A 63,256-nucleotide genomic window follows, 5' to 3' on the forward strand; every position below is an offset into this window, starting at 1 on the left:
GTGGTGAGCTGAGTTGGCAGGTGAATTTCTAGAGTGGATAGGTAATGAGCTGTAAGTCAGTTGGAGTGCAAGCAAGTGTTCCTTTGATTGATGAGGAGGTGCAAAAAGGGACCAGATTTGTTGGAGCCATCACCAAAAAACACAGGCCAGTGGGTTCCAGACAAACACGGTCCAGATGAGATTTTCAAGTTAGTTACTGGTGGAAGGATTTACACACAAGGTAGCTGTGGCAGGGTGTGGTCTGTAGCGATGCTGCAGGGAGACTGTCACACCAAAGCTGTATCAGCTCATCACGCCTCCCTTGCATTAAAGTCTTTGCTGGGTCCTGACTGTGTTGTTGTTGGTCTGTATGTTCGGGGGACAGTCAAGTGAGGAACCGTGGCACCACCTGTCCATGATATACTCTGCCTAATGACTCCAATGCAACCAGGTGTGGGAGAAATGACTTGCAGTGAGATGGTCCACCTCTGGGTGGAAACCACCAACAAGGCCGGCACAGCAGTTTCACCTAAGAATAATGAACAGAGGGCAGGAAGGATGGGAGAAAAAGGACAATAACAAAAAAGACTTCTGCCTTTCTGAGTTATTAGGCTCACATCTGCTTCCACATTTTAATTCTTGGACTGCATGAGAGTAGCTTTTCACAGTTCAAAATAATCTTAATTTACAACTATTTCTTGGTGAAGCTTCATCCAACTTTATCTGTTTGGGGGTGACTGTAGCTCAGGAGGTGGAGCTGGTTTTCTGCTAATTGGAAGGTTGGTGGTTTGATCCCTGACTGCCCCAGTCTGTATGACAAATATCCTAACCTAACTGAGCCCCAAGTTGCTTTCCAATGTGTCCATTAAAGTGAGAATCTTAGCTAGAAAGCACTTTCATAGAAAAAAAACGTTGTATGAATGGGTAAATGACGCTTTGAGTAGTCTGATAGAATAGAAAAGGATTATATATGAGAACCAGTCCATTTACCATAGTCTGAAGCCATTTTGAGTCATTTGAGAGCATTCTCATTCCCAATGCAAAAATACGGACAACTTGTCACGCCCCTAGGCATCTCATAGTGAAGCAAAAGGTAACCTTCCAAGTATATATATATGAACCTACTCGCGGTGGTAAGCGATGCTTAGAGCAGAGACTCCAGCTGTTCATTCAAACACAAACACATCAAAGTCTCACTGATAATTCAACAATAAAATAGCTTGATGTAGTGGTCATCACAGTGTTTTCCCAAGTGATTCAGGATCTGAAAGTGAACAGATCTAATGTACATAATGCTTTATTAGGTTTATTATTTTTACTTGACACGAAAAACACAGATTCATTTCAACCCGCTCTCATTCCCAACGGGTAAAGACGACTTATCAGAATCGTCTGTATTTTACACATTGGGATGAGAACGTGTTGGTGTGAGACAACGGTATAAAGCTCCTACTGGGATACCCACTCTCACTTATGTCATAAAGAGCCATGGAAACCAACTGACTGGAGGAGTTTGAAGTTTGCGCTGATAGACATGCGGACCTCATTATTTGAAACATTAATTTTGTGGTGTCAAACGTTGTTTTGCGTTTGGTGTTGGTTTGTGCTGCTATCATTTTAAAGATATTACGAAAAGTTTCTAGAGGTCATCAGAGGTCAACCAGCCCCCCCACCCCACCCCACCCCCACCATACGCACGCACGCACGCACGCGCACGCGCACACACACACACACACACACACACATCAAACAAATTTTATGTCAATCAGTTCTACTACATTTGTGATGGTTTGTGGTGCTACATTTTTGTCTGTGCTGCTATCATTTAAAAACTTTCATTTCTGAAGACATTTAAAAAGGCCTGCCACTTGGTGCGTATCAGTCAGACCCGAATCAGAGGTTCTGTTGATGAGTTAGGTCCAGCATCAAACAGCTTAAAAAAAACCAGATAGTTTGTGTCTCTCTTTGTTCCATGAGATGAACATTTCCAAAAAATTGTTTGGTCAAATTGGTCATCAAAGGTTAAATTGGTTGACCTTGGATGACCTACAAGCATGGCACACATAGAAATTTTTATCAATATCTTTTAAATGATAGTGGCACAAATGACAATTTTTGCAGCACAAACCAGCGCAAACGTTTGGGGGGGCGGGGTCAACTTCACTCTGATGTGAGAGGGGATGGGGTGGAGCAGAGCAGTAGCACCAGTGATGACAGTAAGTTGAGAACTCGTCAGTCTGCAACCAAAGTTTTCTAACAAGTGGTAATTTGTGTAAAACCACAGTAGGACAGAGGCTGGCAGACCCCAAGCGTATCGAAGACCGATGGCAAGGAAGCTAGTTCTGGATAAAGCACTAGCAGCTCTGCTGCTCGGTTACAGCTGAACAAACACAAGAGGGCACAACTGAAATCTCCTTTCATTTAGCAGGCATAGGTGGAGTAACACATTAGAAGCAGTGAAAAACTTCCTTGGTGGAGAACAGTGAACTAGATTAGTTTGAGATATTTTCCTTGATAACATCAAACTGATTTTCTGAATGATGAGTTTATATGTGTAAAGCTATATCATGAAATGTTGAATTCTGCCTTCTTAAAGGTAAAGAATCTTCGAAAAAAGAAATTCTGCATATACTTAAAAAGTTAATCACCCTATTAGTTTGCACTGATTAAAAAAAAGAAAGAAAAGATAATCCTGCTAACACAGACAAACATACAAGCCAAACCAGTCACATAACATCCTAGGCAGAGGCAATAAAATGGAGAAAAAGAGAAGTAAAAGTAAAAAGAAGTAAAAGTAAATCATCGGTCATCCTTGCACCCAAAGCAGTCAGCACTGGAGGATTATCACAGACTGACATTATGCAACTTACTTTTTACTTCTAACAGGTTCTTGCCATGTTTGGAACATCTGTGGAATTAGCCATTAACATGATTTAGATTTTGTTAAAAGTGACTTCTCCTGACAAGGTTTGTACAAACACTCCAGCATTCCGCAGCTGCACAATGCAGAGCAGGTGGCATGGAAACAAGTTATAGGAGGCTGGAGACAGTGATTTTAGTTTCACTTCTGGCATCTTTATTATTGCTCTCCCCCACACTCCCCAAAAATCAGATAATACTATGCATGCTTCGAGCCTTTCCTAGCATCTTCGCCTGTCATCTCTCCCACGCAGCCTTCCCAGCACTGTGAGAGGACAGGATATGACCGCGCACGAGTTACACAAGATTAATCTGCCACTTGATGGGAAACGTGTCGTTTTCAAGGTCTCGCATGGGAGTTAAGATTTAAAAGCCGGAGTGAGATTACATTTTCGTTCTTCTCTTTTTCCATTGCTGACAAAAGCAGCCCACTTTATTTACTTTACCAACCTTTTACTGCCACTCCTCCCCACCACCATCACTGTCTCAACCAGCATCTCTACTAAGCCATGAGCTGGGGAACCATTTACACACACACACACACACACACACACACCCAGGTTCCTTTAAACAATCTTCACAACTCAACTTGACATATGTATCAGGTAGTTTTTTATTTTATTTTTTTATTTTTTACAAAACCCACACTAAGTTGCAATGTGTGGAACTTTTCCTTCAGGGGCTTACTTCAGGGGTGTCCAACTCCAGGCCTCAAGGGCCGGTGTCCTGCAGGTTTTAGATGTGTCCTTGATCCAACACAGCTGATTTAAATGGCTAAATTCCTCCTCAACATGTCTTGAAGTTCTCTAGAAGCCTGGTAATGACTTAATCATTTGATTCAGGTGTGTTGACCCAGGGTGAGATTTAAAACCTGTAGGACACCAGCCCTCGAGGCCTGGAGTTGGACACCCCTGGCTTACTTAGTCAAGATTAAATGAAAAGGAGTAGTGAAGCAGCGTGGAACCTACAAGACTTATTTTCTTCAACAGCCTCACATTAAAAATTGATCTGATGTGCAAGGTTGCAGATTCCCCTGTTTCTGGCATGTGACACACACTTTTACTTTTAACCTCTCACAAAGTAAAGACCAGCCTCAAAGCCAGTCCTTTTGAAAGAAAGCACATTATTTCTTTGTTTTTTTAATAAAAGACATGTGAGGTCATCAGACTTGTTCCACATTTCAGCACTACTCCAACACTCTTCAATAAATGTCGGAAAAAAATGCATTTGACATGTTTGATTTGCCCAGAGGCATGACTGACTGTAAGCGGTTATTAATCAGAGTCACCAGTGAAGCCCAATCCTGGTTTGTCAAAAGTGTCAAAAGGTGCTGAAGTTGCATTTTTTGCTTTCACCTATTCAGGTTTATTAAGAGCCTTCAGAGGATTCATAGACATGTTTCCAAAGCTGGAGAGGAGCACAAATTTACAAACATGGCCCAAAAGCAGGACTCCATTAATATTCCATGACTACCAGTGGTCAGTCACGACCTAATAGTGAAACAAGCTACAAAAGCTGACACTCAGAGGCACAGTTTTCACCGTTAAATCAGGTTTTTCAGGATCACGAGTTCTAAGCTGCACTGCAGAGGTAATATTTATTTATATAGCCCCAAATCACAACAGTCGTCACCTCCAGGTACTTTATATTGTAAGTTAAAGTCCCTACAATAACACAAAGGAAACCCCAACAATCAGACGACCTCCTTTGAGCGAGTACTTGGCAATAACGGGAAGGAAAAACTGTCTTTTGACAGGAAGAAATATCCTGAGGTACCAGGCTCAAGAAGAGGCAGCTGTCTGCTGCGACCAGCTTGCAGTGAGGGAAGAAAGAAAAATTAAAGCTTAGATATAAATACTGCAAAGTCATTCAGTGTTACATAGCATGAATTCCCTGATTTTATGTATTTTATATCTTAACTGTGGAAGTAGCAGCCTGCGGTCCACTCACATGTTTGTTAATTATTTGACAAAGTGATTTTTCTAGAGGCAGCGGTCATTGAGGAAGCCCTGGAGATCTATGCTGTCCCGTCTATATTACCGTATTTTTCGGACCATAAGGCGCACCGGATTACAAAACAAAACAGTCAGATAAGTCAAATTTTACTCATCTCATTCTTCTTGCTTCCTCCACTACCGTACCATTGATTCATTAATGTTGAATTCTCTCGCAGCTGCTCTATTCCCATGTTGTTGCAGTATATTAATGACTAACCTCGTAATGTGGATGGATTACCTCAGTTGTTCTCCGGACTGAAGATTGGTCTGTTTACAGCTTCCTGCCATGTGACTGCATTTGTCCCTAACCATCGGGAACCCTCACGTTAACTTTTATCGAGTGGAAAAAAGTTAGCGTTCATCCTCCAGCTTCACTGTTTGTTATGCTAACATAGCTGTGTCACTAGCGATCACGTAGCACATCATTATATACCAGCTAGTCCAACTTCAGTAACCCTACAAAAGTCACTGCTGTTTAGTTTTCTGTCTTCATTTATGTCAGAAGTAAGTTTTAATTTTTTCAGAAATCTCTCAGTCAGAACATAGTATATCATGTTTAGGTGGAAACTAGCGAGCTAACTTCCTGCTAACTTCTAACTCCATTAAATGTAATAAATTCTGTTTTCATGGATGCCTGGATGTTAAACTTAATTGTTTCTCCTTGTAAAGCAGTAATGCTAATCATTTTATTAAAGATGAAAGAATTTAGACAGTTTTTAATTCTCAGTGATGCTGCAGTGTTCGTTTGACTTTGGGACCTGAGGTGGATGGAGTTTTGGACCCAGATTACTCCGCGAGGCTCCTGACTACGGTAGCCGTAATGCTCCGAAAATCCATCAAGCAGTGCGGCTTCGTAGCTTACGAAAGTCGTACTGAAACATTTCTTGACAGATTTTTGAGTGCCGTGTACTACATAAAATCGGTTCGAAGTCAGTAAGCACAACCAGAATTCATACATAAGGCGCACCGGATTATAAGGTGCACTGACAATTTTTGAGAAAATTAAAGGATTTTAAGTGCGCCTTATAGTGCGAAAAATACGGTAATCACATTACATGCATACTATGCCTGACACCAGCTGAAATTAATCTGGGCCCACCCCTTGAACTATGCATGCAATGATCATATTAGTCAAATGAACTGGACAAGAGAACAGTTGCACCCGGATAGTCTGTGAGTATGGCCTGTAGAACATAGCAATAAGTGTCATGGTAACAAATTAAAATACATTCAGTTATGTTAATAACTGCTGAATGAAGATGAATACTGTCCATCTGGAAAGAATTTGCAGCGCTTCACTTGTTCCACATTTTGACTTGTTACAGTCTGATTCAAAAATTTATTACATTCATTTTTCACCCCAAAATTCTACATAAAAGACCCCATAGTGACAAAGTGAAAAAGTTTTGTTTGAAAAAAAATGTATTAAAATAAATAAAAAACTATTTCCGGGGGCGAGGTCACTGAGGCAGTTAAACAACTCCTTGGTGGCAGAGCCCCTGGTGTTGATGAGGTCCGCCCCGAGTTCCTGAAGGCTCTGGACGTTGTAGGGCTGTCCTGGTTGACACGCCTCTACAATGTTGCGTGGAGATCAGGGGCAGTACCCCTGGATTGGCAGACCGGGGTGGTGGTCCCCATCTTTAAGAAGGGAGACCGGAGGGTGTGTTCCAACTACAGGGGGATCACACTCCTCAGCCTCCCTGGGAAAGTCTATGCCAGGGTGCTGGAAAGGAGAGTTCGTCCGCTAGTCGAACCTCGGATACAGGAGGAACAATGCGGTTTTTTTCGCCCTGGTCGCGGAACACTGGACCAGCTCTTTATCCTCTCAAGGATACTTGAGGGTGCATGGGAGTTTGCCCAACCAGTCTACATGTGTTTTGTGGACTTGGAGAAGGCATTCGACCGTGTCCCTCGGGTGTCCTGTGGGAGGTGTTCTGGGAGTATGGGGTGTCTGGCCCATTGCTACGGGCCATTCGATCCCTATACAACCGTTGCAAGAGTTTGGTTCGCATTGCCGGCAATAAGTCGGACTCGTTCCCGGTGGGTGATGGGCTCCGCCAGGGCTGCCCTTGTCACCGGTTCTGTTCATAATTTTTATGGACAGGATTTCTAGGCGCAGCCAAGTGGCGGAGGGCTTTCGCGCCGGTGGCCTCAGAATCTCATCTCTGCTTTTTATGCGGATGATGTGGTTCTGTTGGCTTCATCAGGTGAAGGCCTCCAGCTCAAGACTGGAACGGTTCGCAGCCGAGTGTGAAGCAGCGAGAATGAGGATCAGCACCTCCAAATCTGAGGCCATGGTTCTCAGCCGGAAAAGGGTGGAGTGCCCACTCCGGGTCAGGGATGAGTTCCTGCCCCAAGTGGAGGAGTTCAAGTATCTCGGGGTCTTGTTCGCGAGTGATGGGAGAAGGGAGCCGGAGATCGACAGACGGATTGGTGCTGCGGCTGCAGTGATGCGGACGCTGCACCGGTCCGTCATGGTGAAGAGGGAGCCGAGTGTAAAAGCGAAGCTCTCAATTTACCGGTCGATCTACGTCCCTACCCTCACCTATGGCCACGAGCTGTGGGTAGTGACCGAAAGAACGAGATCGCGGATACAAGCGGCAGAAATGAGCTTCCTCCGAAGGGTGGCTGGCCTCTCCCTTAGAGATAGGGTTAGAAGTTCGGCCATCCGGGAGGGGCTCAGAGTAGAGCCGCTGCTCCTCCACATCGAAAGGAGCCAGTTGAGGTGGTTCGGGCATCTGACAAGGATGCCTCCTGGGCGCCTCCTGGGTGAGGTTCGGGCATGTCCCACCGGGAGGAGGCCCAGGGCAGACCCAGGACACGCTGGAGAGATTATATCTCTCGGCTGGCCTGGGAACGCCTTGGTGTTCCCCCGGATAAGTTGGAGGAGGTGGCTGGGGAGAGGGAGGTCTGGGCTTCTCTGCTTAGGCTGCTGCCCCCGCGACCCGGCCTCGGATAAAGCGGATGAAGATGGATGGATGGATGGAAAAAACTAACTAATCATGTACATAAGTTTACAGCCTTTGCCATGAAACTCAAAGCTGAGCCCAGGTGCATCCTGTTTCCACTGGTGTTTCTACAACTCGATTAGATTCCACTTAGGGTCAATTCAGTTGACTGGATGTGATTTGGAAGGGCACAAACCTGTCTATGTAGGGTCCCATAGTTGACAATGAATGCTGAAGCACAAACTAAGCCATGAAGTCAGAGGAATTGTCTGTAGACCTCTGAGACAGGATTGTATCAAGGCACAGATTTGGGGAAGGGTGCAGAAACATTTCTGAAGGTCCCAGTGAGCACAATCTGACTGATCAGTGTAGAAGGGCCTTATTTGGGGAGGTGACCAAGAACCTAATGGTCACAATGACAGGGCTTCAGCATCTCTCTGTGGAGCAAGGAGATCCTTCCAGAGGACAACCATTTCTGTAGCAATCCACCAATCAGGCTGGTATGGTAGAGTGGTCAGAAAGAATCCACTTTTTAGTGAAAGGCACATGCCACTCTGCCTGGAGTTTGCCAGAAGGCACCTGAAGGGTTCTCACACTATGAGAAACAAAATTCTCTGGTATGATGAAACAAAGGAAAGATACAGCAATGTACAGAGACATCCTTGGTGCTAATCTTCTCTGGTCCAAGTTGTTGTGGACCTTAGACTGGGGCAAAGGTTCATGACCGTATCCACACTGTGAATGTCTAAGAGTTCAGACTTAAACATCTCTCATCTGTAAATGGTTGTACACAAATCCAGCCTGAAGCAGCTTTACAGGTTCTGCAAAGAAGAATATGAGAAGCTACCCAAACTAGGTGTGCCATGCTTGTAGCATCAAAGAACCAAAATGATTTTGGGAGCAACAAAGAAAAGTATTGTGCTGTAACATCTTTTTGTGTCTTCCACACACAGGGGACCTCTGGCCTATTCAGGCTTGACTAAATTTGTTCTTAGGAGCCTGTGGCAATAACATGTGTAAATGTTACATACTATACCTTTAAAGAAGCATTCTAGTTTCATGGAAAAAAAATTTTTCTTTAATCAAATTGCACTTTACAGGTAGCAAATACATGCACACAAATACATGTACAATATTATTAGGAACATGGAGTTTCTAATAATTCTAATTATTAGAAACATGGAGTTTCTAATAATAGCAAAAAACTGAGGAATGGATGTCAGAAAGTGAGTGCCATACATTATCTTACAGGTGGAACATTGTGGCTGCGCCACACCAAAATTTTCTGTTAAAGCCTGCAAGTCCCTTCACATGCAGAAGATGGAAGACATCCATAAGAACATGGGTAGGTGGACCGAGCAGCTGTTAGCTGCATGACTGTAAGAGTTTAGAGACATTGTGGTGTAAAGGGCTCCACATCATGACCTAATCAGTCACCCACAATCCAAACAGCATGTCAGACTCACAGGTTTAGCTGGCGGTAGGGTTCAGACAGATCCACTCTGCAGCTGGTGTGAAGGACATGCTGCCTTTTACGTGATTCAAACACATACCTGCTCAGTGTCAGGTCAGGCCCCAATGTGTGTCAAAATACAAAGTGTTACACTCATACATAATGGCCTACACTTTGAGGTTTTTGACAGCACACTCCAGAGCAGTAACATTTTATCAGTAACAGACGGTATTTTTAAGAGGTCTTTTAATTTGAAATCCATAACCCTCTTAATATTTAGGATAAGATGAACTTTATTCCCACAGTTGGGAAATTCAGATTGTTATAGCAGCAGAATGGACAGAGCAGGAATAAATAGATGGAGCATAACTTACCAACACACACACACACAACACCCATTGCAAATGTGCACCCGTCCAATCCTCCGAAATCCCAACACACACATTATATAATGTGAATAGAGCAAAATCCAGAGGTCACAACTTTACTCCTCCAAGGTAAAATTTCTAAGCCAGCAAATCTGAACATGACATCCTAAATCCTTGCATATATATTTTTTTTAAGTTTAAGCAGTCATGCCAGCACAAAACTGCAAATCAAACTACAAGTCTCGTTCAGATTTGGCTGAAATGAGCGTCAAACAAAATTTGGGAACTACTGCCAATAAGAGCTAGCTGGTGATACCATATAGTAACATCAGAAACTTTGCCACATCAGAGTTCTTTAGCAAAATAAAGATCAAAAATTAAAACTGGAGTGAAAGGTACACACAGTGGCTGCAGCAGACACTTTCCTTTTTTTTCTTTTTCTTTTTGTTTTTTAAATAAACACACTTGGTATGTTGGAACTTCTTTTTCGGGCCAACAACACCACAAAGACGAGTAGCCCACAGACTAGTTTACCACATATTTTTTACACTGCCCCCACCTGACAACAGACACTCCCTGCAGGTAGATGGGTCATCTGTAGCTGCCCATGGACTGCTAACACACTGCCACAAAACCTTAATTTCCTCTTTACTTGTCATTAGCTCCCAATAATAACATGTTAAAAGGTCGTCCCAAATTGCAAAAAGCATACTGATGTTGAGATGCCTGTTTCCACACCTGTATTTAAAGCCTTTTTAGGGTGAGTCAAAGTCAAGTCACAACTCTTCACTGACAGTTTTAGTGTTTTCCCTGGATTAAAACTTGAGTCACTGCAATGTTTTTTGTGCAAGTCTCAAGACTTTCCCTCTGTAAGATCTTACATGGTGAAGTCTATTCATCTTATGGTCAACTTCAAGTCTTTGTCTGTTTTTCCTCATTAACCCGTTTAATTTAAATTGTTATCAAGGAGCATTGCAACAAGGAATGAGCTTAAGATTAACACATCTCTGTGTAACATCCACCAGGTGATTGGTGATCCAACTTGGGTTCGGTAAACATCCACTCCTTTTAATAGAATTCAACTGTTTGGAACACCAAATGGTGCTTTACCTTCAATGCCAAAATGAATGACACTTGACATGAAATGTAACGTCTTAAAGTTTCAGAAAATTTGCAGTTCTTAATGGTTGAAGAAGAAGCATCTGCAAACATTGTTGCTTTTTGAAACAGCATGCACTATAGGCTGAACACATACTGGCGACTTTGTTAGATGAACCTCGCTAGTTAGTACGAGGTTGGACCAACTTTTGCGTTCATCATTACACAAACACCAGCATGAACAGTTGATATAGGGCAGGATGGATCCATGCTTTCATGTTCCTTGCAACATATTCTGACACTACCATCTACCAATTCTGTTACAGCAGAATTCAGACTCAGTGCATACAGAACTTCTCTAATCTTTTATCTTCCTATTTTGGTAATCTTGTGCAAATTGTAGCCTCTTTTGTTCTTACCTAACAGGAGCGGCATCCAATGTGGTCTTCTGCTGCTGTGCAACAAGATGTGTCCAGCGATGCTCTTCTTAATAAATCGGCTGTAACGAGTGGTTATTTGAGTTATTGTTGCCTTTCTATCAGTTCAAGAGTATCTGGCCAGTCTCATCTGAAATCAATTTGACATTTTCATCCTGTCACTGTGTCAAGACTAAGACTCTGCCTTTGATTTAAATGCTGGTCAGAGAAGTTCAACAGGTTAACTGTGAACATGACACATTGATGAAGCTTTTTAGGAATGAGGGAATGAGGCAGCAGACAAGTAGGTAAGTCAACAGATTTAGCTCAACAGCTTTTTTTCCACTGCAATATCTCAAAGTCACAAAGCACAGAGGGAAGTGAGGTGAGTTCTAAAAAAAATCAACACACAACCCAAAAACCCCCCCAAGGCAAAACACAGCACAAAGAAGCCAAACCACAGGTAGTGGTGTCTGGTCGGACTGGTGTCAAACAAGGGAATTCTTCAGCTTTAAACCCTGGTGACCTATCCAGGGTGTACCCTAAGACAGTCCCCCCCAACGACCCTGAAAAGGATAAGCGGAAGAGAATGGATGGATGGAAACAACTGATTGTATACAGTTGAATAATTGCTGACAGGTGTGAACCAGGGGGCAGGGAGTCCCCACCCTCCAGGAGGGTGTATGAGTAGAGTCAATTTACTCTCTCTCTCTCTCTCTCTCACTCTCTCTCTCACACACACACACACACACACACACACACACACACACACACACATACAAAGGAAAGAGAGAGAGAGTAAAAGCAAAAGGAGAGAAACAGACCTGGGGACCATGACGGGTTGTGTGGGAAAATTCCAGTAGATCATCAGTTTCTGAAATACTCTACATTTCACATCAAAAAATGTTAATAAAGTTTGATCAAATTTCCCATTGTAATTTTTCAGTTGAGTTTTTCTGCACGTCAACTGAACCTAAACTCAGCCATTAAATGGGTTGCCAGTGAATTGATGGTTGTTAGGAAGTTAAAATGAATATCACTGAACAGTGGCTGTGGGGCTTCATTTGAGTTTGTTACTTGTGAAAAAATATTCAATTCATTTCATTTAAATTCAATTTTAATGACATAGCGCCGATTCACAACAATAGTTGCCTCAACGTACTTTATAAGGTAAGATAAAGACACTACACTCTTAGAAAGAAACCCAAACAATGAGACAACAGACAACCCCCTATGAGAAGCACTTGGCGACAGGGGAAAGGAAAAAAACTCCCTTTTAAAAGGAAGAAACCTCAGGCAGAACAAAACCATGCTCAGAGAGGGGCAGCCATCTGCTGAAAGAGCAGAAAGCAGAGAGAGACAGGATAAAAGCAAAACAACAGGAGAGACAGCCAGAGTTTAATAATTGTTAATGATTAAGTACATCAGTGTTGTATAAGCACACAGAGAGTGAAAAGAGATGAGCGAAGAAGTAACAGTGCATAATCAAAAGTACCCAAGCAGCCTAGGTCAATAGCAGCATAGCTAGGGGTTCAGGGTCACCTACAAGCCTCAAAAAAGCCTAATCTTAAAAGTAGAGTCCTGAATCCAAATTGGGAGCAGGTTCCATAAAAGAGGGACCAGAAAGCTGGAGGTTCTGCCTCCCATTTTACTTTAATATCCTAGGAGCCACAAGTATGCCAGCAGTCTGAGAACAAAGTGCTCTGTTTGGATCATTGTAAAATGGTTCAGCCCACAGCAGCCCCTCGAAACTGCTGCCAATAAATTGTGGAATAACGAGTTTTAAATTTTAGGTGAAGGATATGATTTTGTTCATGACACTGCCGATTTCTGAGGTTTTTTGTGTAAATTTAATCCCAATGCCAATGCCAATGCTAATGCCAAACAGAACCCTACAGACTATGTTCATATGAAACGTGCACACTTAATGCATTTTAACCATATATGGTACATATTAGAGAATGTAACACCTGCACATGTGTATAGAAATAGCTTTCCATTTGCCACTCTAGGAGAATTTCTCTTGATACACCCCTGGTTGGGATAATAAGATACTATGAGGTTTTTAAGATACAATTGAGCCTGATTATTCAAGACCTTGTATATGAGGAGAAGGATTTAAATTCAACTCTGAATTTAACAGTGAATCCTTGAAGAGAAGCTAATATGGGAGAAATCTCTCTGTTAAGTCCCCTGCTAGTACACAGTGCAGCATCCTGGTCCAACTGAAAGGTTTTCAGGGAGGTTTTAGGGCAGCTGGACAATAATGAATTACAATAGAACAGTAGAAGTGCAACAGTAGTGAGCCTCAATAGTGTAGTGGTTAATACATTTACTTAGCAAGTGAATAGTTGGTGGGTCATTCCAGCCATGAACATAAATCCCCTTTGTGGTCGTCTCAGGAAGAACCAAATCAAGCATTTGGAGCAACCTGTTGAGAAAAGAGGGGAAAGGAGCTTTATCATCTACATAGCAATTACATGTATGCAGCATTTTTAAATAATATTCGCTAATGGAATCACGTATAATTTCAAATACTCTAATCTCTGAAATAAAAAATTTTGGACAACAGCGTTGAACGTGACACTGAGGTAAAGTAGGACAAGCACAGAGATGAGTCCACTGTCAGACGCTATAAGAAGATTATTTGTAACCTTTACCAGTGCTGTTTCTGTGCTATGATGCACTCTTAACCCCGGCTTAAACCGTACTTTTGCAAATGGCATTAATGACATGTCTGTGGGATGGTTCTGAGTAACTTTTTTTTTTCTGATGGTTAAGATTTTATTCACAAGGCTGTGTTCAGCTCTTTTAAAAGAAAAAGCTTCTTGTTCAGTGATAAATAGTGAGATGTTCATTTCCTCTCCAGCTAGCGAGCATCTCTGATTTGGGGCTTCCTTTTTCAGAGAGAAAGGATGTACACACAGTGTTGATATATTAATCAGATAATCAAGAGAGCTCAGGTAGCTGCTCTGCACTGTGCTGGCACATGGCATTGAAGAAGAGCACAGTGGAGGGATCACTTCCTCACACTGAGAGCACTCCCTGTGTAATCTATAATTGTAAAATTCAGTATTACCAAAAAATGATCAGACAAAAGACGTTTTTTTTTTTTTTTAGGAAAAACTGTTACATGTTCAGCTGTGTGTGTGTGTGTGAGTGTGATTAAAATAATGAATGAGATTTTGAGAGAAGCTAATTGAGTCTAATAATGAATTAAATGTTGAAGGTGTTATTTTCAACATATACATAGATATTCAAATCACCTACAATAATTATTTAATCAGAAAGAGCACTAAATCTGTCCAAAATATGACAAATCATATAGAAATGATATTGTAAAAACTTTCAAATCAGTAAAATATTAAATAAAAAAATAAATATTAAGTAAATTAATTTGATTTGTGTTATTATTACTTTTATGTGATTTGGGTCTTGTAATAATACCACGAGTGGTATTATGGTTTCTCTGTCCCAAATACCCATTCACAGATTCTGCTAATGGATTTGTTAGCCTGCCTATTCAGCTGTGATGTCACTGCATGTGAAGTCCCAGAGCAAGCTGTGCTACACCAAGATCCAAGATTAGACACGTCTCTACGTCACATACTGGGTCATAATGCTTTTCCTCTGTGTGGATGTTCCCTTTCTATGGAACCAATTCCAGTATCTTACCTCACATATCTATTTTGCTCCTCTCCAGCAAGTTTGATCAGAGCCTCCCACAGACCTTTGCCTGCTTCTGACCAGTAGAGTTTCTTGTGTTTTTGTTGTTTCCGTTAGACTGAGTCCAGATTCCATACTGCAAAACCCCACTAATTTTGGAAAGCTTGGAAAAGTGTCTGAAAATTTGGTGCCTGGTGAACAGCAATCCTGGAGATTACTGAGTAGTGCTAGCTGAGTATGTGTGTCATGGCAAAAAGGGGAAACTGATCCTCTTAGCAGCCTGGAATTGGCCCACTCTCAGGAAAGTGTCACTTGAGTTGGTCAACCTGAGAGTGTCAGGCAAGATTGTCTAGCCTTGTATCTCCTTCCCATAGCAACCTCCTACCTCCGCCAACTGGCAGTGGGAGTACTTCTGACCTGAAGACAATCAGCACTTGTGAGCACATGACTCTGATCTTTCCTTGAAAGTATGCCAAAGCATGCCGTACCTGGCCTCAAGGCACAAGTTCAATCCAAGGTGCCACACTGCCTGTTTGTACAATTGGTGAGCTTCTGCTGGGCCGGCATACCAAACTCTAGTCCAACAGAGCCCAACAAAAGACACAGACCTCACCACAAACACATCATAACACATACTCGAACCCTAACTTCTTTGCGTCTCTTTGCTCCCACATGCAGATTCCTTGATTAAAAAAATGTAGAGCTTGTGATCTTTTTTTTATTTTTTCTTCACCTTTTTAACTCCCCACATTCCTCTTCTTGTCTTTCTTTCTTGCCTCCAGATGTTTCTCTGTACATGTCACGCAGACAGTGACAGAGGGCCGTCAGGCCATGCTCATTCCATCAATTTATTGAAAACAGATACAAGGAAGAGTTCATTCCTGAAGTGCAGCGCCCATCGTAACAATCAATAAAAGAAGGGCTGGTTTTGAAAGCATGCTTGGCATCTGAATGATATCAACAAAAGCTGTACCACTGTCTCTAGGAAAGGCCTCCATTATGTTATAGAAGCAAAACCTGTGTCACAAATTTGCAAGTGAAATAACAAAAGCACATTTTCTTTGTTTGTATATTCTTTCAAAAGTCAGCGCTATGCTTTCTAAGAATGTACATCCCTATGTCACTTTGGTTGCTGTGTGGAAGAGTCATGTCTATGCAAGTGGGAAAACATTTTAAAAAAAACTATCAGGGAACTTTAAGAGAAATTCTAACTGATGTGACTACAGTAACATCAACTGCAGGCCTTTAACTTTCTGGAAAACAATTCAACTGTCAGTCCTGACCTCAAAACAGCCAAATTAATAGGGCCCAAGGATGGTGGTTAACAAAGGCAGATGTCTGCCACCCAAGTTGGCATCCAACATATGGTTACATCTCTTCTTCTTTAATTTGCTGAAGTCAAAAGACAGCTAAAAGCATTAAACAGTAATGTTGAATGTCAGCTCTGATTATGATAGGGATAGCAGATTCCCAAGAATCACCAAGAAATCCCTACATTTTTCTAAGTTTACCAGATTTTACTACATGCTTTACAGTCTTGTCATTTGAGGCCCCACACTGCCCAGAAGCAATTATCAGCCTGCAGAAATGATCCCAGCTTCATTAGCCCATCTACGTGTTCCACCATGATGGACGAGGCCTGTCTTTGCTGTCAGCACCCGGGTTGAGTTAAAGAGCACCAAATGATTTTCCTCAACGTGCTGTTGGCAGTACACATTATTTATGCCTTTTCTCTGTAAGCCACAGTCAACATAATTCAGACAAATTACATGTTAATCATCCTTCTGATGGGAAAGCATCCCAACTCCTTAAAAAAATAGTTAACATTGAAAGTGGCTCAGCAGTGCAAATAAGTGGAACTACATAGCAGAAAATCTTCAAATATTTGGGCTGCAGTTTGAGGATGTTTGTGAACTTGGGATGGATTTTGTTGATAAGAAAGACCCTTATTTGGCTCCTTAAAGGAATGCCTGATTGTTTTTTTTCATTCCACTTCGCCCATTGGAATGCACTTAATGCCATAGGAAGATACAATAAAAAGAAAATATGTGAGGAAGTGTTGAACTAACTTTACTGTGATGAAGAGTCAAATTGGAACAGAAGAGTTCAGGTAATTTAGGTCGTTTGTTTGGGCGCCCTTTAAGAATGTGTTGCTCTTAAAAGACTATGCAGGGAAAGATTTCTTTTTTCAAGAGAGGAACTTTTTGTATTAATTGATATCTTGTTTTTATAATTTTGGCCATCATTTCAGTAATGTAACAAACCCTCAGGAACTCGGTGCGCTGTCTTTGCTGTTCCTAGGACTGCTTCTGGACAGAGACCTCTGGCGTTCTCTTGGGAATCTGCTGGAGTCGCTCTTCCAGTTAGCACAGGTCACAGCTCCGAATGGTCCTGTTACCATTACGACCACTTTAGACTTCATATACATGTAGCCAATCACAAGGGGGGGTGAAACGGACTGAGTGCAGGGGCTCCACCAGTATAACATTATTGCTGACAGTAAGTTGACCTAGTGTTTTTTGTGGGTCACATTTAAAGTCCAAAAAAAATCTATGCCAATCTCATTCTTTCCACTATTTCTTGATAAAAAAAAACATAAAAATAAGAAGAGATAAGAAAACAAGATCCTGTAAGCAAACTAGAGGCTAACTGCAGCACACTGTGATGGGCTTGAAAGTCAGCCAAGTAACATATCACTAAGTAACAGTGCTGTCAACGTGATCTATGAATAGAATGTAAAATGGCTGGTTTTATATGAAGTGATCCGCAGGTCATAATGTGGTCAGTGAGTGCAGTGCCTGCTGATGGCATAGCTCAAATATGAAGACAGTACATGTTGACAGAAAGGAAATTCACTTCTTGAATCACTCTTGGGAGAAGGAAATAAATAAATCAGCGCAGAACCTTTGGGCTTCACAAAACCGCAAATTATAAAGTACATTGTGCCAGTGTTACTGAGGACCATCAGTGACTTTGTGTTTCCAATTAATGATTTATGGCCTGAAATGTGCTGCATTGTGAAACTGTATCACAAAGGAATGTTGACTGGGACACTTTAAAGAAGAGATTAATAACCAGAGGATATCAGATTCCCCGAGGCAGAGGAAGACAGAGAGGGTGAAAGACAAAAGTGCAGATGCAAGTCCAAGACAAGATTGTTGAGTGAGACAAATAGTATCTCTTATTGCAGTTTGCTGAGACTGCAACAGAGACAAGTTGAACATATGGTTTAGGAAATGAGATGTGCATGTTTTTGCTAGCAGTTATCTGATTTCATTTTATCATTTTATTATACCCAAACTGTCCCCAGGCAAATTACAACATACTCTGTTCTGACTTGAATCTTGAAATCAGGAGGATCCAGTGAATGTCTGTTTACCTTTGCCACATGCCAGTGTATATGTTTTACGTTTCGCAATATCTAATCAAGCAAATTGTCATAAAACTGGAGAACAGCATATCAATTTAGTCTGTTTACATGTTTTATATGAGGGCTGGTTTAGCCAGCCAAACAATAACAACGCATCACAATGAACCCAGTCACCCCTTACAGACACAAACCAGAAGTTTTCTGTATTCATACGAAGTGGACAGAGTTTTTCAAAAGTGTCTTTTTGCTGAATTAGTCTAAACTGTACGTTTAGTTAAACCCAACCCTGGACAGATGGGCAGACAATAAACAAGCCACAGAATATTTAGCCGCTAAATATTTCAGATGCAAAAAAAGCCGAAAAATGCAAAAAGAGAAAAAACATGTCAAGTAATGAGAAAACTAATCTTAGCTGGAGATGTTTTCTTGCTATTCTGCGGGTGTTTCCTTACCTAGTGCTTGTTTTTCATAATGGAGTCTCAACACTTTTTCTGCTTCTGTGGTGGAAATCACACAACGGCCTATACTTATTACTTTATTTTCTCAGCGTGTGCCCCCCTCTTACGTTTGTTATTGCAGAACAGAAGGATATGCTGAACGTAGAGGGGGGCAGATGCTGAGCCTGCACAATCACAACATTTTCTTTTTAATAATTGGAAGTCCTGTGGGGTCAATGACAGGGTGGAGGCATCCAGGAGGAAAGGCACAAGGGGGTCTGGATACCGAGCGAAAAAGGGTCAGGTATGCAGTCTGGTCTGCACGTGCTTGGTAGCTGGCATGTGCATCCAATCTCTGCAGCTTTAGCAGACCAGAGCAGTGAAACAATACCTCTTTGGCTGCACCCACAGTCCAGCATGTGGTCACACTTATACAAACACTATACGCAAAGAAATTATTGTTGTAGTATGAGGCCACCTATACACCTACCCAGAGGAATGTTTTATCAGTATTGCATGTGGGTGTGGTGGGGGAGCTGGGGGTAACACCAGTGGCACTCACTCACATAGGATTGATGCCAGCAGGAGATGCGACCAGTGGAGCAGAACCCTCAAATTCCCAAACCCGGAGTTTTGGGAGCAGTGACCACATGAGAACTGTCCTTGGTGCAGTTTGTAGTCTTACCTGCAAAATGAAAATGAAAGTGATTTATACTGGTAAACAGTATATAAAAAAGCCAACAGCTTCAACCTGCTGACATAACTTGGCTTTCCCTTTTACAGGGGAACCACATGGACGGAGCAGATTTGGAGCTGGAAGCGCACCAGATGAACAGAACTCAGTAAAATACGTTAAAAGATTCAAAGAGTTGAATGTTTTCAACGGGCTGCCCCCCGAGAGTGGATATAGCGGTCCCTCATATCGGGGCTCTCCATTTACATTATTCATACGGAGGAGGGTGTGACCTGTTGGCTGGTTTTTTTCTGTCTGTATAAAACGAGAACTTCGCGTAAAAGAAAATACAGATGGAGAAGGCTAGCCGGCTCGCTGTGTCACAGAGAGTCCCCTTAAGCCTACGTGACAACTCACATACTGTCCCTTTGTGACCAGCTTAATCGGCAGAATGCCCGATGTCTGTGTGCTTTGTCTGGTTGCCGCGCTGGCTGCATTCGCCCGGCTCGCCGGCACGGTGGGCCCCGTGGTTCGATGTGAGCCGTGCGACGCCGGCGCGCTCCTGCAGTGCAAGCCGCTGCCGAAAGACTGCGTGGAGCGGGTCAAGGAGCCCGGCTGCGGCTGCTGCATGACGTGCGCCCTCGGAGAGGGACAACCGTGTGGAGTGTACACAGCGCGCTGCGGCTCCGGCTTGACCTGTCGGCACCAGCCCGGGGAGAGCAGACCCCTGCAGGCTCTCCTGGAGGGACGGGGAGTGTGTTCGAGTCCCGCGTCCAAAAAACTGAACAGTGTTCTCATGCCACCGCAAAAAGAAGGTGGGAAGTCTTTTCTTTTTTTAATGATTCTCTGACACCTTGTTGCCCGTGTGTTTGTGTGGGTATTTTTGTGTGCGCCCCTGAATGTTATTATGCATCGACTTTGACAGGCGCCCTGCCCATTAGGGTTCTGTTCTTCGCTGACCAAGTCCAACAGTTCCCTCCTGGTAAAAATGTGGGTTAAATGTGTGGCATTTATAGTGAGTGGGCTAAAGATGCTGTGACAGAGCTGCTTGTGATTAAAAAGCACAAAGAAAGACGCAAAAACGTATTTTCCGGGCTTTTTGGCAAATCACAACAATACGTGTGCGTCTGTGTTTGGGGGTGGGGGGTTACATTGCACAGTTGTGCGCTGGCCTGGGTTAAACAAATCCCACTAGACCTCTAAAAGTTTGACTTCATAACAGGAGTCGTGACTTTCTAAGTTGGGGGTCCCACTTCAGCTAATACTGCTTTCCTACAAGGTTCCTTTGGAACATCGTTCGTAAATACGAAACAGGACACGAGGAGTTTTATGATTGACATGTTACACTTGAAAATTGTTTTAAGAAGAGGACACTACTGCTCCTTCCCTTTCTTCATAATGCACACAGTAGTATATGCGCACACACAGAGTCCCCAAAACCAGAATTAGCCATTTACATTCTGTAAGTTTATGGTTTATAGTATTTAACTGAGGCCCAGTGCAGACCATGTCCCTATCTGCTGTAAAGCCTTTATGTTAAAGCTAATGGATTCTTGGACACAGCATGGATGTGCACAGTATGTGCTTCCCTGGTGCAGACAGCCTAGATCACAGATGTCACAGTTTATATCTAGGGCCAATACAGCCCACTTTGATCTTATGTGGGCTGGACCAGTGAAATTCCCCTCACTCATTTTTTCTACATGCCTCTGTAGTAAATGGAAAATATCTGTCATAACTGTGGAGTCAAACTGTAAGTAGTAAATGTGTAAAATACAGATATGTATAACTTAACTATTTTGATTCAGTATAACTGGATGTGAGAAAGGTCTTTATAAATAGGAAAAGCTGTAAAACTTGTGAAAATACAGTTAAAAGTCCAAAATGTATGTCCTTCACATTCTCCAAAGGTATCCAAAGGGTCGAATTGGAGTCTTTGCCTGTTGATTTTGGCCTCCGGGCCTTATGTTTGATACCTCTGTCTGACAAAACAGGGATGAAATTCCCAACGCAAGTATTCAAACACACAATCACAGCCAATTAGCATTGAATACCAGTATCAGATTTCTTAAATGTCACACTGAGAACCATCCTATGCACAGCCTTTTATTTAAATGTATGGCTGCTGCTCACACTAGTCAAATGGCACACATGTCACCTACATGTGAATACACATGGTTGTGCGTCTGGGCACACAACTGACGTCAGGCACCCAAGAGCCTGTGTGTGTGTTTTCTTTTCCTGGTTGTTTGGTTTGGCCACACTAATGCGTGGTGTACAAGCACTCAGCAGTCACAGTTTCATACAAACATAAACACACACACACACAAATACAAAGTTCTCACTCTTTCACTCACTTTCCAGCTTTGCTTCTTCTCACTTCTTCACCCTCTAATTTATGACAAACTAACCTCACGTGGGAGCAAAGAGATCCACCTAAAATGAGAACTACCAGTAACAGCATTGACATGGGTATTGATCTGTTTCCTTCTCCATCTGCACAACTGGAGAAGAGATCCAGAAAACGAGGCAGAGAGGAAGAAAATGACCCCAAGTGCCCCTGTTGGTCAGAGTGTGTTGATGCAGCTCAGCGGTTTCCACAGCCATGTCCCCAGATCCAGCACAGGATCTCCTCCCAGACATTAACAAGCTCTCCTCCTCACCGCAGTTTGTGCTGTTTACCCCTGTGCTATTATACAAACAAATTGCGTAATGTGTTAATCTAAAACACCCGAGACTTCCTAGAAGGGTTATAAAAAAGTTTATATTGACAATAAAAAGGAATGCTTGCAGAAATCTAAAACAGGGCATAATTCTTTTGTCCCTGCTTGTGGATATATATGGCCGTTATTGAAAAGTTTGGGGCGAAAACATGTGGAGGGTGCGTCAGGTTGAAAGGCACTTTCAGATTCTGTCCTACTGCAGCACACACTGTTGTTGACGTCCAAGTTGTTGTTCTCAGTTCTCGTGAGCCTGGGAGACTGTGGAGCTCCACCGAGTCACTAATTGATCAGGTGGTCACAGAGAAAGGGTGGGCTGCTAGCCTGCCTGCCCACACGAGCTACACCCCTCCATGCCCGTCCGCCGCCCTCACCACAGCTCTTAAACACAAAATCTGCTTTGAGTTAACAGTTTAAAACTGTGTTTGGGTGTGTATGTGTGTGTGAGTCGCTGCATGTGTGTTCCCATCATCCCTCTGCCTCTCCAGGACGTCGTCTCTGAGATCAGTCAGCTCCTTCCACTGTGGCCTTGCGGTGGTGTGGTCGACCGGGTGGCACATGGGTGGTAGTTTGGTCCTCTCCTATTTCAGTGAGGAACATCTGAAGCCCCCCTCTTCTTCTCAGACAGATGGTCCCTGCTCTGCTGTGTTTAACAATTTGACAGGAATCTTTGCCAACACCACTGGCTATTAATATACCTGCCCCATCCTCCTCCCCACCTTATATATGCACACATAAACATATATGCAACCGTTTCTTCTAAAGGTCCTTAAAATGTCTTGTTTACGCTCAGTTCCTCCTTGTGACTCTATCTCTTGGCCTGCATACTGTGGAAATTTGTGGATATGAAATTGTCATGTTTCTGTTTATTACTTGGCTTCAATTCTGGCTCCAAACATCCCACAAGGCAATGAGCTAACTTTATTTTGTCTGCTTTTAACAGGCTCCTCATACACAGTCAAGAATTTCCTGCTGGATTGAATGAGCACAAGCAAGCATTTTGCAGTCATTTTGTAATATGGCAATTTCTATGCAAAACAGAACAGCGATGACATGTTGGCTTTTGATTCTGAGGTCGCAGCTTAAGCTCCACATGTGCTTCAGAAAAGAGATAATAGGAAGATGTTTCCATTAAAGATTAACGAAAGCTTTAAACAAAGAAATGGCAATTTTACGTCCATATCAAACAAACCTAAATACACTTTCAATTCAATTTTATTTATATAGCGCCAAATCACAACAACAGTCGCCTCAAGGCGCTTTATATTGTAAGGTAGACCCTACAATAATACATACAGAGAAAAAACCTACAATCATATGACCCCATATGAGCAAGCACTTTGGCGACAGTGGAAAGGAAAACCTTCCTTTTAATAGGAAGAAACCTCCGGCAGAATCAGGCTCAGGGAGGGGCGACGATCTGCCATGACCGGTTGGGGAGAGAGAAGGAAGCCAGGTTTCACACACTTGTGTTTCACACACTTGTGTGTGAAACCTGGACTAGGCTGACTCAGATTTCCAAAACCTTCTTCTTTACATTTAGACAACCTAACACGTAACAGTCTCTGGTGTCTTTTCTTAGTTTATTCCAGATATGACAAATTTTTAAACTGACTTGAAGGTTGTAAAATTTTTACAAGAATCAAGACAGAGAATCAACCGCTAAATGTCACTATTTGTCTTTATTAAGCACCAATTTATATATATGAAACCATAACATTGTTAAATTGAGACCTTTTCTTTGTTCATGTAGAAAATGCTGGAAATCAGGTCGAAGACTCTGTCAATGTCACCCAGACGATTACAGTGCTGCCTGGCGTTGGAACTGTGAAGGATGGACATAGTCGGGGGTCGATGGACACCAGGGCTCCTTTGCACAACATATTAATCCAGAAGGATGAGAACAGGAAAACCCAGAGCTACAAGGTGGAATCATTATCAGGAGGAACCAATATGGATGTGCATAACTTCTCTGTGGAGAACAAGAGGGAGAATGAGTATGTAAGTCACACCAGGCAATGAGATTTCTGTTAAAACTGTGAGATTATTGCTGTTTTGGAAGAAAAATACCTGGAATCTCACTGAAATATATAAAATGCCCATGCCTTCCTTTTTATGTGTCCTTTTGGGGCATTTTAGCCTGATTTTAATAAGCTAGTGAACAGAAGACAGGAAAGCTGGGAGAAGGACCAGGGAGAAGACACAGTAAATGCCCTCAGGGAAGCTTCAAACCTAGGCCTCAGTATTTAGGCCTTTACACACCAGACGTGTTAAATCTGTGTGACCATATCATGCGTTAATAATAGTTTAAGTTATGACCTCGTAATTGTGCTGGACAAATTTGCGGCATTTATTTTTTCTAACCAAGTTTGATATTTCAGATTTTTGGAATCTGATTAAACAGATTTGACTAATGAGACCACTATAACAAGTCTGATCATAGCTCAAAATGTGCATCTGTACAGTACTAGTAAATAGTAAAGTAACACTATTTTTCCTCAGACGAATTTTCCCCAAACACAACACTTTCATTGTGCATACACATTACACGAGCAGTTCAGATCTGAAAAATTTGTTATTTTGTGTCACTTTTTCGCCTCATTTGGATTGCTGATTCAGCAATCTGATTCAGCTGACTAGGCAATCCAAATGCCTTTGGCCATTTTTTATTTGCTGTCAAATAAAAAGTGTTTACCAAAAGGACTACTGCACACCTGCTTTCTAACAACACTGCCTTGTACACTGCCCATTCCAATAATGGCACAAATCCCAAAGATGAGACGAAAAACTAGTGTTACAGTCTCAGCAGAAATTTTGTCTTTTATTTTTTTTGCTAGCCAATTAAAATAAGCTCTCTAGCTATTTTGTAGCACTTTGGGGGGAAAACATGAAACCAATTACAGAAATGAAAGTAAGTTTCTACTTAAAAATTCTGCACTGAGAGTTGTTAGCAGGTTGTTAGCTTGGTAGGTTTTTAGGTAGCTTTTCATCTGTCCTATATTATACACAATAATTACTTAGGGAAATTTGAACTTTGTAATGTTTGCCCTTTAGTGGAAATAGCAAGCATAGACAAGTTAAAAGAAGAGAGCTATCTGCTAGCTCTTTTCTCTGCAATAATTATTGTACATTAGGACTAATATTGATTTTTGAATTCAAAGGTAACAGTAGTTGGTCAAATGCATTATTTATAAGTAATGTTTATTGAAACTATGCATCGTAAAAATTATATATTCTGGGAAAGCAGCCCAGCAGAACCATAATTCTGTAACCATAAAAGCAGACTTAGTGTGAGCTATTACATTATGACACAATGTAGAAAGTCAGCATGATATCAGCATTGATTTAATACAAAAGCTTTTTATTCATGATGTCATGGAAAATAAGTATAATCGTAAACTGAAACAGAGATGTTTCTGATTTGCGAAGGTGATTGCAACCACAAATATTTAAACGGGCGAACTTCAGGTCACTTTTATACACACGTACAATACAAACTACAATATGTGTCATTATATGACGCTGATAATGAATACATTTGAGACATTACATTTGAGAAAAAGGCTGGAAGTCGTTCAGTGTAGAATCAGGGATTTGCAATGCATTATTTCCTTCACCATTAAAAGTCTTTTTATTATTATGATTTAGCCTATAGCTGATCAGCTTGGTTCAAGGCTTTAAACTCTTTATATAAGGATTTTCTGGAATATCAATGGAGAAAATGAGAGGGAAATGCAGAGCAGAACTCTTCACTGTTTCACACAGCAGACCTTTTTGCTAGCTACTTAAATCACCAGCTTAATTATATTTTTTAATAACATTAAGTCTGGATAAATTATTCTGAAGAAATGCCGTTGGCTTTTCAAAGACATGATGGCTCTAATATAACCAGTAAAAATACAAGATTGTTCAAATCAATAGCTGCAATCAAGACACGTATTATGCTTGCTGACATACTACCATGCTGCGGCACCATTTGAAGCAGTGAAATGTAAATGATGATATGTGTTTGCACCTTCTTGAGGAATATTTGCAACCCAGGTTTCAACAAACTATACCAAGTTCTGCAACTCATTTAGTGTTGAATTAAAAAAAGAAAGCTCTCTATAAAGAAGCAAACTGTGCATTAACTGATTTGTCTCATAGATAAAGTGGGTCCACATTCCACTATGGCCCAACTATGATGGCATAAATGCATACTGTCAAGCCATGGTAGGTGGTATGAATGTGTAGCTTCTTTCACGTGCAGGAAAGAAACAAAATACAAACAATATGGCAAATCTCTCATTGTAGCACAGCTATACGGTGCAATTTGTGGTCCAAAAATCCACAGGGTACTTTTATGTTATCTACTGTTGTTTAAACACCAGCAGTTTTGATTACAAACATTTTGTAACAGAAGGTACCACTTTTTCACAAAGCGACTATCTCATTTTGGGATTTAACCTCTTCAACCTGGACCTTACAGTGTGTTTGTTTCTGCACTTTGACACGGGCTCAGCATACATTGCTCAAACTTGCAGAACTTTATTTAAAACCGCAGGAAAATTCCAGAAGCTCAATGGCATGTTAAGCATATTATAAGAATAAGTATAAGAATAATGGATTACATCAGAATTGATATGATACCTTTAGCTCGTAGCTTTGGAGCTGATTAGTGGGATAAAAACATTAAAGGTTCAACGCGGTACCTTTTATTGACTTTGATGTTCACCACAAACTTTTGAACTTGCATGGATGTGCCCGGTGTTCTTCCTGTTTGTGAATGTGTAAGGATGGCGGCCTAATATTAATGCTTTTGTTTGCTATGTTGCTAGGGGCCATGTCGGCGGGAGATGGAGAGCATCCTTAACAGCCTTAAAATCAGCAATGTGCTCAACCCTAGAGGCTTCCGCATACCCAACTGTGACAGAAAGGGTTTCTACAAGAAAAAGCAGGTGACTGGCTCTCCCTGCTGTTTTATCTCTGTTGTTTCTTTATACCTCGTCTCTGTCCCTCAAACACACACACACACACACACACCTGCGGACATACAAATAGACCCACCGCATGCCTGAACACTTCCAAAGAATCCTCAAAGACTCATCCCAACCACCCACACTTACACAATCCCCCTTTTTTGCAGCCCAGGTTGCCTTGACAGCCACATCAACACTATATTATCAGAATGGCTAATAACCATGTATTACTCCGGTAAATGCACTCCAGCCGTCTGACTCATGCCTCACAGGAAATGAAGTCGGTCAGGTGTGTTTGTGGGTGTGTGGTGTGGGAGAGTGTGGGGGGTAGGGATGTAAGAATGTGGTCCAGGAGTGTGTGTGGCATGGTAGATGTGGCGGCAGGGGAGTATATGTATGGCGCTTGTTTGATGGCAGTAGTTTGGTGTGGGAGAGTAGGTGTGGGGTGCTGTTGGCGAGGTAAAAAAACAAACAGGCTGTCACTGGTTTAGTTTTTCGCGTCCGTAGTGCAGACTGGGGCCACCCATAGGCTACTCATTTGAAAGATGGCGGGGGGCAAAGAAGCTGACATTTGGCAGAGCACTATAGGTGGGTGACATGTGCTGTGACCTGAGGAAAGAAGGGATAAGACGGGGGAAGGTGGTGGATGAAGAGGAGGGCTTGTGGGGCATTAGTGAGACACACAATGTGACAAATACCACTATCCAATTTCCTGGGGTGGGGAGTCTTATCGGAGGGATTCCACAGGCCCATTCTGAGAAAAGCATGAGTCACCGAAAACCCCCTACAAGCACCATGAGTCAGAGTCCAACTCAAGCCGTAACACACACAGAAAAAAAAAGAAAGAATTGTCTTCTAAATTCTTACCCCACTCTTTCCCCACGGTCTCTCCACAGTAGTTTCATAGCTACTTTCATTAAAGTCAGCCTATACCTTGCTCATTTCCTGGATTCCTTAAACAAAATATCTACCGGGAAAGTGTCAGTTCTGGTTGCAGTGTTTGCAAATGTGTGTGTGGCAGTGTGCCAGCTCCTGTCGCCCTTTTCTCAGAGCACCAGTGGGGTGCGGAGTGTTGTGTTAAATCCGTCTCAGGGGACGTGCCTTCACGGTGTGTTGTAGAGATTTATGACCGGAAACATGGTGAAGAGGAGACCGTGTGAACCGTCTAGGGTGACAATACTTTGAAAAGAAGGGAGCCGGGAAAGGAGGTGGGAGGGATGAGGTTGGGGGGGAAGAAGGACTAAAGAGAGGAAAAAGTAGCATAACTGTATACCTAATATGCAGGTTCTGTACCTCTGTATGAATATACCACCTCAAATATTAAATGCTGTTGAAATGTGGCTTTTTAAATCTCTTATATTAAAAGAGGAACCTTTTTATTTTACTTTTAACGATGATGGCTCAGAGGGAACTAAAATTGAGAACGTTAAGTCAGCGTTTTGCATCCTTAATTGCGTTACAGGAAAAAGCGATTTAATACATGTTGAATTTCAGTTGCAGTTTTGGTGTTTTTTTTTCCACAACTTTTGCTTAAAGTACCATCAAATCCGACAGTTGATAATACGAGACCTCTTCCTGGTAGTTTCAGGGAAACCAGAAAGTCCTGTATTCAGCTTAGGGACTTTTTTTTGAAAGGCAGGAGCTCAAACCGTTTTATGTGCTAAATTTAACTGCTTTTCTCATTGAAATCAGGAAATGGGCCTTAAAGATTTTTCAAAGTTGGTGCATATGGGTGGGCATGGATTTGACTCATTTCAGTAAAAGTTGATTTTAACAGTGACATTTTCAATGGCCAAAGAAAAAAATCAATTAAATAACCACTTGATAGCTTATATAGCTTATATTTCTGCTGAACTCTCTGTGTAGTTTGCTCAGTTGTTGCAGAATGTATCTTTCTGTGATTATGCTGGCATGTTTGTTGTTGAGCCATTCACTGTGAAAGGTTTTAATTAGAGTTGGGGAGTAGAGAATGGCATGTAATAAAACTAGTAATTTAACAACATTTTCCCGGAGCTTGCTGGTAGTCAATTAACTTCTAAAACTAAAACTAAAATTGTGGGCCATAAAAAGAAAGGAAGTTTAAAAAATATGACTTGTCTACTGTAATAAAGGCTCTTTTCCTGTCCAGATCCTTCCCACTATGATGGCATACCCAGGTAAAGATCCTGTCATGGTACTGTGGTGGCCATCCATAGGCATCCATAAGCTGTATAGCATCAGCAGGGGTCATTGTCAAAATGTGATAACTTTTTTTGTAGTGGACTGAAGCTGGACTTTGCCCTTTGCCACTATTTCTATTTGCATTTTTTTTTAATGGATAGAATTTGTTGGTTCAGCCAAAGGGCGGTCAAGAAAATGGTGGTGGCCTCAGGCCATGTCCACACTAATACGTTTTCATTTGAAAACGCATCTTTTTCTCTTCATTTTGGCCTTCCGTCCACACTGAGACGGCGTTTTGAAAACGCTCTCCAAAGCGGATACTTGCGACGTGAAAACAGCGTTTTTGCGTCACAGTGTGGACACAGTGTGGACAGCGAACCAGGTTCGCAGTGTGGACAGCGAAACCGGAGCCTTTTCGAAAACGATGGCACATTTTAGTCATGTGATGCAGTCATGTGACCAATTAAACAAAGATAGCGGAGGCATTATACAGCAGTTATTTTTGTTTGCTCTCAATCTATTCAAGATTAATATCAGTCTGTACATGCTCCAGATAGCTTTTCTTCAAATTCTTCAATTCTCACTCGCTTTTGCAACTTTGTACTTTTGTGTTACTCACAGCAACAACTCCACCTCATTGTTAGTCCATTTAAAAAACTCGGTGCTTCTCCTCAACATTTTGCCGCGATGTTTCAAAAAGCCGGAAAAAAAGGCAGGTCGAATCGGCTTGCGTTTCACACATGCGCAGTACTGGAACGTAAGTGTTTTCAGCCATTTCAATGTGGATGCACAACTCTGTGAAAATGACTGAAAACAATAGTGTGGACGTGGAGCTTTTTCAGATGAAAACGCCGTTTTCAAATTTATCCGGGCTAGTGTGGACTCAGGCCTCAGGATCTCCTCTCTGCTTTTTGCAGACGATGTGGTTCTGTCATCAAACAGTAACCTCCAGGTCACAGTGGCAGTGGGGTGGTTTGCAACAAAGCGTGAAGCAGCTTTGGTGAGAATTAGCACCTCCAAGTCTGAGGCTATTGCTCTCAATGGGGAAATGGTGGCATTCATACTTGCCCCCAATGGAGGAGTTCATATCTCAGGGTCATGTTCATGGGTACCCTGCCATCCTTTATGATGGAAGGATGGTGTAGTGTCTATGATCAAGAGCTGTGTGCAAGGAGCTCATTTCCAGTCAAGGCAGGAAACAAGTTTCTTGTTCCGACTCTACAATAGAGACAGGGTGAGGAGCTTTGTGATTCAGAAGGGATCCTTCCACATTGGAGGAGTTGGTTTGGGCATCTGAATAGGATGCCTGCTGGTTGCCTGCTTAGTTAGGTGTTTTGGGCATGTCAGTGTGTGGTCTGATCTCAGGACTAAACCAGGATACACTGGAGAGAGTGTGCTTCCTGGCTGGTTTGGGAATGCCTCAGAGCCTAAGTGCCTGCCATGGATAAGTGACAGAAAGTGGATGTTTGCCATCCCTTTTCTCTTCCAGAGACATTTATAATAAAATAGGATTTGAAATGTGCCCATCTGCAGTCAGCTGAGACTGAAGAAGTCACTTGGATGAGTGACGAAACGTTTCTCCCACAAAACGCTACGTCCAGATGAATAGATTCAACTTTTGGAGAGGCCCATCTTCACTGCGGTCTGCTGTTGGATTTTTAGAGGACTGAATGCAGTTTTCATTCCATTCCATCATCCTTCTCCCTGCATAGCTAAAGGAGTATGTAAATGAAGATGTTTATGAAAACAATGCGTGGCTATGAATATGGCTTAATGCATTTGTCAAAACAAAGTAGACACTTCTGGCACACCATAACCTACTTCCAAGACAACAAATAATGAAGCTGTCAAAGCTGACCCTAAAGACACATGCGTTTGGTCAAACATTGTTGCACGAGTCAAACAAAAAGGTTGTTATGTATCCTGCAAGTGTTGCTGGAGTTTTAAACAGGTAACCCTCAAAGTGATGACCCTAACTTTAACCCCAACCCTATATTTTGGAGAAATATATGTTTTTTGTAAAAAAAAAAAAAAAAAAAAAAGGAAACAGTTTTTAGGATCAGTTTGAATGGTTATTTTCTTTGTTCATTGTTGGCCAAGACTTGGGAAGAACATTTTCTTAAATAAAATAAGTTAGGTTATAGTTAGGGTTAGGATTTGGATTGTCATGAATGATGACTTAGACCACAGAGGGTTAATCCATAGGCAACTTGTGGAACATGTGCAAAAGGGTGAGTGTGGCTCAGAGCTCATACAGCAATGTCATTATAGATAAACAAATGTTCAGACAAGTTGTCACATGCTATTTGAGCTGAATGAGTTATTCTGCTTTGTGCAATACCCGCACCTGGACTCACGTCTCTAGAAGGCAGGGTTCTGACTCACAGACATGTATGTAAACCCAAAGCTGACTCAGTTACCAACTAAATAATGTACATTGAACTACTTTTTCCTCAACAGTTTAACATTATTTTACACCATTGGTTAGGTTTGCTATGGTTCAGCTTGTTCCACTGTCAAGTTAGTGGTAATTTGGAAAACAACACTTTCAAAGTGGTTCCCCGGCACTATTTATATTTAACCGTATTTTGGAAAAAGAATAAGTATTTGACTATTTAGCGCCTATGGACTGTCCATATAAGTGCATATACTCCCTCTCAAGTCAGTTCCTCCCATCCTGGAATGACTCCAACTCCATGATAATGAACCGCAGGTAGCAAAGTTAGTCGTGGCTCTACTGCAGCCCTGGTGAGTTTGCTTGCGTGGCACATGGACTGTTTCACTATCCGAGACAGATTCTAGTAAGAGTCGCTGTCTAGCTAATTCCATTTTTCTAGAGCAGAAGAAGATTCACTGTCCCCAGTTGCATTCTGCAGCTATGGGGTTCAAGTGTCTGGATTTTAGCTAAACGATGCCGAGGTCCATCACAGCACTAGTCAGACTAGTGTTAGGGGAAGGACTAGAGATAGGGGGTTAACAGCACCTGAACTTTCAAAAATAAGAGCAATAGAATGAAAATGAAATAAATGCTGAAATAAGTCATAATTAATTTATAATAATAAAAAATCTATGTGTGGGAAACACTTCAAGTTGCATTAATCATTCAAGCTTCATTCAACCTCTGTTGCTGTACTTTTCTATTTAAATGTAAAATGGTGCAGTAATGTAGCCAGTGAGGAGAGTGAAAGCAATAGCCTTGACCTCTTAACATTCACCCAGTCACAGGTGACCGGTTTAAGGGTGAGGTCAGGGTTAAGGTTAGGTTTCCATCTTACCTCTCTGGCATACCCATGCTCACGTATCAACCCTATAGTGGTTTCATTTTCATATAAGAAAGATACATGCCATCAGCAAAAAACTGCAAGCATTTAGTGTATGTGTGGTTTTCTGTATGTGTTGCTGGTAATGGGAGAAGCTGAGCAGTGCAGCTCTACATAAGCTACAGTAAGGAGGAACCTATTTTTAGCTGGAGTTATATGAATTGGCTCAGTATCCCCATTCAGGCCAGGCATTCCCAACACTGACCACTAATAAGACTTTAACTGATCAAACACACATGTGCAATAACACTAATGTGCAATAATCTTTTCTGGCATCGTTGTATTTTTACTCAGTTGTATATAGCATTTGTATTCTATTTTTATCTTATTGTATATTTTATTCTATTTTATTCTACTGTATATAGTATTTTATTTTATTCTATTCTGTACAGTTGTGTACTGTATTTATTCTTATTTTATTTTATTCTAATTTTTGCTTCATAACTTTTGCACTGTCCACTTCCTGCTGTGACAAAACAAATTTCCCACATGTGGGACTAATAAAGGTTATCTTATCTTATCTTATCTTATTACATCCCTCAAAGTCTCACTCTCTCTTTAATTCATCATTTCACCCACCCATCATTACCCCCATTGTGCTGTGCCTACAGTCATCCACCCGTCTTTTGTTCTGCTTGCCCGCTCCATCATTCCGTCCATCCTGCCCTTCCACCCACCTGGCTTTTCCTTCCTTGTTTGGACAGGAATCACCCCGCAGAGGCTTGTGAATGGAACGACAGTGTGTGTCTCTGTGTGTACTCTTTTAGAGTTTAGAGTGTGTGTCAAGAGGAAGAGGAGCAGGAGGAGGAGGAGGCCGTGGGTTAAGGATGTGAGCCAGGTGCCTGTGTACGCTTCTGCGTCCTCATTCACTAGGTCCTGACACTGCCAGGCCCATAAGGGTTGACTTATTGAGCGTGACTCAGAAGGATCTGTGGAAATGTACACACCAACCACAATGGCTTTATAATAACTGGCCAACCTTTGGGGATCCAGACAGCTATTTTCACCCTGTCTCTCTCTAGTTCTCTTCCCTCCCTAGATTTATAATCCATCTCTCTTTCTTCTTCACTTTGAAATATAAGTCTTTTTTCCAGTGTCTCATGCATAATAGGCAGAGCAGGGGAATATTTTTATTATTGATGCCAACACAGTACCTAAATTTAGATGCCGATAACCAAACTGTACTTCTCAGTAGTTTTACTTGAGTATATAAACATTTTCAATAAAGAAAAAAATCCCTTTTTCATGCTGCAAATTAGGCAACTCTGTAAAGTCCTGAAAGGTGTTATTTATATTCCTGTCAGAGAAATTTCCATTTATTTTCATGTTTCAGATAAATGTTTGAAATGTATTCAATTTAGCGGCAAAGTCAAGGAAATGTGTGATGATGATATTTCTGATGCTAAACAAAATTCCTAATCTTTTATTGGTGATTGCAGCTCGTGAGAACCAATATTTAATAGCACAAACAAAACAAAGTGACAGACCTAAATTACCTAAATCAAAGTCTGAACCAGTTGCCACAAGGTGTCAGCAGCAGCATCTTGTAGTGTAACAGTAATGATACAGCGCAAGTCAAAATGTAAGCACGACAGCAGCATAGGTGGTGTTTTTCTCTGAAATTTTAAGTAAAGGTATAACATGACTGCTTAACACTTAAGTTTATACAAAGTAAAACTTTGAAACCCTTCCACTCTTCCACAACATTGTCACACAAAAAAACTGAAAGTTAACATTATTTTCTACCTACAGTATTGTGTTATATCCCGGTCTAGGGATACAGGAACGCAACAAAAGGGTGTCCCCGCCCCGTCCCCAAAGCCAGACTCAATAGCCATTTTATCATTAAAGGTGAGGTTTATTGCTATACCAATAACACCAAAACTGAAAGGATAAACTCCAGGGTGAACAAAGGCCAAAATAACAAACCAAACAAGCTATTCCCGAAAAGTGCTACCTTAACCCTACATGGAACAAAACCAAACAAAAGACAAGTGCTACCTCTAGCTCCCTAGCTTCATAAACAAGACAAAGCGTCAAAAAATTAAATAGACAGTTCACCCCTTCTGCTTTAGTGCTATTTACAGATGGACACGACTATTTACAATACTATATACAAAACCTAGTTGTTCTCAAAATACACACAAGATCAAGCACTGCAAGTTTGGAGGCTGAAGACAGATCTGCTGCTGCCAGTTGCTGCCAGGGGAACAACTGTCAGAGACGGGCTTTTTGAAGCAGCCAGTTGATAATGGGGGCCAATCAGCAGCCGCCAGGCCAAAGCCAGCCCAAAACAGCTCAACCAATCAGGAGGACCTGGAGAGACTCTTAAAGGCACAGAAGACACATACAAAACACAGTCCAGACATGCTGACACACACTGATTCAAAATATGGCAAGGGCCGTAACAGCTGTATCTTGGGTCGACCTTTTAAAGTAGTTGCTTAAAGCCCTGCCTTAAGCAACTACTTAAAGCAGCACCATTAACTCCATCAGTAAGCCATACACGATTTATTCTTCCTCTCATATGGAGTGCAGATAGCGAGTGCTCTGGCAGTGCTGGGTTTGAGCCATTCATTTATTTTTGGGTTGCACATCACCAACTGCCAGTATTTCCTCTTTGCATGCTATGTGTTTTTGCCTCAAGTGGTGAAACAAGTTTGTTTCTTCGACCTTTAGCAGGAAGATCTTTCTTGCATATTTTGCATTGTTGGGGTTGCTGAAGTAGCTCTTTGTTTAGGCTCTCAGATATGCCTCCCTTGTCGTGCGTGATAGGGAACGTAAATGCACAGTATTGCTCTACCATTAACAGTAATGTAAATATAAATTTTTTATCGTAAAAAAAGTATATCTGTTTTTCAATGAATTAAATATATTTCCAAATTTACTGAGCAATTGTATTATTTGAGCATGATATCAGTACTGACCAAAAATAATGGCGATTATTATTTTTGCTTTAATTGAACTCAATTACATGTGCCAACAAACATGTATGAATGTTTTTTGTATACATCCATTAGCTGCAACATTAAAATCATATTATGTCTCAGCTCTGTTCTGACAGGACATGCTGACAGAACCTCTGGGGGTGTCCTGGTTGTCACTGGAATGTTGGCAGTGATTCCTTTAGGATTCTGTGTGTTACTGGATGCAGGCCTTGGAGCAGTGCATCCCACAGACGCTTGATCAGGTTTGCATCTTGTGCTGCGAGAGCCTGCTGTTATTGGGGTGTGCCATTGGCATGTTAAGATTCATAGTATGTGTGTGTCAAATTAATATTCACATAAGTAGCCAGACTTAAGGGTTACCAGGAGAACACAGAATGATCCATGTTATTCACCTGCACGTTCTTTCCAAAATATCCCTTTTTGCTTTTCGCTAAAACAGAGCAGGGTCTTGATAAGGATTATCAGCTATGATGACTTGGATCTCAGAGGGTTAATGTTGTAGCTGACTCTGTCATACTAACTATATTACACTATATGTAACACTGTTGTGTCTAAATGATAATCAGTGTTTATCATAATAATATTAAATAGATCGATGTAGCTTTAACACAAGTAGAAATAAATGAAGCTTTAACATGCAAATATTGGCTAGCAGGTGGTTATGTTTATGGTTAACAGATGGAGTGCTTAACAAATTATTGATGTTATAAATTATACATGTCAAAAACATGTTTAAAATTAGACATGACTGAACTCACTGAGCTGAGTTAAATTAATTATTAAATTAAACCCAAACTTGACTACCATTAAAATGAATTTTCTGCTGCAAGTAAACAGCAATTTGGCATTTGAATTGAATTTGAACTGTAAAACAGTACATTTGGAAATTATTATTACATAAAACAGCAATAGTTATATTTTACTAGTAAATATCTTTTAATCATCTTCAAAGAGCTTGCGCAAACTGGGGGATGAGCCATTAGAGAAACATCAAAAATTAAATTTGTAATTTTTAATAATGTTAATAAACCTTACATTGGGTGGTGGTCTAATAACTTTGTTAAGCAGTGTATATGTAGGAATCTTTCTCTTAGAGATAATCGTCCAAGTACACTCTTTTAAATTTACCCTCTTCTCCCTCTCATGGTTTGACCACATCGAGTCATTACTTATATTGATCTCCCTTCTTCCAGTCTACCACTTTGTAAACTTTGTGAAGCAATATTTAAGCCTCTATTTTAAAGTTTGTGTGTTGCCATTCTTCTAAAACAAACAAATTATTCTAGGGTTCTCTTCACTCGAAAACTTTTTTAAAGAAAAAGCAATATCCTGCAGCTACTCCCAAATGCACTTGCAAGCACATACAGATGCCCTCTTGATTACACAAATACATATACATGCGCCCATACACACACACACAAACACATTGCATTTTATGAGCTGGTGTTTATCCAGTGGTCAGACCAGGCTCTTTTTAATGTGCGTGAAGCCCAGAAGTCTTGCTGTTAGCTATAAAGATCAGCATCACAAGAGCTTGCATTCATACACACAACGCACATGCATGCACACCTCATAAAGGTAGCATTATGGCTTTGCAAGGTGGATGAAATATGCTTTGTTTTTTGTTGCCTTTTTTTAGTGACAACCATGTGGACCAGGCAGGGCTAGTTTTGGGGCTATGAGGCTCAGAATATAGGGCATGGGATTTGGGCTGGCGCAGGGTTTGGACTCTGTGATGCTAATCTCCGTGTGATCGGGTGACTGTGGAGGCTGTTTGAGTAAAGCAAACTCATTGTCATGTTAAGAAACCAGTTTGAAATGATCTGAGCTTTGTGCCATGGCTGTTATCCTGCACTAAGCCAGCATTTGATAGATACACTGTGTCATAAAGGGATGGACATATTCAGCAGAGAGAGTACACCCATGGAGAGTAACAGAGAGTAAGAGAAATCAGGTGAAAAAAACAATGAAAACTGTCCACTGCAGCTGCTGTCTGTCCTTTTTTATGCTACTTTTTGTTAACTATTGTTCTCTCTTCTTGGTGAACTTAACTGTTGTTCCCTTTCCAACCTTTCAACCGGTCGGTTGGCTCTGTGCGCGGCGTCATCTGAAATGACATTCACTGCTCAGTGGATGTTTTGTGCTTATGCGTGCGTTTGGAGTGAAGCTCTAAAGAAAGGACTGCAGAGACTGGAGTGGAAATTAAAAGGTAGCCAAGCAACAGGGATATGCACACATGCACATTTTTCCTCTCCTTTCCATCTTTCCAAGGGGACAGGAGTAGGAAGACGATACAACCAAAATAGTGAGTTCACAGACAAGAATGCCTGGATGATGTTAGGGGCACATGTGGTCGTGAGGTATTTTAATAGATTGCTGTCTCTATAAAGCTGCCCTTGATCATGCACTCAGGTTGTACATGAATCTTGATTACACTGGAATAAGGACACCTGATCACACTGTCTCCCTGTGCCAAGGAACATTGCAGTTTTGTTTACAATGTTTACTGATGGATGTTGGAAATCTAAGTATAGCACTCAGTTTGAGATTGAAGTGCTGATTTTCAGCTTTTCATTTGTTGGTTTTTACATCCCTGACTGATACACTGGCAAGTTAAAGCACTTTTTGTGTTGTCTCATGAGGGTGAGAAGGGCTGCAAATGCATTTAGCCAGGATGGACAGTTCTCATGTTTTAATAAAGTTATACTAAAAAAGAAGAACTCCTTGGCTGCTTAGTTTGTCTCCCATGACATAGTTTTTTTATGTTTGTTTTTTCTCTTTTAACACGGAGCAGGTCACATACTATTTATGATATGATTGTTGGGGTTTTCTCTGTATTTATTATTGTGCGATCTATTGTACAATATAAAGCGCCTTGAGGCGACTTTTGTTGTGATTTGGCGCTATATAAATAAAATTGAATTGAATTAAGTTTTCACTTTGTCTTGTTTAGGTAGGTCAGTTTGTTTCAGTTAGTGTAATTGGTTGGTGTCAGCTTTTGAGTAGAGTTCTGTTACTTTGACCTCTTGTATGGGCCCAAGATTTTGATTTTTTCTGTGTAATTTAACCAAATTACACATTTAACCAAATTACTAACCAAATTACTAAAGTCCCCCCCCCCCCCTTTTTGGGGGGAGACTTTGACCTGTGTCTGACTTTCCTTCACTGCTCGGGCCATCACATTAAGCATGTCACTAAAATGCAATCTAACACTTTCTCTAAATGGGGTAGTGCATTCATTTAGTTTAGTCTTTTTTTTCCCTTTTTTTAAGAAAAGCTGGTCTTAGAGATTAGAGATTCAGGTTCTCAGGTCATCATCAGTGATAATTTAGACCTAACAGAGCTGTGGGTGATTGGTGTGTACAATGTAATAAAAGTTAAAAATTAAAATTAAGTATGAAAGGCTGAGTGAAACAGTGTTTGAACTCATGCAGAAAAGACAGAAAGTGTTGGTGTGCAAAGCAAAACATATGTGCTCTTTGCAGTACATACTTGCTGATCACACACCTAGACTGCCGGTACTTACCGACGGTTGCCATCGAGGCAGGCAGGCGTGTCTTGGTCGTGGCTGGACTTCTTACCTCTCTCTCACCACTCCCACGGTGGGAGATGATGGGAGCTAAGAGTAGTGGGACAATTTGAGATCTGAACCTGGTTTAAGTGATTGTGCTGTTCCATGTGTACCCCCAAAATGCACCTCATAAAGTTGCCACTCTACAAAGCCGAACCTCCTATGGGACATCTGATATTACTGCGTATATGTGTGGGAGCAGGTGGGTTGGGGGGGGGGTGTACAGCACATACAATTCTTGTTTGTGTGCTGCTGCGTGTTTGCTAACGTGTGTTTATATGCACATGCGCCCCGTGCACTGGGGCAGGCCATAATCAGCTCCAGATGATTTTGAGTGCCTGCCAGCTTCCCAGAATAGCAGCGCTGGTTTGCAGCCCTCCAACTGGCCTTGGCAAATATTTTAGCAACCCCATGTTTACCTTCACACTCCTTCACTCTCACTCGCTCAGAGCATTCCTCATTCCAAGCGCCTCTCTATCAGAAATAATCTGCTTTTTCATCATTTACCCCCAGTGGCCGGGAGCAGAAAGTAAACTCCTCCACAGCACCTAAATTGGGCAAACTCAACAGCACGCTGCCCACACGTGAATGCTGCTGCAAAAGCTCTCCTGCTCTAATCATGATGCATTTATTACTGTCTTACACAAAGCACGCCCCTGCATTGTCTGCACTGTGTATCGCTGATGTTTTACTCACATAAAAACTCAGGTAGCAGGGCATTCCACTCCGTGATTGACGGGTTTCTCTAATGAGAGTTCTGCTGAGGCATGACTTGGCCTGCTGACAAGCATCTGAGATCTGAAAACCAACAGAGGGATGGGGTGTTATTATAATACAAGCATGCACATTGAAGGTGGTGTTGTTAAAGCTGTGTCAAGGCATTAATTCCTCTCCGTGGAAACGCTAATCTGTTTTCCCAGTGTGTCTCAGAGGGATAAGTCCTCCGCTACCTCTTTAACCCCACCCAAACTAGAGGTGGATGTCAAAGCTCGATGAGCGATGGTCTTGCTTTTGACACCGGTTGGTTTACCTTTGCTTCGTGAAATCGAACAAGACAAGTGGCAGACTAAACTTCTTTGTCTTCTCTTCCTCATGTTTTTTTTTACAGTGCCGTCCGTCCAAAGGCAGGAGGCGGGGCTACTGCTGGTGCGTGGACAAATATGGGCAGCCTCTCCCCGGCTACGATGGCAGGCAGTGGGGCGAGAAGCAGTGCTACAACCTGGAGCGCAAATGAGAGGATGGAGGAACGACAAGTGGACGGAAAGGGGAAGACAGTGTAATATGGGGGAGGGATGGGTGAGGGGGTGAGGGGGGCGAAAAAGAACGAGATCCAACTGTGCTCTTGCATTTAGTTTTATGTAAACATCTGAAGGAACTCTGGACCTCTGATTTCAGGTCCTGCTTCTGTTGGAGGGAGGGGGGACTAGGGGAAGGTGAGGGGGAGGGGTAAAGGATAGCGCACAGGCTTCTGTCCATCACAGCTATCTGTCCTGTGCTAGGGGGACCCACCTCTGTCCTTTCTTTAAAATAAAAGTTTAAGCTGAAAGCTGGGGAGGGGAGGGGGACCCGTCAACTGCACTATTCTTTTAGAGAGAGGAAGGAGGGATTTTTCCACTCACTTTAAAGAGGACTTGTTTGTGACTGTGATCTGCACCCCCACCTCTTAAAAAACCAACGCCATTGTTTGTTTGTTTGCGTTTGTGTGCCCGTCTGCCAGTGTGTAACTGCGCGTGTGTGGCTGTGTAACATGCATGCACAGCTGCATGTCTGCATGCAAGAGGTGTGTGAGTTTGTGTGTTTGTTTGTGTAAATACTGCATGTCACTAAACTCAGTTTAGAGATGTCTGACTGCCCATCCCCAGGCCCTGCTCCATTAAACAATGCAGAAAAAACATAGCACTCTGGCTCAGGGTCCATTATTAAGTGAAGGATTATAGAATATTAGATGGTAGGGCTTTAACTTTTTAGTGTAGCTCGGGGGGCGGCCTTGCTGTTTCTAGTTCCTTGTTACTAACCTGCAGGGCAAAGGGACTGGAGGCAGTCCATGCAGCCACAGTGCCTTAAAAACTAGCCTTTCATTGCCTCCTCTTCAGCTTCAGCTCTTCCTCTTCTTCAGTAGCATAAAGGAATACTTCACTGATAAGCTACCTTATGAGTATCGTGCTTGACAATTTTAAGGCTTGCATCTTTGATGAGGAGAGCAGCTGTAACTAAACCAGTATACACAAAGATCCTGATACAGTGCCATGAAACTGTATTTTTTCTTTCTCTTCTTCCTTTTTTTGTATATTTGCCATACCTAATTGTTTCAGGTCATCAAATGAATTCTAATATTGGACACAGATAGCCATAGGAAAGACAAAATGCAGTTTTCAAATAATGTTTTTGTTTAGCAAGGGGAAAAAAGCTGTCCAAACTTACCTGCATCTGGTTGCATTTCAATGATATTGGAGATGCGAACCTGAGTGCAGAATTTATAAAATTAGGAGCTGGCTAAGCTGATCCCAATTTTTTATTTTCAGCCATTTTCCATCGTGGAAAACAAAAGTTTTCAAACTTTTCCAGGCCTTAAACCTGATGCGTATTCTCCCTCATAGTAGTAAATGTATAAAAATAAGGCTTTTAGGAAAACAGTGAATAAAAAAATCGCTTTTCTGAAAAAGACAAAATTTGCAGTTCAGTATTGAATATTACATAAAATAACCTTTATATAAAGTTTCTTTGAATGGCAGAGATGTAGAAATGTGTGCATGTAGCACAGAGCTCAGTGTCTAAGTGTCTTAATGAGACTGAATGTGCCTTGAAGCGATTTAGAATTCTATCTTGTTTGATCTGCTGCTCACCACAAACAAGCACAAACAAAAGTTTTGGATTTTTAACTGTATTTTCATAAGTTTGACAGCTTTTCATATTGATAAAAACCTCCCTTATGGCCATTCATACTAAAAAAAAGTAATTATACAACAAACAATTCAATGAAAGAAAAGTTTCTGTCCAAAGAGTTGTGCTGACAGATTTCTTTCATTCTCACAGATGAGAAACAAAGTCACTGATATGTATTAGACCGGAAACAGTTACAAAGCCATTTCTAAAGCTTTGAGACTAGAGTGAGAACCATTGTCCACAAATGGAGAAGTGGTACACCTTTCTAGCAGCAGCTCGAATCATTCAGGTCACAATAGAATTTATAACAGCATCTTAAAAACTACAGGCCTCATTTGCCTCAGTTCAAGTCAATGTTCATGTTTCAACAAGAAGAAAGAGACTGGGCAAAAATGGCATCTATGTGACAGTTTCAAGGTGAATACCACTGCTGACCAAAAAGAACAAAAAGCCTGGCAAAACACATCTTGACGGTCCCCAAGATTTTTGAGAGAGGAAGTCAGACACACTTTGGAAAATATGAGTCATGGTTCATCTAGCATAAAATTAACACAGCATTTCATAAAAAGAACATCATACCAATAGTCAAACACGGTGGGGTAGTGTGATGGTCTGGGCTGCTTTGCAGCATCAGGATCTGGATGACCTGCTGTAACTGATGGAACCAGGATTTCTGCTCTACTAGAAAATCCTGAATGAGAATGTCCTGCCATCAGTTTGTGCCTTGAGCCCGAAAGGCACTTGGGTAACGCAGCAATACAATGATTAAAGGCACCCCAGCAAGTCCACCTCTGCATGGCTCAAGAAAACAGTGGACTAGTCGAGGTCTAGTCTAAATAAGATGCTTTGGCGTGACCTTAAACAGACCATTCATGCTCGAAAACCAGGGCTATCTCTGTCTAACATTAAAATTTGTTAAGTGTGATTAAAATGCAAAATAACTAAAAAAATCAGGAAAAAACAAAAAGTTTTCATGGCACTGTAAACTTCTTAAACTGCTTTTGATGCAAAGTCCAGTTCTTCAGGACACATTTTAAGAGTGTAAGCTTATAGTTCTACTGGATGCTAAAGCTACGTTATTATTATATTACATCTACAGATGCTGCTTGGCCATGGAAACCATGCAATGAAGCTCCTGGCATACAGTTTTTGTTCTGTTAATGTCACAGAATATGTAGGAGGGAAGATTTTCTGACTCAGTATATATTTTGTCTTGTCTCCCTCCCATCACCACCAAGTGTTCACGGCAGATGGCTGCTCCTTGGTTCTGCTCGAGGTATCTTCCTGTTAAAAGGGAGTTTTCCTTTCCACTTTTGCCAAGTGCTTGCTCATATGGGGTCATATGATTTGGGGGTTTTCCCTGTATTATTGTTCGGTTTTTACCTTGGAGTATAAAGCGCCTGATGTGACTATTGCTGTGATTTGCAACAATTGAATTGAATTGAATTGAATTGAATTGAATTGAATTGAATTGAATTGAATTTCACCAGCTTGTGAAAAAACACCCACTAAATTGGCATAAAAAGTGGAAGAAAATGATACTTTATGAAGGTTGGTCAACTCTTTTGTTGATGTGAAAAGCCACCCAAAGTGAAAATGACAATGGGAAGGAGCAGTGGAAAGACGGCTTATGTAGCAACAGCAGGAATGTTTAGTGGAATTTTGCATACTTTTTTGGTAACTGCAGCTGCCAATCCCTGTAGCAATAGCAAGTCACAAGCTCTTCAGAGTGTCCTGTCATGCTAACAGGTTCACGTTTGATATCTAAAGACATGTTTTCAGAGGAGTATTAAGCGCCTGCATGCTGCTTTGCAATTTTAGGGATCACTTTGGCTAGTTTAACTTCTCATCTTTCTTTTTGGTGCCCCTGCTGTTCTTGTCCTCATCCATGTCCCCCTTTGGCCTTCAGCCCCTCTGTCATACATCTTCTCACTGAGCCCATCCAACCCTTCTTGTCTTCACCCCTACTGTTGGAAGGTTTGTCCTATTCGTGTGCCTAATTTCCTCACTCCAGCACCCTGCCCACCTCCACTACTCCTCTCTTGTCAGTGATGCAACCTGGTGTAGGTATTTTTTTTAATCGGGGTGAGCCCGGTATCACTGGCTTGCATTGCCACAGGTGCCAGCTGCCCTTCATGCTTCAAGCACAAGCACTTAAAGCACTTTAGCTGCACTGCTACTTGTCAATGCATGCAGTTAAAGATAATTGGACCTATCAGCATCTGGATTCCTTTCCTAGGTAATGTCAGATGAAAGAGTGTGATACAGTTAGAAAAACAACAACAACAAAAAGCAATACTAACCTATGGAGGAGGAGAAAAAAATGTAAGAAAGAAAGAAACAAAACTACACCAGGACTTCTGACAGCAAACTTAGAGATCACCCCCTTTAGAAGTTTTCCATTCAATGCAACTATTTCTTTTCTCTTTTCTTTTGGTTGTTGTTGTTGTTGTTGTTGTTTCTTTGAAAAAACTTGCTTGTATGATCGTACGCCAACAAATCTCCACAAGGTGGACACGGCACCAAATATGCATTCACACAAGTGGTAGGGGGTCCGAGGGAGGAGGTGTGGTCCTCCCCGAGGAGCTTCCTGCCCTGATGCTCTCCTGCGTCCTGTGTAAAGACTTGAAAAGTGGAGAGAGCGCCGACAAAGAATGCTTGCCCAGTAGCTTGGTAGCATAAAAAAATCGGCTGTAAACTTCCTCTAACAGACAGCAACATCTTAGAACCAGCCTGTTGGTGCTATAGCCAATCTATTCAAAGACTTGATGTTAAGGGGGAGGACACACATAAAAATATGTTTAAGCTATTCCCTCCCTAATATTTGTGTGTCTTTTTATATATTATTATTATTATTATTATTTCCTGGCCAGCTTTGTGTCTGACTAGACATCATGTACAGTACGTAAAAATAAAAAAACCTTATTTATATAAGAAAGAACTATAAGCTGATCCAAACTTCTTATGAACACCAGTGACTCACCGATTGCACAGCAAAAGTCTATGATTCAGTGTACTTTGGGGAATATAATCACTAATGAATGTTTTCTTCTTTTTTTTAATCAACCTTTTCCTTCTGTCGCTCTTTGGGTTGCTCTGTGCACATCTACATCAGTCAGACATTCAGATACATCCTTATCGTAGTTCACTGCTTCTTAAGGCCAGTGAACCTCTCACCTCTCAGTAAGTCACTTCTCTCCATGCACACCCAGCCATCCTGCCCCAGTCTGTTAGAGCAGAGCCAGGGTCACACTTGTGTATTGTCACCTTATATCTTTTCCTTTCTTGTTTTTGTTTTCTTCTTGCTGGTAAGACTCTTCTCTGTTCACGGGTAAATGTATTCAAGTTTATCATGCAATGATTTTTTTTTCATCATACCTAACTAGAAATCACACAGCTATTATTTTTCTCTGAGAAAGGAGATGATTTTGAATATTTAATGTCTTTTTTTTTAAAAATAAAAATGCAACACATTCTAAGCTGCTGACTCTTGTGTCTTTTTTCCCCACTTCTCTGACTTGTCATCATCTTAATTTCAGGAACACTTTTTTTTTTTTTTTTTTTTTTTTGCTCCTGTTTTTTGAATGCAATTGGGCTCCCTTCAGTCTTGGTATGTGTCAATAAGGATAAAGCAAAGGTTCAATTTGTAAAGAACAAAAATAAATGTGGTGGTGCCAGGCAGGCTGGCAGTGGGCATGAGAGGTTGAGGCAAATTCCTGTGCCCGACCAAGGCAAACAGAGAACAGGTCAAAAGGCAGCGCAGAGCTGCTTGTCCCAGAGAACCGGCTAAAGTTAGAAAAAGGACCTCCACTTTAGATCACTGTGATAACACTGCTCACAAACACACACTGAAAATAGCAAAAGTGGTCCGGGGGAGCATTGACACACAGACTCTGCCAATCGTGTCCTGATGAAGCTGTTATTATTATTTTCATGTTTTCTCCACCTTACAGTGCACAAAACAAGCCTGCTTGTAGGTTAAGAAATGTCAGGAGCACATAGCTGAGGTTAATGTTTTTATTAAATATGTCACCTTTTTTCTCTCTGTCTCTCTCTTACATCTCAATTACAAAAGTGTACATACACACGAGTGAGCAGTTAGTCACTTTGGAATAGACTCACATAAACAATAATTCTCTCTCCAACAGCAGCATGTGGCTAGAGTCGAGCCAGCGCACACAGCAGGGCTTTTTTTTCTCTCTTTTTCTTGTTGGTCAGAGAGGAATGGCAACGTGTATAAAGTAGCAAATCTTTTTTTATGACATCAACACAGGTGACAACAGACATGTAAATATCGGAGGTAGGTAAATGTTGAAATACCCGTCTGAGAGGCGGCGAATGCGGGCAGCCGCCGCCTGTGATGTTATCTGCATCCCCACGGGATCATGGGGAACATTTTCTGAGTATTTAAGGAGTTCCCAACTGAGAATTTTGCATTTGCTGACAAAAAATAATAATAAAAAGACAGCAACAACACAAAGACAAAAACGATGACAAACTGGAACATTAAAAAGAAACAGCATTCAGAAATACTTCTAAATGACATTTGGTCACTCAGTGCTTTTGTTCTTGCTTGGTTCATCAAGCAAACCTCCAAACAAGTCCTTAAGGGTAGAGCGAGTTCAACTCAGCAATGGAGTTACTTAGGGCCAAGATACATATATACACTTTATACATGTAGATAAAAATAATAATTATAATATAACAATAACAATAAGGCAACGCAAGATGATATAAATACTTATGAAATAATTACAAATAAAATGCAATACAGTTGAAATAAATAAGGCTGAAGAGTAAATACATTAATATTAAAATCTCCTTTTCAGAAAAAACAAAAATATATTTTTTTCTCTCTTTGGGATGGGTGTTTGAAGAAAGAGGAGGTGGGGGGTAGGGGATCGGGGTGGTTGAGACCCACAGTCCCGCAATGACAGTGTACCTGAATTAAACACCACCATGGACAAGAGCAATAAATAAACAGCTATCAAAATAAAAAAAACATCAGTGGCTTGCGTCTTCTTCTTTTTCTTCTTCTCATGAGATCCGCTTCAGTGGTTGATCTCTTTAAGGGCATTCGGCATCTGCAGGCAGTTCTGTCGAACCTAAAATCCTCTTGCCATTCCAGGAATTCACACACCAGCATCGACCCCTCTGTCCGTCCAGAGAGGATTCACACTGTGGAGAGAAAGGGAAGAAGGAATCCTCTTATTCAGTGCCTTTGCTGGGTACACGCACATACAGAATCTCTCATTCACCCACAATTATATTACAGCAGGGTATTGGGAGCTCTCTCTCTTACACACACACACACACACACACACAGTCCTTTCACTGAAGGTACCAACCTGCTTGGGTTTGTAAAGCCCGTTTTTGTCACAGTTGGGGAGGTAGAATCTGGTTAACTTGTCCCCTAACTTCTGCTGGGATTTGGCAATCTTTTCCAAAGCCGTCTGCAGCTCCAGGTGACAGGGCCCCTGCACAGCACACACAGGATGGAGATGGGTTAATCACAGTCGATACAAACAAAGTATAATCAGCCGCGTCTCATTATCAGCAAGCATGAACTACATATCAAACTTGTAATAATAAGCCCCCCCCCCGGGCGAGCACACACACACACACACACACACACACACACACACACACACACACACACACACACACACACACACACATTTTCCATTATTTCAAACAGCACACGAGCGCGCCCTTGTGGCGCACCGGCCCTCTCTCAAACCTCCCAAAGAAACTTTTAGCAACACATCGCAGTGAGGATTTTCAGCACAGTAATGCGAATCCAGTGTCAGTACCTGCTCTATCAGCTTCTTGCGAATGGCGATGAGTTTGGCTTTCATGCTCTCCTGAGCGTCGGCGGCAGCCCGCGGGTCGTACGGCCTGCCGTGACCGGGGAGATAGTGGCTGTAGCCGGGGTCCGAGATGATGGCTGCGTTGTCCATCTCCAACTGCTCTGGCTCTTCATGATCTGGAGAGAAAACACGAATGAATGAATGAATGAATGAATGAATGAGTGCGACTGTAAAAGATCCCCATGTTGAAGGTTTGCTGAGATGATCTGGAACACTGATGGAGAATGTGGAGGTGATAGGCCTTACCTTGTGTCTGGGGCTCGGGGGTGGGCTCGGGCTCAGGGCTCTCCGTGCACACGGCTTGTCCGCGGGTGAGGGAGTGCAGAGGCCGGGGGTCGCCGGGTCTCGGCACGCACCTCAGCCCGGAGCCGCACGGCGCCGTGTAGATCCCGCACAGCTCCCCTGCTTTCAGAGCGCAGGCGAGGCAGCATCCACAGCCGGGCTCCCGCAACACCTCGGCGCATCCGGGCGCCACCGCTGGACACTGGCTCAGCTTCTCCGGAGTACATGGGGCGCAGCGAATCGGCTCTGGCCCCACCACCGGGGACCCCAGCGTCCCTGTGAGCAGCACGGAGCACAGAGCCGCCGCCACGACGTGTCCTACGTATAATCCAGCCACGGCCAGCATTGTTATCTGGATACTAAATATGAAATGTAGCGCAAGGCAGAGATGATGGTCAGAGGTACGAGCAGGGTCGCCTCCTGCTCCTCAGTTGTGTCTTTCGTTTGATTTTGGGAAAATGTCTAACTGTGCGTTGCGCGCAGCCGTATTTATAGCCGGCTCCTCTGCGAGTCTTTGACGCGTCGGCGTTATGAATGATTTCTGAAAAGAAGGTGTAATGATACGATGGGCTCTGATTGGCCCGTCCACGTCCGGTCAGGCAGCTCATTTGAATACAACATTCGCGTCAATATTTATTTTGGAACAGGCAGTGCTTTTTGCGTGTACCGCCGATGAGTGACGACACCAGTGTTTGCTGTTGCAATCAAGGACCCCCTTTCCTCACCCGGGTGCCACACTGAACTCCAGAGTACCACATTAAAGTAACAAGGCGCGGGCAACGAGTTATCCGCGCCGTTTTACTCTTGTTTCATTTTGTTTTTTCCATAAGTTGAAAAGAGGACACGTTCCCGCAGTGGGCACGCATGAACTGACTGAGGGGAGAAGTAGTTCCTTGTTTTTTGGAGTGGGGGGGGGGGCTCTGCTGCAGATGACCTCCTCTGGAACAACACTGACTATTCATGAATTTGTCCATTCATAATAGGCTTTTATTAATTGTCCTCCACAAACTTCTTACACAACTTTGGAAAAGAAAAAAAAATAATAACAATAATGGGCGCAAATTACGCACGCCCACGCTGAGCGCCTGGAGCGTGGGCCTGCCGAGAGCAAACCGGTGGCTCTAATTTTGACATGAGAAAGCATCGGAGCGTTGCGAGGAGATAATAAAACTCCAGTTTCAGAAATAGCTCCGTGAAACGGGGTCGCCGTTTGGAGGGCTCGGAACTCTCTGTATGTGATCCCCGTCTACCCCTCGTGCGCGCACTGGAGACGGCTTTGAGCTTCATCCAGGAGATGTCCCGTCGTAATTATCCGTTTCCGGGGATAATAATAGACCAATGCTTTTGAATGGGCTGGCCTGACGTGGCCGCAGACACGTCCCAGGCCTCCCAGCCGCTCTCTGGGGACTTTGATGGTCCCACAGTGGACGACATGCACATTTTCACGGCTTGCTGCAAGGTATTTTCAGTCCTGTCACTGCTGACCTGCATGTGAGAATGTTCCCCATTTAGAAAACCCCCCCCCCCCACACACACACACACACACACACACACACACACACACACACACACACACACGCACACGCACATACACACACACTAAAGGGAAAAAAAAAGATTTTCCTTTCCCAGTTCACACTGCCCCCTATTTAAAGACCCTCTTTACACGCTATGATAAATTATCACCTAATATCTGACTTTCTGATGCAATGCCCTGCACTGTGTCATTATCTCTATGCAACTGCTTTATGAGATTGCATCATTTGCCAATTGGGTTAACAGCCACTCACACTCAATGCCCAGATTTCTGTTCCTCCAACACCTGGGGTGAAATAAAGATTTTGGGGGTGATCTGATTTGGCATGTTTACCCTATAATGGCCCACTATTGCATTGTTATATCTGCTGAGGGGGATATAGTTCAGATTTTTACTGCAGAATAAAAACAGTGGAAACTAAAGTACTGATCTGAATTTTTATTTGACTCATACACTGTAAGAAAAAGTCCTAATATAAAAGTATTTTACTGTGTATTTTACAGTTTTGTTCTGTTCTTCTAGAATATCATTAAATTTACATAAATAGACTGTGATTTCACATTTCAAATGTAAATTAATGTAAAATCACTGTAATGTAATGTTTTTAAATGTATCTGTCTGTACATGTGCATATTTAGATTGTTAAAATACATTCACAAATGTATCATAATTTCACAAATATGTGTCCGTTATTTGAAAGATTGAACTGTTAAATTCAAATGTAATGCTACGGAAAAATATATGAAATGATTCTTATAAACTTTTTTAACATCAAATAATTATTACTATTATTGCTATTTAGGGTGATCGTGGCTCAAGAGTTGGCAGTTCGCCTTGTAATTAGAAGGTTGCTGGTTCGAGCCCCGGCTCGGACAGTCTCGGTCGCTGTGTCCGTGGTCAAGACACTTCACCTACCGCCTACTGGTGATGGCCAGAGGGGCCGATGGTGCGATATGGCAGCCTCGCCTCTGTCCCATGAGAGGGCATGCAATCCATTATTATTTAAACCAACTGTTAACTGTATATTTCTGTACATTTAAGTATTATTATTCATATTGCCACATTCATTGACCTTGTTTATAGGTAATTTCATTGTTTAATCACATTAACATGTTCCCAATTTAATGTTTAAAAGCACTTGAAAAAGGCAAAATCCCATGTAAAATTAGGGCAACAAACTGTATTGTCATTACTGAAAATAACCATATTTTTATGAGAAAATTATTTTCTGTTATTTTCTGGTATTATTTTGGCACCCCAGCTGCCGGAATATTACTGTTTTTCTAGGATTTTTTTTAACAGTGTAGCTAACAAGCTGAAGTCCTGTTTGGATGTAATATGTGAATCCTGGGGTTTATTTGAGCTGGTGGTCCTCCTCTGGAAGTTTTGAACATCCGATTCACTTTTTTTCACACGTTTTTGTAAAGAAAACATAAAAATCAGTAGCAAGGTGACAGTTCAATACTGCATTCATATGCTACAGTAAATGTGCTCCGTGATATTTCATATCATTTTCCAATAAATAATAATTCTCAACTTCTCTCATTTGATATCGTCCCTGCTGAGCCCACACGAGTATAGAGTTTCTTTACTTCTCATTTTGGGAGGCCACTTGTTTAAATGTGTTTTTAACCTCTTCTTATAAGTGAACATATAATGCCCCAGATTTATTATGTGTTTTTGCATATTTTGAAAACACATCTCAACTACATTACTGATTCTGACCAAAAAAAACCAAACAAACTGAAAGGGAAAACAATCCTACTTCTTACTTAATTTTTGATCTTGAATTTATGGTCTCAGAAAATACTTTCAGGTCTTCTTGAACAAAAATTATATTCAATATGTGAATTATGGTTCAATTACAAAAACGAATGTCAAACTCATTTTACACAGTGGGCCACTTACAGCCTGCTTTGAGCTCAAGTGGGTAAAACCAGTGAAACACTCTTTTCTGTCCGTGTAAAGAATTTTAACCACACTTTTTTACTTTGGAAAAGAAAAAGGATATTTCTATATGGGATACTAAAAACTGGCATCCTTTTTGTTGTGTAATTGTTTGTAATTGTTTGTTACTCAGCTACTTTGTTGTTATATGAATGGCCATTGGGCAAGTCTTTATCAGTAGTAAAAGCTGCAAGCCATGTTAAATACAGTTAGAAATCCAAAATTTATGCCCTCCAAAGCATTTCCAAAAACGATCCAGTGGGCCTCATTAGAGTCTTTGTCGGGCCAGTTCGAGGTCCTTGGACCTTATGTTTGACACCCCTGATTTAGGGTGAAGCAGAACTTTAGTGTGTGTTTCCCTGTGTGATGTTCAGGTTGGTATGGATGTGAGTGTCCGATGTCATCAGTTTCAACATGAGATGACAATGACCAAAATTCTAAACTCGAGGGCTTCAAAACAGGACAAACCAAAAGGTGACGTCAATAATCCATCTGGTAACAGACCAGTGAGGTTTAAATATAGTGGTATTTATGTACAATATTTAAAAGCTTTATTAGGTACTCAAATGCCTTTACTCTACTCCCACACAGCACTTTATTGTATGCACTTTAATCACTTGTTGTTAGCACAATGACCATATTAGTTTTTCTTTGTTCGACGTGAACATAAAGACTTGAGGAGCCGAGGGATCGAACCACTGGCCTTCCGATTAGTGGGTGACCCCCTGAGCCAAAGCAGCTCCTTTTACGAGGGTTAAAAGGACAGAGGCTGCATTCAGGCCATTCACCAATAAAACACGTGCAGATGTGCAGTTTATACACTATGTCCTACAGGATGTCCTAATGGTGTTTATTTTTTCTCACTCTCACAGAACAGGAAGTCCTTTGACAGCACCCTTTCTCGACTTAGAGTTGGCAAAACATTTTTTTTTTTTTTGCAAGGGCTGTACAGCATTTTATTTTATGTTTACTTGTATTTTATTTATCTCATATATTGCTTTGAGAGTTGCACTTGATTGCATTTAATTCACAGTTTTGAGTAGGCAGGAGATAAATGTTGGTTTGATAAGGTGACTGGAAAACAGAAACATCACAATTCAGCCCCAAGTATCTTACAGTCCATGTTTGTTTATTTTGGTCTCATAGTTGTGAAGCTATTACGAACTGAATAAGAGGAACGCTTTTATAATCTTAAAAAAATAGGCTAGTGCATAAAGGGTTAAAACTGTCATACAATTAGTTCAATCCTAACCAGCTACTACACAGGAAAGCAGCTTACATGTAAGGTCCTTTAATGTTCCTGACAAAAGTTCAGCTGTCTCTGGGGCTTTGAACCATAATCCATAGTCACTGTGCACATAATAAAGTATCCCATTAATCTAATGCAATGTCAGCATAACAAAACAGTCCTGCTGTAAAGTTTAAAAAACAAAAACTCCTATAAAGCTTTTTAAACTTTACAGGAGTATATAGTTTATAAGAGTGTATCATTTCATATCAAAGGATTTAACCAAGTTTTCAAACAGTTCAATATCATTTTATTCATAATGCTGCAGAGTAGTACTCATAATATTGGTCATTATTTTACAGATGCAGTGCCAGTGCTATTAGCAGTACATTTCCACTTATTAAAGTTATTACTGCAACCGAGGAGGTTATGCTTTTGGTAGTTTTTGTGTGCATGCGTGCCATTCTGTCTGCAAACATAGCTCAAAAAGTTTTGAACGAATTCCGATAAAACTTTGTATGCGTGTAGAGTTTGGTCATGTTAGCGATCCATGAACATGTGACTTATTTCCACCAAGGTCTCCGAAGTCAGCTTACTGTAATGATTCATAGGTGAAAACTGGACAAACTCATAACTTTGAAAATATAAGGTGGTGTGTGTTGTAAAAATACATACAAAGCATCGTATAATGATTTAAAATGTCATGTTACATCTGACCTCTGACCTCTCCGTCAAGGTCAATAAATTAACCTGAAGGTCAAAGTTATAATAATGCTATATGGAGCTATTTAAAACCATGTTTCTTCCTGCCATTGTTTATATTGACACCATATAGATGTATAAGGAATGATGTCTAGGAATAATATATAGGGATAAAGATAATGTTAGTTTGGACCTCTGACTTCTGCTTCAAGGTCAAATTAGCCCAAACTTTCATAAAATATCTTTTATCTGCAAAACAGAGCCTAAAATTCTGCAGCTCAAGTTATTCATGTCCACTTATTTACAAATCAGTACCTGTTTTCCATGACCTACTTCTGCATCACCATTGTGTAACAACAGTAAACATCTGTCATGCTTCCCTTATCTGATTTTTACTCCACTACAAATTTCTTAAAGTATGTTTAAAAAGAACAAAGAAAACAGCATGAATAGATACAAAATACACTACTATTCCCTTAAAAGTAAGTACTTCCCAGAGAGTGAAGTGCTTCCTGTTCTGTTTGTTTTTTTAACAAAGTCATCAAATGAGCAGACATAAAGTTATGCTGAACATTTATTTAACTTTAGTGTTGACTGCCACTTATCCCCCCTGCTGCTACTTTACCTGTTCAAACAATACGCTGTCATCAAAGTCATCAAAGTCATGTTTCCTAGGGTATGTGCAGCATCTGTCCTCAGCTGAACTGGGATTTCAGGATGACGCTTGCAGTCTATGTCCTTGTGAGGGAATCTGGTCTCCAGGGTCGCTGGGAGCTGGCTGCACTTTTTATTTTCATGTGACCCAAATGTTCTTTGCTTTTTTTTTTTTTTTTTAAATAATAGAGGATGTTCCTTAACCCTAACAGTTCAAAATATTTTTTTTACAAGCCCTTAAATGCCCCCATTTAAAGCTGGTCCTTGTGATACTGTGTGATATTGGCTTACATAGCTGTAAAGCACACATCTGTGTAATTAAAGGTTGATATAAAGTGGGAGAGACATGAGGCATTAAAACATGTGAAGTATTCTCATAGAAGAGCCACATGTGGTAGCTGCCAGGCTGTGTGGGGTTTTCTTCTGCTGTCAGATCAGAGAGGCGGACTGGTCAAACAGAGCAGAGTTATCTCAGGTCAGAGTCGGCCCTACTTTTTCAAAAACACAGGAACGCAGCCAGATCCCTAACAAGCCCGAGACCCTGAACACAAAGCCCCCCTCACCGTGTGCTTTCTGCAGGGTTTGTGTTTAGGAGATCCACGATAAAAAGGGCTTTCCATCTCTTTCAGGTGTCACATGATGAAGAGATCAAACGGCACATGGCATTGAACGTCCCAAGACTGGAATGTTTACCTTTGACAAAGAGCAACGGGAAAAACAGTCTGGTTCTGTCAGGAGCTACTCACGCCCACATATATACGCAAGCACACACTGACACATACACAAACACGCATGCTGGTCCCCCAGATTCACTTAAGGTGAATTAAACCTTGCCCTCTTGAGGGCGTCAGGAGAGGCAGGGGGAGGTTTCCATGACAGAAGAGATGAGAAAAACAGGGCTGTTTGCAATCACACCCACTCAAGGAACGCACACCTGCACGAGCACTGACGCCAAAAGTTCTCTGTGGTTTACATACAGCACTGTGCAAAAGTTTTACATCCACTTAATGTGTTTAGATTCTCATCTGTCACACATTAACACCATCAGCACGTGTTCGTCATTAATCAGGCAACATCTGAGGCATGATGACACAGGAGTCCTGCAACAGATGGTCTGGCCCCCGCAGTACTCTCTCCATGAGTCAGTCCAGGATTACATGAGAATACGGTAACAAATTCAACAAAAACATCCCAAAGGACCCGACAAGAAACACCGTGCAAGAGGAAAATGCATGCTGCCTTATAGTCAAAGGCTGTTCACAGTAAATATTGATTGAATAACATGTTGTTTTTTCTCTTCTTTACAAAATGATGAGATTTATACTTGTCTTTTATTTACTTTGTTCAGCTCTTTTCAACATTGTATTACTTGTCAGTCAGCTGTGCAGGACCTGGAATCACCCTAATCTCAAATCTAAGCTTTTGTTGAGACTAATCTAAGCTTCTATACAAATAAAGTTATATAAACGAATTCTGAAAACACAGACTGCATATAACAGAGGAACGTAACTTTCAGCTATGAAAAGTGAAAAGAACGTGGAAGTAGCTGTATTCTTTCCAATGGCCAGCAGGAGGCAGATTGTCTGAATTCAAAATAAGTCAGATTGTATAGAAGTCTATGTGAAAATGGCCCTTGACTGCTTTGATCTGTGACCTAAGCAAACTCTTACATCCTAGATGCTGTTCGTTTTGTAATTTGTGGTCCCCGTTAGAATAAAGAGGATACGTGGTGGGTGTAAAAGAACCCACCCGCCATAATCACACGCTAGATCTTATTTTAACATATGGCATAGAAACTGAACTTTTAACAGTGTTTCCTGAAAACCTTCTCTGTTCTGATCATTTCATGATGACATTTAAATTTACAATAATTGATTACACAGCAGTGGGGAGTGGATTTCATCACAGTAGATATCTTTCTGAAAGTGTTGTAACTGAGTTTAAGAATATAATTAACCCGCTGCTACCGTCTTCAATGCCCTGTACCAACACAGAGCAGAGCAGCTACCTAACGCTGCTCCAACAGAAGTCGACTATCTTGTTAGAAATTTTACCTCCTCACTACATATGACACTGTAGCTCTTGTGAAAAATAGAGCCTCAATTCAGAAGTACTTGATTTTCTGGTATAATTCTCAAACACGTAGCCTAAAGCAGATAACTCGTAAGATGGAGAGGAAATGGCGTGTCACAGATTTAGAAGATCATCATTTAGCCTGGAGGAATAGTTTGCTGCTTTATAAGAAAGCCCTCCGTAAAGCTAGAACATCTTATTATTCATCAATGATTGAAGAAAATAAGAACAATTGTTACAGGCCAATCTCCAACCTTCCTTTCATATGAAAAATTCTTGAATGAGTAGTTGTCAAACAGCTAACAGATCATCTGCAGAGGAACGGCTTATTTGAAGGGTTTCAGTCAGACACAGTGACCCATGGCACAAATGACAAAGAGATCTTGTGACATAATTATCCACACTTGTTACCGTCACAGCACTGACATCTTGATTGATGTCTTAGGGATGAGAATTTCATTTCAGTTTAATTATTCACTTTTATTTAGATAGCGCCAAATCACATCAACAGTCCCCTCAATGCACTTTATAACATAGGGTAAAGACTGTACAATAATACAGGGAAAACCCCAACAATTAGCTGGTTCGCTGTGAGCAAACAGTTGGTGACAGTGGGAAGAAAAACTCCCTTTTAACGGGAAGAAACCTTCAACAGAACCAGGGTCAGGGAAGTTTACCCATCTGGCTCAGTGCGGTGTGAGAGGAGGGAGACGGGACAAAAACCACACTAGAGAATGAGATGGAAATTCCCTTCAGTGAGTCTCAACTAATAATTAGCCATTCAGTCTTGATGACATCATCTGTTAGACTCCTAAAATCCACCAGGCACTTCTGCAAATAGGAATTTTGTTTGGTTAAAGCTGGTCAATCTAACACCCATACTTTAGTTACCGTATCTGTGACTGGAAGACTATTTACTTCACGGTTATCACATATCATAAAAAATATACATCCAGTGTCTTATCATTTGATAAGCCTCAATTATGTCTTATCTTTTAATTTTACATAAGAACAAAAAGGAAGTGTTTTGATAATAGTAATAAAAAAACAGTAAACCTTTCATGACAGGCATAAAGATACAGCAATGTCGGCAAATTTGTGTCTATACAGTCATACTATACATTATTACTTACAGTTTATGGCGAAAAACAATCACCACATTCTTACATGGCTGTGGATGGTGGATAATGATTGTTGGGTTTTCTCTGAATCTATTATTGTACAATCTACTGTACAATATAAAGCACCTTGAGGCGACTGTTGTTGTGATTTGGCACTATATAAATAAAATTGAATTGAATTGAATAATGATACTCTCTATCTACTTCAACAAAAAAACAAGAAAAACTGCTTGAATTGCCTCTATGTACTTATTATTGTCTTTATGCACAATAATAGTAATCACAGTCAACTTTATATTTTTGATTGATTGATTTTATTGATTAGCATACAGAATACAAAATAAAGATTACCAAAAAGCAAAAAATCATGAGCCAAGGCTAATCAAAAGGTATTGGCTGAAGCATTTGCTTATTATGCCAACCCTTTTAACAAAAAATCTTTTGCATGCAGCTCCTGTACACAGGGCTCGAAGCAAAGAATAAAACAAAGCAAAGCAAAACAAACAAACAAACAAAACAAAAAAAAAAAATTTCCACAGCAAAACAATCAAGAGTTTCAGAATTATTATTTTTGCTCTTTTCATTCTTGATTAATATATTTTTCTAATACTCTATTTTTAAACATGTTTTTAAACAAGAAAAATGAACGACACCTTTTTAAATCACTGTCATAACTATTCCACAGGTTAACTCCTCTAACAGAAACACATCTTTGCTTTATGTTTGTCCTTATCTTGTTTGTTTTAAAGACATCTGTTCCCCTTAAGTCATATTGACTCTCTCTGACTTTAAACAGCTTCTGAATACTGCGGCAAAGCAAGTTATTTTGTGCTTTATACATTATCTGTGCCATTTTATATTCGACTAAATCATAAAATTTTAGGGTATTCAGATTAATAAACAAAATGTTAGTTGGTTCTATATAGTTTGATTGATTTATAATTCTTATAGCTCTTTTTTGTAACTTGAAAATAGGAAGAGTATTTGTTTTATATGCATTACCCCATATCTCCAGACAATAAGTCATATATGGAAGCAACAGAGAACAATAAAGTGTGTATAATGATTTTTTGTTCAGGACATGCTTTGTTTTGTAGAGAATAGCAATGGTCTTTGACATTTTGTTGTCACATGATTTATATGAGACTTCCAGCTCAGCTTATCATCAATTATCACTCCAAGAAATTTATTTTCATACACTCTTTCAATTTCAATTCCATTAACCCTGATTTTAGATACATTTTTCATTTGTCTAGTGCCAAAAATAATCAATTTTGTTTTCTTTATATTTAACGATAACTTATTTACATCAAACCAGTTTTTAATATATTTAACTCCTTTTCCGCTGTAGTCAGAAGCTGTTCTAGGTCTTTACCTGAGCAATACAGAGTGGTATCATCAGCAAACAATACACATTTTAACAGTTTGGAAACACTACATATGTCATTTATATATAATATGAATAATTTAGGGCCCAGCACAGAGCCCTGAGGAACACCACAAGATACCTTCAACTGATTAGATTTTACATTATTGATTTCAACATATTGATATCTGTCATCCAGGTAACTTTTCATCCACTTATATGCTATCCCTCTTATACCATATCTCTCTAGTTTATTCATTAATATAGAATGGTCAATTGTATCAAATGCCTTTTGTAAGTCTATAAAAACACCAACAGTATATTCCTTGTTATCTATTGCATTAGATATCCCTTCTACAAGTTCCATCACTGCCATCGAAGTGGACCTTTTCATTCTAAAGCCATATTGGTTATCACTTAGGAGATTATGCTTCTCTATATATTTATCAAGTCTATTAACAAATAACTTTTCTAAAATTTTTGAGAACTGTGGGAGTAGTGATATTGGCCTGTAATTGGTAAACTGACATCTCTCTCCGTTTTTATGGATTGGAATAACTTTTGCTATTTTCATTTGTGAGGGAAACACACCAGTTCGAAAGGACAGATTACAAATGTATGCGAAAGGTTGCACTATATATTCTATAATACTTTTAACTAACATCATGTCAATACCAAAACAGTCAGTGGACTTTTTATTTTTAAATGTCTTCACAATGTTAATTATTTCTCTATGAGTTACAGCACCAATAAACATGGAGGACACATTCTGAGTAATATGTTTATTTAGGTCATTATTATTTCTTAAAGGCTCTATAGAATTACAAAGGGAATCGCCAACTATCCAGTAATCCTCTTTGAGCCAGCACTAAAACTCCCTTTTATCAGGAAGAATCCTCTGGAAATACCAGGTTCAGGGTGAGGAGAAAGCAATGAGAGAACAAAAGAGTGTAGAGGTGACAAATAACATTCAGTACAACAAACAATCAAAGCGTGGCTGGATGGTGAGGCCACTAACCACAAAGCAGGAACACACAGCTCTGGTGCCAGAGATACCTGCAGAAAGGAACAAGGTGACAGGACAGAGAGAGAATCACAGACTGTGGGAGAGATGGTTAACAGTGCATCTATGATCTCTGGTAAGACATACGTGCAGGAGTGTACAGTAAGGTAATGAACGCACTCTAATTTCTGCTCAGAAATTTCAGCTCAGTCTTCAGTTGTCGCTCAGGAGGCGGGACAGGTTGTCTCCCAATCACAATGTTGTCTCCTCTAGTTCTTGGACAAGATGCTGAACTCTGAGTTGCTTCCAATGCATCCATGTGAGGGTGTAAACGTTAGGTTAAATGTGTGCGTGAATGAAGTTGTCAGAAGAAAGTACCTTGAGTGTTCAAATAGAGAAGTGCCATATACAGTCCATCTTTCTTAAGTCTGAAACTGCAGAGATGTCAGCAGGATCAATCAAAGTAGTGAAAACTTGAAATGTTTGATTGAGATGCAGAAGATCCCTCAAGAAACGTCTCCACAATATGGGAAGTCCATCCAAAGCAATCCATGCCACAGAAAAATCTGTTTAGGAAATCATTCATACAATTCACCATGTATGAGAGAAGGGGAACACACTTAGAAACACATACTGTTCATATGTGTGTGTCATTTTGCACAACTGTTCATCTCTTTATCTTACTTTTTTAATGTAGCCTATATCTAATATATCTATATCTAATGCCCACATTTGTTTCGTTTACTTTTTTATAGTATTATTTTTATCTAAATTAAAAAGAAACAAAAAGAAAATAGCAGAGATTCTAAAAACACCAACACCAAACTGACATCCAACTTACAACAAGTTTTGGTGGTCCAAAACAAACAGCTGTTCTGATTTACCCTCTGCCAGATCCAGATTCTTTACAACGTTAACAAAGGGAAACCGAACCTTTTTAAATCCACTTTGTCGCACAGAAAACAGTTTTTGTCTTTTGGTTTTTCTAGGTTTTGCATCATTTGACTTATCCTGTGTGTAAAGTTTGGCTTTTCTTCCCTCTAATACAATACCATTGTGTTTTTGGCATTTCAAAGTCTGACGTCCATTAGTGTCTGTTCATTTTTATTTTAATTGTGTCCTTTTGGATACAAAACAAGTAAAAATAGCTTTGGGTCTACCGGGATTTGTTTTGAAATAATCTCCCCATGTGTCAATTTGACCTCTTGCTCAAAATGTTTTAATCTTTCTGACATTTAATTTTGCAGGAGTTACATATGCTAACATTAACTAGAGGCGTATAATCAAAGTCTGACCTCCAGCACAAAGTGATTCCAGTGACTAAGTCTTTGTTTCATGCACTCAGGTTGTAATGTTAACTTTCTGATGGACAGAATGGAAAATTTCACGCACTTTCACAAAAATTCCTACATGATCTGTGTTTCAACAGGTGCTTGTTGAGGGTCTACTAAGTGAGTTGAGTCCACCTGCTTTTACAAAACTTCTTAGGTGTAGCTATTTAAACAAAAAAGAAGCTTCCCGTTAAAGCAGCATTATGCTTCAATTCTTCAAAATCATCAGTTTTGATGATAGAGATCTTGAATTTTATAAAGTCCTTTGGAAGCCCAGACTTTGAATGTAGGACCTGCAAAACTGTTTCTCCAGTGTTGATCTATATTGTGATGAAGGCTCCATCTGTTTTAAATATTTTCCCACATCTCATTTTTAGCATCTGGAGTACTGGTATTCTTCAGAATTTTTTCTACACATCTTTGAAAGAGGTTGGGTGCATTTGCTTGTTGAAGAAAAATTTCCAGAAAGCTTTATAAAGGGCCTGAGGAAGTCAAGCGAGGCATTACATAGAGAAACAAAGTCCATGTGGGAGTGGGCTGGGCTGAGTGACGGTGTCAAATACAAGATTTTCAACCAGGATAGTTTTTGGATCCTATTTTTGTTTTTAAAATTAGACTTCCAGTTTGTTTATCCACCAGCCAAAAATCAGTCACCAGAGATGTGGGCTATTCAACATTAGAGGACTGTCTTCCAACTTCACATTAGTAAATGATTTAATATTTGATTAATAGACTGGTTTATTTGCCTTACAGAAACCTGGTTACAGAAGGATTAATATTTCTGATGATACCCAGTTATATTTGTCTATGAAGCCAAATGATCAAATCAGTTAGTTAATTAGTTGTTACTTGGTCTTAAATACATAAATACAAAAACAATACTTAAATACATCTGCACAATATTTCAAAAATTAGAAACCTAGATTATATTTCTCCTATTCCGACATCATTGCATTGGCTCCCTATCCCTGCAATGCTTCTCACATACAAAGCTTTGAATAATCAGGTCCCATCATAGCGTAGTTTTCATAGCACCATATTATCCTAATAGAGCATTTTGCTGTCAGACAGCTGGCTTACTTGTAGTTTCTAGAGTTTCTAAAAGTGGGAGGCTTAAAACTTAAAACTTTCTTTTTTGATGAAGCTTATAGTTAAAGCTGGATCAGGTGATCCTGAACCGTCCCTTAGTTATGTTGCAATAGGCTGCAGGACTTCATGCAGTGCACTGAATACTTCTTCTCCACACACCTGTTTTCACTCCCCATGTATTTATATACCACGGCAGCATGTTATTACATTTTTGTCTTCTCTCTCCCTTATTTCTATTTTGTTTTGTTCTGTAACTCTGTGCTCTGCATTCCCTTTCTCTAGTTGTCCACAGAACAGTAGTACGTGTACTCTACGACAGTCTTGTTTTGAACATCTGAAACTGTTGCATTACTGCAGATGGACACTCTCATTCTTGTGCTGTCTCTGGTCCCAGGACACATCAGTGACATGTTCGGGTTAACCAGTAGTCCTATCCTTCCCCAGGGGAGAGAATCAGCAGTCAGGAATGTGATGTGAGTGGGCACAATGACGCTAATCCCCAGCAAAGTTGTTCTTTTTCTTCTCCTCCCCTTCTCACAAGATTTCCTTAATCGGATAATTCATGTCTTATTAAACAGCCAGTGCAGATCATAGATTGGGGTTTGGCATCGGGGGCTGCTCTCACCACTTTAAGGTTGTGAATGGGGGAACGGATTTATCCGTTAGACCCGAGCATCTTGGCATGCTGCATGATGGCTCACGTGTGTGTCGGACAGTGTGTTTCCAAATGAGTGTATATGTTTGTGAGCTTGTGATTGTACACTTTTGTGTGGGAAACCCAGGAAATCCAGTCTCCCATGCGCCAGCATCCATTGTGTTTAGTTTCCTCCTCTCTCTCTCTTTCTGAGTGACTCTGTGTGTTTAGCTGCAATGCTTCCCTCTTCACTGCGGCTCTAATGAGAAGTAGGAGGAAGCCCAAGCCAGAGGATTGCACTTGGCAAAGTTAACTGGAAACAGTCTCATGAATGGGTCAGGGGAGTTGTGTTGGTAGGATTAGCTGTTATTATCTCCCTGTGCAACAGAATGGAGTTTTCCATCCAGACTCATGGTTACTTAAGATACACTCCTCCCCTTTCCTTCCATCCAACCTATGTCCGCAGATCCTTTCTTTATTCACAATAGAACGATCTGTCCAAAACATCCACATCAAAGAATCCCCACTTGAGTAA

The 63,256-nt window shown here is 41.0% G+C and overlaps 2 protein-coding genes across 3 annotated transcripts; one reads left to right on the forward strand and one right to left on the reverse strand.

Annotated features, from left to right (window-relative positions):
• The first annotated feature begins 19,649 nt into the window (after positions 1 to 19,649).
• On the forward strand, positions 19,650 to 45,357 carry igfbp3 (insulin-like growth factor binding protein 3). Of its 2 annotated transcripts, none has more exons than XM_039601232.1 (4): positions 19,650 to 20,139; positions 23,798 to 24,041; positions 26,862 to 26,981; positions 40,110 to 45,357. In XM_039601232.1, exons 1-4 carry the CDS (start codon positions 19,776 to 19,778, stop codon positions 40,279 to 40,281), a joined length of 900 nt encoding a protein of 299 aa, XP_039457166.1. In that variant the 5' UTR covers positions 19,650 to 19,775; the 3' UTR covers positions 40,282 to 45,357. The 2 variants fall into 2 exon arrangements, with proteins under 2 accessions (XP_039457166.1, XP_031588439.1); XM_031732579.2 differs by having other exon boundaries at positions 19,652 to 20,139; positions 23,798 to 24,045.
• Positions 45,358 to 45,887: 530 nt separating this feature from the next.
• On the reverse strand, positions 45,888 to 48,549 carry igfbp1a (insulin-like growth factor binding protein 1a). Its single transcript, XM_031732424.2, has 4 exons — positions 48,001 to 48,549; positions 47,698 to 47,870; positions 47,233 to 47,361; positions 45,888 to 47,062 (listed from the first exon to the last, which is right to left on the reverse strand). The coding sequence occupies exons 1-4, from the start codon at positions 48,380 to 48,382 to the stop codon at positions 46,952 to 46,954; spliced, it is 795 nt and encodes a 264-aa protein (XP_031588284.1). The 5' UTR covers positions 48,383 to 48,549; the 3' UTR covers positions 45,888 to 46,951.
• Between the last annotated feature and the right edge of the window lie 14,707 nt (positions 48,550 to 63,256).

The sequence above is a fragment of the Oreochromis aureus genome, linkage group 17 (assembly GCF_013358895.1).
Source record: "Oreochromis aureus strain Israel breed Guangdong linkage group 17, ZZ_aureus, whole genome shotgun sequence".
Lineage (NCBI taxonomy): Eukaryota > Metazoa > Chordata > Actinopteri > Cichliformes > Cichlidae > Oreochromis > Oreochromis aureus.

Excerpts from the sequence above, each read along its gene's own strand:
- igfbp3 (XM_039601232.1), top strand. The coding sequence starts at position 19,776 with ATGCCCGATGTCTGTGTGCTTTGTCTGGTTGCCGCGCTGGCTGCATTC. Across the intron at positions 20,140-23,797 it reads CATGCCACCGCAAAAAGAAG|AAAATGCTGGAAATCAGGTC; the intron begins GTGGGAAGTCTT and ends TTGTTCATGTAG. Across the intron at positions 26,982-40,109 it reads GTTTCTACAAGAAAAAGCAG|TGCCGTCCGTCCAAAGGCAG; the intron begins GTGACTGGCTCT and ends TTTTTTTTACAG.
- igfbp1a (XM_031732424.2), bottom strand. The coding sequence starts at position 48,382 with ATGCTGGCCGTGGCTGGATTATACGTAGGACACGTCGTGGCGGCGGCT. Across the intron at positions 47,362-47,697 it reads GCAAGAAGCTGATAGAGCAG|GGGCCCTGTCACCTGGAGCT; the intron begins GTACTGACACTG and ends TGTGCTGTGCAG. Across the intron at positions 47,063-47,232 it reads GGCTTTACAAACCCAAGCAG|TGTGAATCCTCTCTGGACGG; the intron begins GTTGGTACCTTC and ends TTCTCTCCACAG.